We start from the raw sequence: 72,089 nt of genomic DNA, 5'->3' as shown, positions 1-72,089 counted from the left end.
CAAGGCTGCAATGAGCAGGATGTGGATGGAGAGCAAGATCGACCCTCCCCGTTAAGAATTGGCCGGCGCCATTGTGTCTGTGTTCCATTGCTGATGGACGCCACATGAGCTTCACCAGCGCTCTGAGGTAACGCTTTGCTCCTCGGCCTTTGCGCCTTAAGACAGGTGTGTAGCGCCTGATTTAGCGCTCCAAACAAATCCAGGGGCGATAAAAGCCAAGTTTGCAGTTGGAGGCGATAATTAGCGGCAGGCGCTAAACTTTGCGCACGGCCGATAATCGCGTCTCAAATGGGGCGATACTGAATTTTTCCCCTGTGGTAAACCACTGTAGTTCACTGTGTTCACTGTTGTTGTTGTTGTTGTTGTCGTTCTCTCTTGTTTCACTGTTGTGCCTGACTATGCCTCAGCTGACTCCGCCCCTGGGCTACCGAGTATAAGAGCGGCCGCATGGCAGCTCCTGGCATTCGGTCGTCCACTAGAGGCATAGTCCTGATCTGTCTGAGGTGCAATTCAGTAGTTAATAAAAGCCTGTTGTTCTGAACTCTGCCTAGCCTTTTATTAGAATTGATAGCGCATCAATTTTATTAACTACTGAAAAAAAAAAAACGATGCTGCAGATTCTTAAGATCAAGTGCCTGGAACTCGACCCACAAGAACCGGACTCGACTGCTAAGTTCTCGCACTGGCTGCACTGTTTTGAGTCCTTTCTGACTGCATCTGGCGAGACCGTCGCCGCCGATGCCGACAAGCTCAGGGTGCTGAACTCTAAAGTAAACCACCGAGCTTTTGCCCTTATCCGGGACGCTATGAGCTACCAGGGGGCTATCGACATCTTGAAGGAGCAATATGCACGCCCGGTCAACTATGTTTACGAAAGACATCTCCTGGGGTCTCACAAACAACAGCCCGGGGAACCCACAGAAGCATACATACGGGCGCTGAAGGAACTCGGCCGAGCCTGCGAATGCAAGCAAGTAACAGCCACGGAACATACGGAGGAGCTCATCCGGGACGCCCTCGTGGCGGGCCTCAGGTCCACTCACACACGGCAGCGACTGCTGGAAAGTAGCGAGCTCGACCTGAAGAAGGCGATTTCACTCACCCTCTCATTGGACGTAGCCCACCGGAACATGGAGGCCTACTCCCCGGACCGCGTGGCCACCTCATGGATGCCACAGCCGCCGCCACCTTGGGACGCGGTGCCGCCACGGGCCCTGGCCTCAACTGCTGCAGCGATGTCCCGCCCGAGCCAGAAATGTTATTTCTGTGGCCAAACCAAACACCCCAGGGCGCGCTGCCCGGCGAAAAACGCGGTCTGCTCTCCCTGTGGTAACAAGGGACACTACGCTGGCGTCTGCAGAAGCCAGAAGACCCCTACCTCCAGCAGCGCCACGTGCGATTCGTGGGAGCGGCCATCTTGCCTCCCTCCAGCCTCGTGGGGATCGGGATCGTCATGGGCACCGCCATTTTGTCCTTCCTCTCCGACGCCGCCATCTTGTCTGCCATTCTGCCAACGGGCCCCCGACTCACCCACCGCCGCCTCACCAGGGTTCTACAGCGACGCTACCGACTCCACAGCGGCCTCCATCACGCTGGATCAATCCAGACCCCATCAGCTAGCCAGGTCCACGATGGACATCCAGGTAAATGGCCGCGCCACAACTTGCCTTTTTGATTCCGGGAGCACGGAGAGCTTCATACACCCTGATACAGTACGGCGCTATTCTCTCTCGGTCCGGCCAACGCGCCATCGGATCTCCATGGCCTCGAAATCCCACTCAGCAGACGTCGGCGGCTACTGCGTAGTGACCCTCTCGGTGAAGGGCTCCGTATATAAAAATGTAAAGCTCTTCATCCTGCCACATCTCTGCGCTGCCGTTCTACTGGGGTTGGACTTTCATTGTCACTTTAAGAGTGTCACCTTGACATACGGTGGACCTTTTCCCCCACTCACTGTCTGCAACCAGCAGTTTTTAAATTGCCCGCCACGCCCCACCTGTAGTCTCTCCACCCTCAAAATCTCCCCCCCCCCCCCCGTTCGCCAACCTCACCCACGACTGCAAGCCTATCGCCACAAAGAGCAGGCGATACAGCACCGGGGACAGATCCTTCATAAGATCTGAGGTGACGTGGCTCCTGAAAGAGGGGATTATTGAGGATAGTACCAGCCCCTGGCGAGCCCAGGTGGTAGTCGTTAAGACTGGCAACAAGCAGCGCCTAGTCATCGACTACAGCTAGACTATCAACAAGTACACCCAGTTGGACGCATACCCCCTCCCCCGCATAGCCGACATGGTTAATAAGATAGCGCAATACCGCGTTTTCTCGACCATTGACCTCAAGGCAGCATACCACCAAATCCCTATCCGCCCTGAGGACCGCCAGTACACAGCTTTCGAGGCAAACGGCCGCCTTTTTCACTTCCTCAGGGTTCCTTTTGACGTCACCAATGGTGTCTCCGTCTTCCAGAGGAAGATGGACCGGATGGTCGACGAGAATGCGTTACAGGCCACGTTTCCCTACCTAGACAACGTGACCATCTGCGGCCATGACCTGCAGGACCATGACGCCAATCTTGATAAGTTCCTCCGCACGGCCCAACTCCTAAACCTCATGTACAACAAGGAAAAGTGCATATTCCGCACAGCCCGCCTCGCTATCCTTGGTTGCGTGGTGAAACACGGAGTCATCAGTCCTGACCCTGACCGGATGCGCCCGTTGACGGAACTTCCCCTGCCCCACTGTCTCAAGGCCCTCAAAAGGTGCCTGGGCTTCTTTTCCTATTACGCCCAGTGGGTCCCTCATTATGCGGACAAAGCCCGTCCACTTATCAAGTCCACTTCCTTCCCCCTGACGGCGGAGGCCCACTTAGCCTTTCACCGTATAAAAGATGACATTGCCAAGGCCACCATGCACTCGGTAGACGAGTCCATCCCCTTCCAGGTGGAGAGCGATGCATCCGACTTCGCCCTGGCCGCTACCCTTAACCAGGCGGGAAGACCCGTGGCCTTCTTTTCACGAACTCTCCAGGGCTCCGAACTCAGACACTCCTCTGTGGAAAAAGAGGCCCAGGCCATTGTGGAGGCGGTGCGCCACTGGCGGCACTACCTGGCTGGAAAACGATTTACCCTGCTTACTGACCAGCGTTCAGTTGCTTTCATGTTCAACAACAAGCAGAGGGGTAAAATCAAAAATGACAAGATTTTGAGGTGGAGAATCGAACTTTCCACCTACAATTACGACATCTTGTACCGGCCAGGGAAACTCAACGAACCCTCAGACGCTCTATCGCGAGGCACATGCGCCACCGCGCAGATCGATAGACTACGGGGCCTCCACAACGACCTCTGCCACCCGGGGGTCACCAGGTTCTTCCATTTCATTAAGGGCCGCAACCTGCCTTACTCCATCGAGGAGGTCAGGACCATGACCAGGAGCTGCCCAGTCTGTGCAGAGTGCAAGCCGCGCTTCTATAGGCCTGACAGAGCAAACCTGATCAAGGCCACCCGCCCTTTTGAGCGCCTGAGTATCGACTTTAAAGGGCCCCTCCCCTCCTCTGACCGCAATGTGTACTTCCTCAACATAGTTGATGAGTACTCCCGTTTCCCTTTTGCCATCCCCTGCCCGGACACGACCACCGCTACGGTCATTAAATGCCTGCACAACCTCTTTGCTCTGTTCGGTTTTCCCAGCTATATTCATAGCGACCGGGGCTCGTCCTTCATGAGCGACGAGCTCCGTCAGTACCTGCTCATGAGAGGTATTGCCTCAAGCCGGACCACCAGCTACAACCCCCGGGGGAACGGACAGGTTGAAAGAGAGAACGCGACGGTCTGGAAGGCGGCCCTCCTAGCCTTAAAATCTAGGGGCCTTCCGACCTCCCGTTGGCAGGATGTCCTACCCGATGCGCTCCACTCCATCCGGTCACTGCTGTGTACAGCCACCAATGCAACCCCCCATGAGCGAATGTTTGTTTTTCCCCGGAGGTCCACATCCGGTAACTCACTACCACACTGGCTGACGTCCCCAGGGCCCGTCCTGCTGAGGAAGCATGTAAGGTCCCACAAAACGGCTCCCCTGGTAGAGAAGGTTCACCTCCTCCATGCCAACCCCCAGTACGCCTACGTGGCATACCCGGACGGGTGGGAGGACACAGTCTCCATTAGAGATCTGGCACCCTCGGGGTCCACTGACCCGCCACCATTGCCCCCCACCACGACCCCCTCCGACACGGCCCAAAATTCAGTAGACCCAATTCTCACCCCTGTCCATTCCACCCCAGTAGACGGCATGCCGCGCCCCCAGGACCAGCCAGAGCCCACTCGCCCACCCAACACCAAAGGGGACGATACGCCGGTGCTGGACCCCGCTCAAGACGCGTCGTGGGAAGCTGTACCATCGCAACCGTCGCCACGAAGATCTCGACGGCAAACGAGGCCGCCTGACAGACTCGCCTACTCGAACTTTTGATACACTTCACCCCGCCGGACTTAATTTTAAACGAGGGGTGAATGTGGTAAACCACTGTAGTTCACTGTGTTCACTGTTGTTGTTGTTGTTGTTGTTGTTGTTGTCGTTCACTCTTGTTTCACTGTTGTGCCTGACTATGCCTCAGCTGACTCCGCCCCTGGACTACTGAGTATAAGAGCGGCCGCATGGCAGCTCCTGGCATTCGGTCATCCACTAGAGGCATAGTCCTGATCTGTCTGAAGTGCAATTCAGTAGTTAATAAAAGCCTGTTGTTCTGAACTCTGCTCAGCCTTTTATTAGAATTGATAGCGCATCATCCCCCTGAGTGTGTAATGGCACCTCTATTATTCCTTAACTCTAACCAAATAGATTCTAGACACTATCGAGGTTAAACTGACTGGCCTGTAGTTGCTGGATTTATCTTTACATTCATTTTTGAACAAGGGTGTAACATTTGATATTCTGCAGTCCTCTGGCACCACCCCTGTTTCTAAGGAGGATTGGAAGATTAATTTGACCCCACCTAATACCTTACTATTTCTTACTCTAGTGCTATCTTTCTCTCCTCATCCTTTGTGCACTTTGTTTCTCCTTTCTAATGCTACATCTTGATTCCCATCCCCCTGCCAAATTAGTTTAAACTCTTCCCGACAGCACTAGCAAACCTCTCCGCAAGAATATTGGTCCCGGCCCTGTTGAGGTGCAACCCGTTTGGTCTGTACAGGTCCCACTGTAGTGTATGTACTTTGCAGAAGGAACTATATTCTGCAGCCCCTGTATACTGCAGTACCAGTAGTGACCACCCCTGTATATAAGCCTGTGTAGTAACTTTGCATAGTAGTTCCAGTTTTGTCTCCACTCAGTAAAGACCTGTTGTAACCAACTCCTGCAGTCCATGTCTCAATTACACATGGACATAATACTGGCGACGAACAGATCTGAACTTACCTACAGTTCTGCACCACCTCATGGGGATCCATCCCTGAAGCGAAGTTGCTAGAGGTCGAAGCCAGAAGGAAGAAAGAAAAAAAAACAAACAGAAGAAACGGGCGTCGACCATGGGCAACCGCCTCTGATTCATCGGAGTTGACGATTTGCAGGAGAGGCTGTCGAGAGCGGGGCTTGGTTATCCTGTCGATGGTGTTCCAGCTAATCGGACTGGTGGCAGGTAGTACACTGATCCTTCCTGGGCTGCGGCGGGCTAGAGCTCGATCGGGTGGCTTTTCAACGGGGCCGAGCAGCGTTGTCGGGAAGAGGAGAGAGAGAGAGAGAGGGTGGAGCACACAGGGCGCGGCCGGTGCTATGAAGCCGGGCAGCGTACAGACCCGAGAAGAGGGAGGAAAGTGTCCCGTAGGGTTGCTCTGACAACAGGAAAATAAAAGAAATTAGAAGCGCAGAAAGCCGCGAGGAGCTGCAGTTTGCCACGGGAACCGCGGAGAGCAGCGTTAGCAGCAGCGTGGGGGGGAAGTGCGCGAAGACCATAGGGCGTCGCCATCAAGGCATAAAAACGCCAGCAACAGCGCTAGCAGCAGCGGAGAGGACAGAAAGCGCGGGAGGCGCCATCTTAATCCAGCGGGGAAGAAGGCAAAGCGCGGGAGGCGCCATCTTAGATTTCCAAGATGCCGAAGACTGGCAATATCACTGCCTTTGATAATGCAATAGAAGACTGGACCACGTATGTGGAAAGAGTCGAAGTATATTGCAAGGCAAATGAAGTAGTCGATGAGAAAAAGGCATCGGTACTACTAAACTTAATGGGTGCAAGAACGTACAGCCTATTGCGGAACCTGATCACTCCAGCCAAACCGATGGCGAAGAGTTTTAACTAAATTGTTGATGTCCTACAGGAACACCTAAATCCTACACCGCTGCTGATAGCAGAAAGTTTTAAATTCCACAGGAGAAATCAGCATAAAGATGAGAGCAATGCTGATTACCTTACGGAACTACGCAAGCTATCAAAGCACTGCCAGTTCAGAGCAGGACTGACAGATACCCTACGGGACAAATTTGTCTGTGGACTCCTGAGTGAAGGAACCCAGAAGAGGTTACTCTCAGTGAAAGAGCTGACGCTAGATAAGGCTTTCAGCATGGTAGTATTGTACGAAGCAGCAGCAAGGGGAGCTGCGGAAATACAGCAAAAGCCACAGGAATACGGCACCCATGAAATGACACAGGGATTTGAAAACTGTTATCGCTGCGGCAGAACAACCCATGACCAGAAGGACTGCTGGTCCAAGAATAAAATATGCAGGCAATGCGGAAAGATGGGACACATTGCACGAGTTTGCAGGTCTGGGAAGAAGACTAACGACAACAAAAAGGCTACTAAGGAACAGTACAGGAAAGTACAAAAGATGACGGACAGTAGTTCCGAAGACCAGAAGAGCAATAGTGAATCCGGGAACAAGAGACTAAGCTGTCTCAAACTTCACAATGTAATCGCAAAAGAGGATCACCGAACCATTTGGGTCACCCTTACGATAGCAGGGTCCCAAGTCAAAATGGAATTGGATACAGGATCAGCCCTGACCATCATGAATCGACGAGACTACGAGCGACTATTCTCACACATACCCTTGAAAGAGACATCCATTGTCTTGAAGATGTATATGGGGCAGAAAGTATACCCCAGAGGGAAAATAAGGGTGCCTGTCGAATACAATGGCAAGGAAATACAGAAATTGTATCTGTACATACTGCAAGATGGTGGACCACCGTTATTGGGATGTGAATGGATCAGAAAGATAAGTTTAGACTGGCACTCCATTCAGGCACTGACGGTGGCTGGTAAAAAGGATGACGACGTCACACCTGGATGATTGTCAAAAATCTTAGCTGACGCCAAAGAGGTATTTCAACAAGAACTGGGAACTCTTAAAGGCGTAACCGCCTCAATAAAAAATAGAAGAGAATGCAATTCCCAAATTTTTCAAAGCAAGACCGGTACCGTATGCAATTCGCCCAGCCATCGAGGCAGAACTGGAGAATCTGGAGAATGCAGGCATGTTATCTAAGGTAGACTGGAGCGAGTGGGCGACACCCATTGTTCCTGTCATGAAGAAAACGTTAAGCAATAAGTCAGTGGAGCCAAGGAAGGTTCACATCTGTGGGGACTTCAAGGTGATGGTGAAGCCAGTCCTTCACACAGTACAGTATTCTCTCCCGAGAATAGAAGATATTTTCGCCTCACTATCTGGAGGGAAGTGTTTTACAAAAATTGACCTAGCACAAGCATATTTGCAGATGGAGGTTGAAGAATCCTCTAGGAAGTATCTCACGATAAACACTCACAAAGGACTTTATCAGTATAATCGACTGGTATTCGGAGTAGCATCAGCTCCGGCGATATGGCAAAGAGCGATGGGACAAGTCCTGCAAGGGATTCCGGGGACTCAGTGTTACTTGGACGACATCCTAGTGACAGGTGAAGATGAGAGTGAACACCTTGCCAACCTAGAGCAAGTGCTCACTAGACTAAGAGAACATGGGCTATGAGCCAATCGCCCCAAGTGCGAGTTTTTTAAGAAACAGATATCGTATTGTGGCCACATGATTGATGAAGAGGGGTTACATAAGCCCCCTGACAAAATTGAAGTGGTAGTTAAGGCTCCAGTGCCTGAAAATGTGTCGCAACTGAGGTCATTCCTCGGATTGGTGAATTACTACCATAAGTTTTTGCAGAATTTGTCCACAATTCTGCACCCACTGAACGCCCTACTACAAACTGGAGTAGCATGGAAATGGAGCGATGAATGTAAGCGGGCCTTTCAGAAGAGTAAAGACCTAATCACTTCAAGAGAATTATTGGCTCACTACAACCCATCACTACCGATAAGACTGGCGTGTGATGCATCTCCCTACGGCATTGGAGCGGTACTGTCACATAAATTCCTTGATGGTTCCGAGAGGCCGATAGCTTTTGCGTCACGCTCGTTAACTTCAGCCGAGCGTAACTACGCCCAGATTGACAGAGAGGCCCTCAGCCTGGTGTGGGGGGTGAAGAAGTTCAATCACTACCTGCATGGTCAGAAATTTACTCTACTAACTGATCATCAACCTCTTGTCTCCATTTTTAACCCTCAGAAGGGCGTCCCGATAATGAAAGCACAATGGCTACAGAGGTGGTCCCTTTTCCTAGGGGCACACCAATATGACATCGAGTACAAAGGAACTAAACAGCATGGGAATGCTGATGGATTGTCGCGCCTACCGTTGCCGACGGGGGAAGAAGCACCTGCAGTGGATCCTGTGGAGATATTCCACTCGACCATAGTCGAATGTCTCCCTGTGACTAATGCAAACATAGAAAAGGAAACATGAAATGACCCGACACTCTCCAGGGTCTATGATTTAACGGTGAAGGGATGGCCAGCATATGGCGAACCACTGTTGCCAGCATTCTCGCCGAGAAGAGAACAGCTGTCAGTGTGCAGAGGAACCTTGATGTGTGGATCCAGAGTAGTAATTCCACACAAATTAAAGGATAGAGTGCTCAATGAGCTTCATGAGGGTCATCTGGGAGGGGTAAAAATGAAGAACTTAGCCAGAGCGTTTGTGTGGTGGCCGGGAATCGATAGAGAAATCGAAGAGATGACCAAGAGCTGTACAGGATGCCAGAAGGTCCAAAACGCCCCACCACAAGCCCCTCTACATTCATGGGAGTGGGCCTTACCTCCATGGCAAAGGGTGCACATTGATTTTGCTGGTCCATTTATGGACTCGATGTTTTTAATTGCAGTGGATGCACATTCAAAGTGGCCAGAGGTAATAAAAATGTCCTCAACCACCACAGAAAAAACTATCACAGTCTTACGAACCATATTCGCCAGAAATGGGCTGCCTGAACAGATTTGCTCCGACAATAGACACAGTTTGTGTCTGAAGAGTTCCGGAGGTTCTTAAAGAACAATGGTGTTAAGCATTACACATCCGCCCCATATCATCCAGCCACCAATGGATTGGCTGAGAGGTTTGTTCAAACATTCAAGAAGGCTAGCAAGGCAATGTGTAATGAAGACATACCCCTACAACACAAGGTGGATAACTTCTTGTTTGCCTACCGGAATGCGACACATGCGGTTACCAACCAAACTCCAGCCATGATGTTCTTCAATCGAAGACTACAATGCCGCTTGGATTTGGTTAAGCCAAACATCAGAAGAGATGTGGAGAACAGGCAGTTTCAGAATATGAATGAAAGGCCGACCAGGAGTTTTAAGATAGAGCAACCAGTTTTGGCCTGGGACTACCGCACAGAGAAATGGCAGCCAGGAACGATCTGCACACGGCAAGGACCTCTAATGTATACCGTGGACGTTGGAGAGAGCATTGTAAGACGCCATGCTGACCAGATTCTAGAGTCACTAGAAAACGTCAATTCCACACCACGATCTGATACACCTGGTGATGAAACCAAAGTACCAATTGCATCTACCTCAGAATCGGGGATATTGGAAGCAGACGAACCCAACAACGACGTTGATTCCGAATCAACTTTGCCAGAAGAACCTGATACCCCACAGAGGCGTTATCCAGACAGAATCAGGAAGCCTCCTCAAAGACTAAACTTATAATTGCTTAACTTCAGCTAATGTATATAGCAACTGTAATTATAAATATGTTATTTAATTATTAATCGAATGTTATGTACTGTTTAGCTAAAAGGGGAGGAATTGTAGTGTATGTACTTTGCAGAAGGAACTATATTCTGCAGCCCCTGTATACTGCAGTACCAGTAGTGACCACCCCTGTATATAAGCCTGTGTAGTAACTTTGCATAGTAGTTCCAGCTTTGTCTCCACTCAGTAAAGACCTGTTGTAACCAACTCCTGCAGTCCGTGTCTCAATTACACACAGACATAAAACTACCTCCCCAGAACCGGCCCCAATGTCCCAGGAGTTTGAAGCCCTCCCTCTGCACCATCTCTCCAGCCACGCATTCATCTGCTCTATCCTCCTATTTCTATAATCACTCGTGCGTGGCACCGGGAATAATCCAGAGATAGCTACCCTTGAGGTCCTGCTTTTTAATCTCTTTCCTAGCTCCCTAAAATCTGCCTGCAAGACCTCATCCCTCCTTCTGTCTATGTCGTTGGTACCGATATGGACCACGACCTCTGGCTGTTCACCCTCCCCCCTCAGAATGTTCTGCAGCCACTCAGTGACATCCTTGACCCTGGCACCAGGGAGGCAACGTACCACCTTGGAGTCTCAACTCCGGTTGCAGAAACACCTGTCTGCTCCCCTAACTCGAATCCCCAACCATTATTGCTTTCCCTATCTTCCACCTCCCCACCTGTACAGCTGAGACTCCCGTGGTGCCGTGGATTTGGCTCTGGCTGTGCTCCCCAGAGGAACTATTGCACTCACCAGTATTTGAATACTGGTGGGAGAGCGAGATGCACTCAGTGAACTCCTGCACTACATGCCTGGTCCTCCTCTTCTGTCTGGTGGTCACCCATTCCCACTCTGTCTGCACACTCTTATGCTGTGCAGTGACCACCTCCTGAAACATGCTATCCACGTAGCTCTCAGCCTCGCGGATGCACCGCAGTGACGTCAGGAGCTCCTCCAGCTGACGGCACCTGCTGCATACGTGGTTGTCCAGGACACGGGAAGCATCTTGGATGTCCCACATGGAATAATGCTCCCTTTACACTGTCACATCATTCCGAGGGCAAATGCAGCACGGATTAGATACAGAGTAAAGCTCCCTCTACACTGTCCCATCAAACACTTCCAGGGCAGGTACAGCACGGGGTTAGATGCAGAGAAAAGCTACCTCTATACTGCCCCATCAAAAACTCCCAGGGCAGGTACAGCATGGGGTTAGATACAGAGTAAAGCTCCCTCTACACTGTCCCATCAAACACTCCCAGGGCAGGTACAGCACGGGGTTAGATACAGAGTAAAGCTCCCTCTACACTGCCCCATCAAACACTCCCAGGGCAGGTACAGCACGGGTTAGATACAGAGTAAAGCTCCCTCTACACTGTCCCATCAAACACTCCCAGGACAGGCACAACACAGGTTAGATACAGAGTAAAGCTCCCTCTACACTGTCCCATCAAACACTCCCAGGGCAGGTACAGCACGCGTTAGATACAGAGTAAAGCTCCCTCTACACTGTCCCATCAAACACTCCCAGGGCAGGTACAGCACGTGTTAGATACAGAGTAAAGCTCCCTCTATAATGTCCAATCAAACATTCCCAGGGCAAGTACAGCATGGGTTAGATGCAGAGTAAAGCTCCCTCCACACTGTCCCATCAAACACTCCCAGGACAGGCACAACACAGGTTAGTTACAGAGTAAAGCTCCCTCTACACTGTCCCATCAAACACTCCCAGGGCAGGTACAGCACAGGTTAGATAGAGAGTAAAGCTCCCTCTACACTGTCCCATCAAACACTCCCAGGGCAGGTACAGCACAGGTTAGATACAGAGTAAAGCTCCCTCTACACTGTCCCATCAAACACTCCCAGGGCAGGTACAGCGAGGGTTAGATACAGAGTAAAGCTCCCTCCACACTTTCCCATCAAACACTCCCAGGGCAGGTACAGCACGGCGTGGCTACAAAAAGACCACCAACAGATTGTGAGAAAGAGTCTCCACTGTGAGCGCAATTAGCAAACAGGCGCTGAGAATTGCGCATGTTTTGAAAGGTGTTTATTTTCTCTCGAATTTCCACTCAAGTGCCTTTCCATATCCCAGAATGTGAGTCTTCCAGCGAGTCGGCACAATGCAGCAGCCCCAACAGGCACAATCAACAGGTGACTGGGAACAGAGCCCCTCGGGCCTCCAGTATCTGGGGAGGGGGGTCATGTAAAGGCTAGACCGAAAAGTTTGAATTCAGAGTCAGGCTCAAGAGGAAAAAGTAAGAGGGCACTAATCCTCTCTCTGGAAAAAGTGCCATGCATCCTGACTTCCCGATTAAATGAAAGCAAAATACTGCGGATGCTGGCAATCTGAAATAAAAACAGAGAATGCTGGAAATACTCAGCAGGTCAGGCAGCATCTGTGGAGAGAGAAACAGAGTTAACGTTTCAGATCCATGACCCTTCCTCAGAACTGGAAAACGTTAGAGCTCTAACAGGTTTTTAAGCAGATGCAGGGGCAGGGAGAGGGGGGAGTGGAGGAAAGAACAAAAGGGGAGGTCTGTGATAGGATGGAAGGCAGGAGAGATTAAGAGACAAAAGGAGATGATGGTACGAGGGAAAAGGAGATGGTAACGGGACAAGTTAAGAAACAGGAGATGACTCTAAGTGAAGTACAGGCACAGAGATGCAACACCTGCCCTTTTACCTCCTCCCCTCCCACTGTCCAGGGCCCCAAACACCCCTTCCAGGTGAAACAGCGATTTACTTGTACTTCTTGCAATTTAATATACTGTATTCACTGCTCACGATGCGGTCTCCTCTACATTGGGGGAGACCAAACGCAGATTGGGCGACAGCTTTGCGGAACACCCCCGTTCAGTCCGTAAGGGTGACCCCGAGCTTCCGGTCGCCTGTCACTTTAATTCTCCGCTCCACTCCCACTCTGACCTCTCCATCCTCTGCCTCTTGCACTGTTCCAATGAAGCTCAACGTAAGCTCGAGGAACAGCACCTCGTCTTTCGATTGGGCACTCTACAGCCCTCTGGACTCATCATCGAGTTCAACAATTTCAGACCATAACCTCGGCCCCTATCATTCTTTTTTCTCTCTCTCACATTGCAGCTGTTGGTGATTCTGCCATTGCCATTTACACTTTATCTAGAGTCATCTTTTGTTTCTTAACTTGTCCCATTACCATCTCCTTTTGCCTTTGTTGTGGTGAAAATAAATTCACATCTAAACCGTGTAAAAGTAAAAAGATGCAGTTTATTATCAGAGCTCTGGGAGAAGCGTCTCAGACCCCACGGTCTGTGTGAGCACTTTCTCGTTCTCTCTTGGTTGGTACAGCTTTTTATTCTATTTTCATCCAATCACATTGTATTACAATAATCACCTGATCACATATGGATTCTTTTCAGTATTAGTAAAGGTTAGTTACGTCTTACTATGCCTTTGGTCACAGGTCAAATTCCCATGACCCCTATATTCTGCTGTGTCTACAATTTTTAGCTAAAGCAGCATATTCCTTATCACTTACGCAAAACGCACATATTCTGTCTGGTCCCACAACTGCGTCTTATCTTGGTTTTTTGAAGCTTCTCACCTGGTTCTTTGTTTAGTTTTGCCTTTATACGTAAGTCAATTTTTATTGTGATATTTCTTATCTCAACCTGGTTTCTTTTAGTCACTTTCACATGACCCCACTCCTTTGTTCTGAAGTAATTTGTTTGCTCTGCATTTTAAACACTGAGAGGATTTGCTTTTAACCCTTTCACCTTCCACCATCATCCCATTTGGTGAATCTTTGGAATTCTCTACCCCAGAGGGCTGTGGAGGCTCAGTCATTGGGTATATTCAAAACAGAAGTCGATAGATTTCTGACTAGTAAAGGCAACAAGGCGATAGGGCCGGTGAATGGAGTTGAGGCAGAAGATCAGCTATGATCTCATTGAATGGCGGAGCAGGCTCGAAGGGCCTATTTCTTATGTTCTTATTTACTCTCTCCTGCTTACCACCCGATGTCCTTTCCTCCCCTCCTCCCTTTCCCTGCCCCTACACTTGCTTAAAAACCTCTTCCATATCCAGCTTTTTCCAGTTCTGACGAAGGGTCATCGACCTGAAACGTTAACTCTGTTTCTCTCTCCACGGGTGCTGCCTGACCTGCTGAGTACTTCCAGCATTTTCTGTTCTTACTCACTTTTGATGTTCTCACAAGATCATTAAACCTTTTGCGGCACTGGATCCCATGAGCGTGCATAAATGGACCTTGCGTTGACCTCCTGAGCAATGCACAGCCAGGCTGTCCTGTTCTGCTGAGGAGGCTTCCTCCAGCCATCCGGAGGGAAGATAATCTCCCTGCGTCCTCCGACAGCATCCGCAAGATCTTGGAGGGACTCATCATTAAAACGAGGTGCTGGCTTGCCTCTGGAAGAAGTGCAGGAAAACACAATGGCTCAGGCTGGATGGCAGCTTCCAAAGCAATGGGCCAGAACTTCGGGTCCCCACGGGTGAGTACGCGCTGGGTACACACGCGTAGGCCCACCGAAAGTGCCGGTTTTGTGCATGCACTGCGCATGCGCGGGAAACCAGAACTTCCGTTCCCTTAAAAGAAGTGGTTCACAGGTCGAACACGTGCGCCGGAGAGGCAGCGCGTACGCCTGGAACTTCCCGTTTTTTTACAGGTTTCTCCGGGAGGGTAAGTCTCCTGGAGCTATGCTTGTAAAAAGCAGTCGCAAGGCCTGTTTTTAACAAGGTAAGTGGTGAATTAAGTTAAACTAAAACATTTTCTCCACAGGTTTATTATTTTTAAATACTTTAAAGAAAGGTAAGTTTATTTTTAGCCCCGTTAGAAACTATAATTAACTTTTTCAAAAATTTTAATTATTGTTTAAAATAGTTATTTTATGTAATTTATAGTTATTTTAAAAATGTGAATTTTTAAAAATTTATCTGAAGTTTTAGGGATGTTTTTGGGTCTGAATTGTATTCATAGATTTGACATGTCTTCCATGGCCCACGTGATCCCAGAGGACGCTTCGAACTAACTGCGCCCCTGGGATACGCGAGCACTGCGCGCCGGCAGTTGGAGCAGGCCCAGGATCGGAATCCCACGTGGGTCCACAGCACAACGGCCGGCGCGCTAGGTAAGTGCAGGTCGGGGCTTGCACAAACGTTAAACAAATATTTTGTATCTGTCTGCACAGTCGTAGACACAAAAAGCATACCAAAAATGGCGGGGAACCAAGGGTCTAATGAGGGTGAGGAACTTAATGTAATTAATATAGGTAGAGAAAAAGTACTAGAGAAACTAATGGGACTAAAAGCTGACAAATCCCCTGGACCTGACGGCCTACATCCTAGGGTTCTAAAAGATGTGGCTGAAGAGATAGTGGATGCATTGGTTTTGATCTTCCAAAATTCCCTAGATTCTAGAACGGTCCCAGCGGATTGGAAGGTCGCAAATGTAACCCCGCTATTCAAGAAAGGAGGGAGAGAAAAAACAGGGGACTTGAGTGCGGGTTGTTTTACTATATGTAATATTTAGATCCATGCATGCTTATTTTTAATAAGTAAAGGATAGAGTACGGGTTGTCATGTCATATTTTGTGTGCTTACTTGTAACCTCTTGTTGATTTTTAAGTAAAGAATAGTTTACCCTGAAATTTTTGTCTCGAGTCAGACAAGTTCAAAACAATCTGATCATCTTGCAATGTTTTAAGAGCAGCGAGAGTTGTTTGCAATCTGAGCCATGTGCAAATTAATGTTTAAAACTGCATTCATGCAATTGACTGATTTAAAGTAAATTAGAATTGACAATGTAAAGTTTTAAGAGAAATCAGAGTTATTTGCAAACTGAGCACTGTTCAAATGAATGTTTAAAAACTGCATTTATCAAATTGATTGATTTTAATTCATTTTTAATGAATAAGGCACATTTTTAAGAGCAATTGAGAGTCTTTACAATCTGAGCAGTGAGCAAATTAATGCTTGAAAACTGCATGCATCAAATTGATCAATAATGCCAAGTTGTAAGAGCAGTGAGAGTCTTTGCAATCTGAGCACTGTGCAAATAAATGTTTCAATATGCATTTAGCAAATTGGTTGATTTTTTTCTATTCGTTTATGAGATCAGGGCATTGCTGGCAAGGCCAGTGTTTATTGCCCATCCCTAGTTGCCCTTGAGAAGGTGGTGGTGAGCCGCCTTCTTGAACCACTGCAGTCCGTGTGGTGATGGTACTCCCACAGTACTGTTAGGTAGGAAGTTCCAGGATTTGGACCCAGCGACGATGAAGGATTGGTGATATACTTCTAAGTCAGGATGGTGTGTGACTTGGAGGGGAACTTGGAAGTGGTAGTGTTCCCATGCGCCTGCTGCCATTATCCTTCTAGGTGGTAGAGGTTGTGGGTTTGGGAGGTGCTGCCGAAGAAGCCTTGGCGAGTTGCTGCAGTGCATCTTGTAGATGGTACACACTGCAGCCACGGTGCGCCTGTGGTGGAGGGAGTGAATGTTTAAGGTGGTGGACGGGGTGCCAATCAAGCGGGCTGCTTTGTCTTGGATGGTGTCGAGCTCCTTGAGTGTTGTTGGAGCTGCACTCATCCAGGCAAGTGGAGAATAATCCATCACACTCCTGACTTGTGCCTTGTAGATGGTGGAAAGGCTTTGGGGAGTCAGGAGGTGAGACCCTCGCCGCAGAAATCCCAGCCTCTGACCTGCTCTTGTTGCCACAGTATTTATGTGGCTGGTCCAGTTAAGTTTCTGGTCAATTGCGACCCCCAGGATGTTGATAGTGGGGGATTAGGCGATGGTAATGCTGTTGAATGCCAAGGGGTGGTGGTTAGACTCTCGTTTGTTGTACATAGTCATTGCCTGGCGCTTCTGTGGCCCGAATGCTACCTGCCACCTATCAGCCCAAGCCTGAACGTTGTCCAGGTCTTGGAATTATAATTGGTAATTCAAAGTTTAAAAAGCAGCGAAATTCTCCAATCTGATCAGTGTGCAAATTAAGGTCAAAAACTGCATTTATCCAACTGATTGATTTAATTAATTTTGAATTGATAATGCAAAGTTTTAAGAGCATCTTAGAGTCTTTGCAATCTGGGCAATGTGCAAATTCTTACTGAATGGCAGAGAAGAGTCGAGGGGCCGAACCCTGCACCAAATTCTAATGTTCTTAAGCATTGTAACTTTAATGGGCACTGAGTGAGAGAGAGAATATTCACAGGGTAACTCTCTCCTATCAGTAATAAGTATATTAGACATTTAAAATGCAGTAACTGCTAGAGCAAAAATATTCACAAGATAGTCCAACAATGTGTCGCTCACTCAGTCCTGACTCTCCGATAGTGCAGTACTCCTTCAGTACTGACCCTCTGGCAGTGCAGTGCTCCCTCAGTCCTGACTCTCCGACAGTGCAGTGCTCCTTCACTACTGACCCTCCGACAGTGCAGTGCTCCCTCAGTCCTGACTCTCCGACAGTGCAGTGCTCCCTCAGTCCTGACTCTCCGACAGTGCAGCGCTCCCTCAGTCCTGACTCTCCGACAGTGCAGCGCTCCTTCAGTACTGCCCCTCCAACAGTGCAGCTCTCCCTCAGTACTGCCCCTCCGACAGTGCAGCTCTCCCTCAGTACTGCCCCTCCGACAGTGCAGCTCTCCCTCAGTATTGCCCCTCCGACAGTGCAGCACTCCCTCAGCACTGTACCTCCAACAGTGCAGTGCTCCCTCAGTATTGTCCCTCCAACAGTGCAGCACTATCTCAGTCCTGCGCCTCCAATGTGCAGCGCTCCCTCAACACAGCCCCTCCAATAGTGCAGCGCTCCCTCAGTACTAACCCTCCGACAGTGCAGCGCGCCTTCAGTAATGCCCCTCTGACAGTGCAGTGCTCCCTCAGTACTGCCCCTCCGAGAGTGCAGCGCTCCCTTAGCAGTGCCCCTCTGACATTGCAGCGCTCCCTCAGTAATGCCCCTCCGAGAGTGCAACGCTCCCACAGTACTGCCCTTCCGACAGTGCAGCACTCCCTCATTACTGCCCCTCTGACAGTGCAGTGCTCCCTCAGTACAGCCCTCCAACAGTGCTGCGCTCCCTCAGTACTGACCCTCCGACAGTGCAGCGATCCCTCAGTACTGCCCCTCCGACAATGCAGCACTCCCTTAGTACTGCCCCTTCACCAGTGCAGCGCTCCCTCAGTACTGCCCCACCGACAGTGCAGCACTCCCTCAGTATTGCCCCTCTGACAGTGCAGTGCTCCCTCAGTACAGCCCCACCGGCAGTGCGGTGCCCCCTCAGTACTGATCCTCCAACAGTGCAGTGCTCCCTCAGCACTGCCCCTCCGAGAGTGCCGCACTCCCTCAGCACTGCCCCTCCGACAGTGCTGCGCTCCCTCAGTACTGCCCCTCCGACAGTGCAGCACTCCTTCATTACTGCCCCTCTGAGAGTGCAATGCTCCCACAGTACTGCACTTCCGACAGTGCAGCACTCCCCCATTGCTGAGGCCCCTCCTCTACTCCCTCTTCACCCACGACTGTGTGGCTGTTCATGGTTCCAACACCATCATCAAGTTTGCGGATGATACCACGGTGGTAGGCCAGATCACCAACAATGATGAGTCAGCCTACAGGGAGGAGGTCCAGCACCTCGTGAAGTGGTGCGCCGATAACAACCTGGCCCTTAACATCAAAAAAACCAAGGAAATCATTGTGGACTTCAGGAAGTCTAAAGGCGGAAGACACACCCCCATCCACATCCATGGGGCTGTGGTGGAAAGGGTGGACAGCTTTAAGTTCCTCGGAGTCCACATCACGGAAGACCTCTCCTGGTCCCTCAATACCTCCTCGTTGGTGAAGAAGGCCCAGCAGCGCCTATATTTCCTAAGGAGGCTGAAGGGATGTAACCTGTCACCCCTGATCCTCTCTAACTTTTACCGCTGCACAATAGAGAGCATCCTGACGAACTGTATCACAGTGTGGTATGGCAGCTGTAGCTCCTATGACCAGAAAGCCCTGCAGCGGGTATTCAAAACTGCCCAACGCATTACCGGCACCCGGCTACCGACCATTGAGAACATCTACCAGAAACGCTGTTTACGGAGGTCACTGACCATCATCAAAGACCCTACCCACCCCAGCCACAGTTTGTTCGACAGTGCAGCACTCCCTCAGTACTGACCCTCCAATATTGCAGCACTCCCTCAGTACTGACCCTCTGACAGTGCAGCGCTCCCTCAGTTCTGACTCTCCGACAGTGCAGCACTCCCTCAGTACTGCCCCTCCGACAGTGCAGCGCTCCCTCAGTACTGCCCTTCCGACAGTGCAGCACTCTCTCAGTACTGTCCCTCTGACAGTGCAGCACTCCCTCATTACTGCCCCACGACAGTGCAGCGCTCCCTCAGCACTGCCCCTCCGACAGTGCAGCACTCCCTCAGTACTGACCCTCCAATAGTGCAGCACTCCCTCAGTACTGACCCTCCAATAGTGCAGCACTCCCTCAGTACTGCCCGTCCTACAGTGCAGCACTCCCTCAGTTCTGTCCACGGGAGTGTCGGTCTGGCATTATGGGGCTCGAGTCTTCAGAGTGGGTCTTGAACCCACGACCTTCTGACTCAGAGCTGAGGGCCCTACCCACCGAGTTGGTTCCTGCTAAAGTATGTGTGTGCCACGGTGGATATACTGCACCCCAGGAGACAACACGTTGTGGGGAATTATATTTTATTGTGAATTATATCTCGATTTATTAATACAGTTATGTATCCACCTCGTCGCTCTCCAAGCTCTCGTGTTCCTCCATGAGAATGTAAAAGGTATGATCAGCAAGTTCGCAGATGACACGAAAATTGGTGGGGTGGTCAATTGCGAGGAGGAAAGCCTCAGGCTACAGGACGATATAAACGGGTTGGTCAGATGGGCGGAAAAGTGGCAAATGGAATTTAACCCTGAAAAGTGCAAGGTGATGCATTTTGGACGGACAAATAAGGCAAGGGAATACACAATGAGTGGTAGGACCCTAGGAAGTACAGAGGGTCAGAGGGACCTTGGTGTACATGTACATAGATCCCTGAAGGCAGCGGAACAGGTAGATAAGGTGGTTAAAAAGGCATATGGGATACTTGCCTTCATTAGCCGAGGCATAGAATATAAGAGCAGGGAGGTTATGATGGAGCTGCACAAAACGCTGGTAAGGCCACAGCTGGAGTACTGTGTGCAGTTCTGGTCGCCTCACTATAGGAAGGATGTGATTGCTTTGGAGAGGGTGCAGAGAAGATTCACCAGGATGTTACCTGGGATGGAGCGCCTCAGCTATGAAGAAAGACTAAACAGGCTGGGGTTGTTTTCCTTGGAGCAAAGAAGGCTGAGGGGGGACCTGATTGAGGTATACAAAATGATGAGGGGCATAGATAGGGTAGGCAAAGAGGAACTTTTCCCCTTAGTAGGGGGGTCAATAACAAGGGGGCATAGATTCAGGGTAAGGGGCAGGAGATTTAGAGGGGATTTGAGGAGGAACTTTTTCACCCAGAGGGTGGTTGGAATGTGGAACTCAATGCCCAAAAGGGTGGTAGAGGCAGGAACCCTCACAACATTCAAGAAGCATTTGGATGAGCACTTGGAATGCCATTGCATACAAGGCTATGGACCAAATGCTGGAAAATGGGATTAGACGGGACAGGGATGGATGGGCGGCGCAGACACGATGGGCCGAAGGGCCTCTTTCTGTGCTGTAAAACTCTATGACTCTATGACTCTATGGTCTTCTTAATCCAGTCCAGATACTGCCCCACATGGGTGTACACCCCATAACTGCCGCACTGCTGTGGGCCGAAGGACACGATGCCCCTGACCAAATGGCGGCTGGGGTCCAGGGGGTCCCTGAAAACGTAGGGTCCCCCACTGTCCCCTTGGCAGGAGTCAGTACCCTGTGCTCCAGCGCAGATCATGTTGGATGTGAAAATTGGCTTTTTGCCCTGGTAGCTGGCCTGCTTACACTTGTCCATGCTAACGACAGGCACCTCAGCATACTGTAGAATAATTGCCAGATTCCTCTCTTCCGTCTTACCCCACCCTGCTATGTAGCCCAGTTTTCCCAGCTCCGGTGTGTGCACTTCTCCTACACCAGGCAGGCACACGGGAGACACACTGGGTCCCAGCTTGACCTTGCTCTGGAGCTTGACCAGTGCGATGTCGTGATCGAAGTTGGGCTCCTTCCCGCTCGCTTCCTCCCTGTAGTCGGGGTGGACGATGGCCGGCTCGGCCGGGTACTGGTTCTCCGGCTGGGTGTCCCGCAGATTGACAAATCCGCCGCGTACTTCCGTCTGGAGCGAGCGGTCGAAGAGGTGAGCGGCCGTCAGCACCCACCCGTCGGAGATAAGAGCTCCGCCGCCCATCATGCCATCGCTGGTGAGCAGCCGCACCTGCCAAGGGAAATATCCCCGTTTGGCCCGCTTCCCGCCAAAGATGCGCCCGGTATCGGAGGAGGTGGCGGACTTCCCGCAAACTGAGATTGGAGGAAAATCGCAGGAGGTGAATGTTCTTGGATCGGTTTAATCATGTGCAAACACCAAACCTGATAGCCAGACACCTTTTAGCAACAAACAGCGACCTCAACGTGGGTAGATATTCGACTCGGTGAGGCAGCACACAAGGGGAGGTAGCGCACCGACCGCCCACTGCACCGAGCTGTATACAATTGAAATGCAACCGGTTTCGCGCAGCCCCCACCCCCACACTCCCAGGTTGAATATCTGGCAACCATGAGGGAGAAGAAAGGTCTGCAGAGCACTCGGTCAGCTCGGCTGAAGTCCCGGATGTTATCGCTAAAACCATTTGTAAAACACTGGCTCGGCCTCAGCTGGAGAATTGTGTCCAATTCTGGGTGTCACACTTTCGGAAGGGTGTCAAGGCCATGGAGAGGGTGCAGAAGGAGATTTACTCGAACAGTGCCAGGGGATGAGGGACTTCAGTTACGTGGGGAGACTGGAGGAACCGGAATTGTTCTCCTTCAAGCGGAGCAGGTTAACGGGAGATTAAGTGGAGGTGTTCAAAATTCTGATGGGTTGAGATAGAGTAAATAGGGAGAGACTGTTTCCAGGAGGGTCGGTAACCCGACGGCACAGATTTAAGGTGATTGGCAAAAGAACCAGAGGCGGCACGCAAAAACATTTTGTTATGACACAATGCTGGGTGGGCGTGTGTGCTGTGAGGAGGATGGCAAGAATCTCCAGTACAATTTGTACAGGATGGGCGATTGGGCAGATGCGTGGCAGATGCAGTATAATGTGGATAAATGCGAGGTTATCCACTTTGGTGGCAAAAACAGGAAGGCAGATTATTATCTGAACGGCAATAGATTGGGAGAAGGGGAATTGCAATGAGACCTGGGTGTCCTTGTGCACCAATCGCTGAAGGTAAGCATGCAGGTGCAGCAGGCGGTTAAGAAGGCAAATGGTATGTTGGCCTTCATAGCGAGAGGATTCGAGTACAGGAGCAAGGATGTCTTGCTGCAGTTGTACAGGGCCTTGGTGAGACCACACCTTGAGTATTGTGTGCAGTTTTGGTCGACTTATCTCAGGAAGGATGTTCTTGCCATGGAGGGAGTGCAGCGAAGATTCACCAGACTGATACCTGGGATGGCAGGGATGATGTATGAAGAGAGTTTGGGTCAATTAGGGTTTAGAATAATGAGAGGGGATATCATTGAAACTTATAAAATTCTAACAGGACTAGTCAAACTAGATGCAGGAAGGCTGTTCTCGATGGCGGGGGAGTCCAGAACCAGGGGTCACAGTCTAAGGATAAGGGGTAAACCATTTGGGACAGAGAGGAGGAGGAATTTCTTCACCCAGAGAGTGGTGAACTTGTGGAATTCTCTACCACAGAAGGCAGTTGAGGCCAATACATTAAATATATTCAAGAAGGATTTAGATATATTTCTTAAGGCTAAAGTGATCAAGGGATATGGGGAGAAGGCAGGGACAGGGTACTGAATTTGGATGATCAGCCATGATCTCATTGAATGGCGGAACAGGCTCGAGGGGCCAAATGGCCTACTCCTGCTCCTATCTTCTGTGTTTCTATGCTTCTATGTTTACACAAATTCAGATTCAATAGTAACATTCACCAGAGAATTGGATAAATACTTGAAGGGAAATAACTTACAGGACTATGGGGAAAGAGCGGGGGAAGTGGGATTAATTGGAGAGCTCTGTCAAAGATTCTGTGCTACTTTTCTACTCATCACACTCGTTCAAATATTTACCTGGCTTGCACCTTGGCAGGGTACTGTCGCCGCTCTCGATGGCCACCCAATCAGCATCAGCCGAGCATTTGAAGAGAGCTGGTGGGGAGAAGTACAGCAAGGGAGAGAGTTATCAGTTAGAGAGAGAGTGGCTGCCTATAATGTCACCACTCTTCCTGGCTAGAATGGAGGGGATTGGGTCATTTCCCCAATCAATCGTGCCTGTTGGTGACTGAGCCCGATTTTTAACGCACCTCATTTGCAACCTGTAACTATCCTCCACCCACTGCAATATTGCCGGAGAGAGCTCCCTGCTTTTATCGGGAGGCTTTGCTGTAGTTTCGGTCATGAGTTCTGCTTGCTGTAGTTCATAGAGGCTTTTTTAAAAAGTAGACTCTGTAGACTGTTTGCTGTGGTTGCGCTGTTTAAATACACTCTGCTTGCTGTAGTTTGTAGAGACTCTTTTTAAATAGACTTTGTAGACTGTTTCCTGTGGTTGTGCTGTTTAAATAAACTCTGTTTGCTATAGTTTGTAGAGGCTCATTTTAAATAGACTCTGTAGACTGTTTGCTGTAGGGCGCTGTTTAAATAGACTTTTTGCTGACTTTGTCCTGTTGTAAGTGTAGCCCTGCCTCCAACTCATTGGCTCACATGGTGGTGTCAATAGACACTCTGTAGAGAGAGAGCTACCTCCATAACCTCATCTCTCACAGCCCCCTCCCCTCTCTTTCTAGTACCTCACCCACGGGACTAATCTGGCCCATTTTTCAGGTGCTACGTGGCCTCCTTAGTCCCCAAAATGGGGGACAGGAAGCGCGCACCCGGAAGTGCATCACCCGCCATATTGGGCAAGGACAAACAAGAGGCATCCTTGGTCCATATTTGCAAATAAGGGGCCCAATGCACTCAGGGGAAAGTAAACCCTCGGGATCACCTACATTAAAAAGAGGGCAAGTACTTCCCAAAATCAGCATCCCGAGCGCCTCCGCTCCAGTCCTGAGATCCCGACCTTCGACCTCCAGCCCCTGGCCCCGAGTTCCAAGCCAAGGAACCCCCTGATTTCAGTCCCCACCAACCCACGGTGTTTGTGGGAGCTTGCTGTGCGCATTTTCCCTACGTTATAACAGTGACGCCGCTTCAAAGAAACATGTACTTCATTGGCTGTGAAGCGCTTTGTGACATCCTGAGGTCGTGAAAGGCATGATAGAAATATTGGCAAAAAGTTTTGAATGACCTGTCATGCATCCTACTCGATTTTCCATTTCCTTCACTTCAATGGAAAGGAAGATAAGAACATAAAAAATAAAAAAATAGGAGCAGCAGTAGGCCATGGCTGCTCTACTACCTCATCCCCACTTTCCTGCACTATCCCCATATCCCGTGATTGCCTTAATATTCAAAAATCTATCGGTCTCTATCTTGAATATACTCAACGACTGAGCCTCCACAGCCCTCTGGGGTAGAGAATTCCACAGGTTCACCCCCCTCTGAGTGAAGAAACTTCTCCTCATCTCAGTCCTAAATGGCCGACCCCTTATTCTGAGGCTGTGACCCCTGGTTCTGGACTCTCCAGCCAGGGGGAAACATTCTCCCTGCATCTACCCTGTCAAGCCCTGTAAGAATTTTGTGTGTTTCAATGAGATCACCTCTCACTCTTCTAAACTCTAGAGAATATAGGCCTAGTCTACTCAACCTGTCCTCATAGGACAGTCCCCCATCACAGGAACCAATTTCGTGAAACTTCATTGCACTCCCTCTAGGGCAAGTATATCCTTCCTTGGGTAAGGAGACCAAAACTGTAGACAATACTCCAGGTGTGGTCTCACCAGGGCCCTATATAATTGCAGTAAGACGTTTTTACTCTTATACTCAAATCGTCTTGTAATAAAGGCCAACATACCATTTGCTTTCCTAACTGCTTGCTGTACCTGCATGTTAACGTTCAGTGATTCGTGTACAAGGACACCCAGGTCCCTCTGAACTCCAACATTTCCCAATCTCTCCCCATTTAAAAAGTAATCTGCTTTTCTATTTTTCCTATCAATGTGGATAACTTCACATTTCTCCACATTATATTCCATTTGCCATGTTCTTGCCCACTCACTTAGCCTGTCTATCTCCCATTGAAGCCTGCTTGCATCCTCCTCACAACTTACATTCACACCCAGCTTTGTAACATCAGCAAATTTGGATATATTACATTTGGTCCCCTCATCCAAATCATTGATGTAGATTGTGAATAGCTGAGACCCAAGCACTGATCCTTGCGGTACCCCACTAGCTACAGCCTGTTAACCCGAAAATGACCCGTTTATTCCTACTCTCTGTTTTCTGTACGTTAACCAATCCTCAATCCATGCTAGCATATTACCCCCAATCGCATGAGCCCTAAATTTGTTTAATCATCTCTTGTGTGGCACCTTATCGAATGCCTTCTGAAAATCCAAGTAGAAACATAGAAGATAGGAGCAGGAGTAGGCCATTCGGCCCCTCGAGCCTGCTCCGCCATTCAATGCGATCATGGCTAATCATCCAAATTCAGTACCCTGTCCCTGCCTTCTCCCCATATCCCTTGATCCCTTTAGCCTTAATAAATATATTCAACTCCTTCTTGAATATATTTAATGAATTGGCCTCAACTGCCTTCTGTGGTAGAGAATTCCACAGGCTCACCACTCTCTGGGCGAAGAAATTCCTCCTCATTTCTGTCCTAAATGGCTTACCCCTTATCCTTAGACTATGACCCCTGGTTCTGGACTCCCTGGCCATCGGGAACATCCTTCCTGCATCTAGTCTGTCCAGTCCTGTCAGAATGTTATAAGTTTCAATGAGATCCCCTCTCATTCTTCTAAACTCCAGTGAGTATAAGCCCAATCGACCCAATCTCTCCTCATACGTCATTCCTGCCATCCCAGGTATCAGCCTGGTGAATCTTCGCTGAACTCCTTCCATGGCAAGAACATCCTTCCTCAGATAAGGCGACCAAAACTGCACACAATACTCAAGTTGTGGTCTCACCAAGGCCCTGTACAACTGTAGCAAGACATCCTTGTTCCTGTACTCAAACCCTCTCTCTACGAAGGCCAACATACCATTTGCCTTCTTAACCACCTGCTGCACCTGCATGCTTACCTTCAGCGGCTGGTGCACAAGGACACCCAGGTCTCGTTGCACTTCCCCTTCTCCCAATCTATTGCCATTCAGATAATAATCTGCCTTCCTGTTTTTGCCACCAAAGTGGATAACCTCACATTTATCCACGTTATATTGCATCTACCATGCTTCTGCCCAATCACCCAACCTGTCCAAATCATCCTGTAGTTTCTCAGCATCCTCCTCACAGCACACACGCCCACCCAGCTTTGTGTCATCTGCAAACTTGGATATATTACAGCTAGTTCCCTTGTCTAGATCATTAATATATATTGTGAATAACTGGGATTCAAGGACCGATCCCTGCGGTACCCCACTAGTCACTGCCTGCCACTCAGAAAAAGACCCGTTTATTCCAATTCTTTGCTTTCTGTCTGCCAACCAGTTCTCTATCCAAGTCAGTACCTTGCCCCCAATCCCATGTGCCTTAACTTTACACGCTAATCTCTTATGCAGGACCTTATCGAAAGCCTTCTGAAAGTCCAAATGCACCACATCCACTGGTTCTCCCTTATCTATTTTACAGTTACATCCTCAAAAAATTCCAGTAGCTTAGTCAAGCACAATTTACCTTTTGTAAATCCATGTTGACTTTGTCTGATCCTGTCACTGTTTTCCAAGTGCTCTGCTATTACATCTTTTATAATGGACTCTAGCATTTTCCCCACTACCGATGTCAGGCTTACCAGCCTGTAATTCCCCGTTTTCTCTCTACCACCTTTTTTGAATAGTGGGGTAACATTAGCTACCCTCCAATCCATGGGTACTGTTCCAGATTCCATCGAATGTTGGAAGATGATCAGCAATGCATCTACTATTTCTAGGGCCACTTCCTTAAGTACCCTAGGATGTAGATTATCAGGCCCTGGGGATTTATCGGCCTTCAATCCCGTCAATTTCCCTAATACCATTTCCCTACAAATACTGATTTCTTTCAGTTCCTCCCTTTCATCAGACCCTATGTTCCCCAACATCTCTGGGAGGCTATTTGTGTCCTCCTTTGTGAAGACAGAACCAAAATATGTATTTAATTGGTCTTCCATTTCTTTGTTCCCCATTATAAATTCCCCTGATTCTGACTGCAAGGGACATAGGCTTGACTTCACCAATCTTTTTCTCTTCACATATCTATAAAAGCTTTTACAGTCAGTTTTTATGTTCCCTGAAGGCTTACTCTCATATTCTATTTTCCCTTTATTAATTAATCCCTTTGTCCTCCTTTGTTGAATCATAAACTGCTCCCAATCCTCAGGTTTACTGCTTTTTCTGGCCAATTTATATGTCCTCTCCTTGGATCTTATGCTATCCCTAATTTCCCTTGTTAGCCACGGTTGAGTCACCTTTTTTGTTTTATTTTTATGTCATACTGGGATGAACAAATTCTGTAGTTCATCCATGCGGTCTTTGAATGCACCACATCCACTGGTTCCCCCATATCTATTAGTTACAACCTCAAAAAACGCTAACAGATTTGTCAAACACGGTTTCCCTTTCATAAATCCATGTTGACTCTGCCCAATCCTATTATTATTTCTAAGTGCCCTGTTACCACGTCCTTAATAATAGATTCTAGCATTTTCCCAACTACTGATGTCAGGCTAACTGGTCTGTAGTTCACCGTTTTCTCTCTCCCTCTTTTCTTAAACATTTTCCACCTTCCAATCTGCAGGAACCGTTCTAGAATCTATGGAATTTTGGAAGATGACAACCAATGCATCCACTATCTCTATAGCCACCTCTTTCAAAACCCTAGGATGCAGGCCATCAGGTCCAGGAGATTTATCAGCTTTCATTCCCATTAATTTGGCGGTTAACATAAAAGGGAACCCAAAAATCTTCTACTGGCATGTAAACAGTAAGCGGGTAGTAAGAGGCGGGGTGGGGTCTATTAGGGACAAAGAAGGTGGTATATGCTTAGAGGCGCAAGGCAAGGCTAGAATACGCAATGAGTACTTTGTATCGGTGTTTACTAAGGAGATGGATGCTGACAAAATATCAGTAGAAGTGGAAAAGGTAGAAGTAATGGGAGGGGTTAAAATTGATAGACAGGATGTAGAGTCATAGAGTCATAGAGTTATACAGCACAGAAAGAGGCCCTTCGGCCCATCGTGTCTGCGCCGTCCATCAAGCCCTGTCCAATCTAATCCCATTTTCCAGCATTTGGTCCATAGCCTTGTATGCAATGGCATTTCAAGTGCTCATCCAAATGCTTCTTGAATGTTGTGAGGGTTCCTGCCTCTACCACCCTTTCAGGCAGTGAGTTCCAGACTCCAACCACCCTCTGGGTGAAAAAGTTCCTCCTCAAATCCCCTCTAAACCTCCTGCCCCTTACCTTGAATCTATGCCCCCTTGTTATTGACCCCCCTACTAAGGGGAAAAGTTCCTCTTTATCTACCCTATCTATGCCCCTCATCATTTTGTACACCTCAATCAGGTCCCCCCTCAGCCTTCTTTGCTCCAAGGAAAACAACCCCAGCCTGTTTAGTCTTTCTTCATAGCTGAGGCGCTCCATCCCAGGTAACATCCTGGTGAATCTTCTCTGCACCCTCTCCAAAGCAATCACATCCTTCCTATAGTGAGGCGACCAGAACTGCACACAGTACTCCAGCTGTGGCCTTACCAGCGTTTTGTGCAGCTCCATCATAACCTCCCTGCTCTTATATTCTATGCCTCGGCTAATGAAGGCAAGTATCCCATATGCCTTTTTAACCACCTTATCTACCTGTTCCGCTGCCTTCAGGGATCTATGTACATGTACACCAAGGTCCCTCTGACCCTTTGTACTTCCTAGGGTCCTACCACTCATTGTGTATTCCCTTGCCTTATTTGTCCGTCCAAAATGCATCAACTCACACTTTTCAGGGTTAAATTCCATTTGCCAATTTTCCGCCCATCTGACCAACCCGTTTATATCGTCCTGTAGCCTAAGGCTTTCCTCCTCGCAATTTACCACCCCATCAATTTTCTTGTCATCTGCGAACTTACTGATCATACCTTTTACATTCTCATCCAAATCATTTATGTAGATCACAAACAGCAAGGGACCCAGCACCGATCCCTGAGGTACCCCACTGGACACAGGCTTCCAGTCACAAAAGCAACCTTCGACCATCACCCTCTGCCTCCTGCCACTCAGCCAGTTTAGGATCCAACGTGCCAATGCACCCTGGATCCAATGGGCTCTTACCTTCTTGACCTGTCTCCTATGCGGGACTTTGGCAAAAGCCTTACTGAAGTCCATGTATACCACATCCACAGCATTTCCCTCATCCACACACCTAGTCACCCCCTCGAAAAATTCAATCAGATTGGTCAGACATGATTTACCCTTGACAAAGCCATGCTGATTATCCCCGATTAATCCTTGCCTCTCCAAGTGGAGGCTAATTTTGTCCCTCAGAATTTTTTCCAATAAATTTCCCTACCACAGATGTTAGGCTCACTGGCCTGTAATTCCATGGTTTATCCCTGCTACCCTTCTTGAATAATGGTACTACGTTAGCTGTTCTCCAGTCCTCTGGTACATCCCCTGTGGCCAGAGAGGTTCTGAAAATTTGTGTCAGAGCCCCTGCAATCTCCTCCTTTGCCTCACACAGCAGCCTGGGATACATCTCGTCCGGGCCTGGGGATTTATCCACGTTTTGGCCTGCTAAAACCGCTAGTACCTCCTCCCTCTCGATGCTAATATGTTCAAGTATATCACAGTCCCCTTGCCCGATTTCTATGTCTACATCGTCTTTCTCCATAGTGAACACAGATGCAAAAAATTCATTTAAAACCCCGCCTACATCATCTGGCTCTACACACAGATTGCCACTGTGGTCCCTAATGGGCCCTACCCTTTCCCTGGTTATCCTCTTGCCCTTAATATACTTATAAAACTTCTTAGGATTTTCCTTTATTTTGCTCGCCAGTGTTATTTCATGGCCCCTCCTCGCTCTCCTAATTTCTTTTTTAAGTATGCCCCTGCACTTTTTATACTCCTCTAGGGCTTCCTCCATCTTTAGTCTTTTGTAACTGCCAAAAGCCCCCCTTTTTTTCCCAATGCATTTTTGTATATCCCTTGTCATCCAAGGTTCCCTTTGCTTGTTGGTCCCACCCTTGACCTTTACGGGAACATGTTGGCGTTGTACTCTCTCTATTTCCCTTCTGAAAGTCTCCCACTGCTTTGATGTGGATTTTCCTATAAGTAGCTGCTCCCAGTCCACTTTGGCCAGATCCTGCCTTACCATATTAAAATCGGCCTTCCCTCAATTTAGAACCCTTATTTCCGGGCCGTCTTTGTCTTTTTCCATGACCACCTTAAATCTCACCGAATTATGGTCACTGTCGCCAAAATGCTCTCCTACTGACACTTCCACCACTTGCCCGGCTACATTCCCTAGAATTAGGTCCAGTACCGCCCCCTCTCTTGTAGGACTTTCTACATGTTGGCTCAAACAGCTCTCCTGGATGCGCTTTAAGAATTCTACACCCTCTAAGCCTTTCACACTCTGACTATCCCAATTAATATTGGGGAAGTTGAAATCCCCCACTATTATTACCCTATTATTTTCGCACTTCTCTGAGATTTGCCTACATATCTGTTCCTCTATCTCCCCCTGACTGTTTGGGGGCCTATAGTACACTCCCAGCAAAGTGCTTGCCCCCTTTTTGTTTTTAAGTTCTACCCATATGGCCTCATTTGAGGAACCCGCTAATATATCATCCCTCCTTACAGCAGTAATTGACTCCTTAATTAATATTGCAACACCCCCTCCCCTTTTACACCCCCCTCTGTCTCGCCTGAAGATTCTATACCCCGGAATATTGAGCTGCCAGTCCTGACCCTCCCTCAACCATGTCTCCGTGATAGCAACAATATCGTACTCCCATGTGTTCAACAACTTCAGTTCGTCCACCTTATTTGCAAGACTCCTTGCATTAAAATAAATGCCTTCCAGCCTTGCCATATTCCCTTTTGCCTTCACATATTTGCTCTGCCTTCCCAGCTGACTTGTTTTTTCCTCCGTATTTGGCTGTAAATCACCCCCTACTATAGCTCCACTCTGTATTCCATCCCCCTGCCAAGTTAGTTTAAACCCCCCCCCCCAACAGTGCTAGCAAACCTCCCCGCAAGGTAGAAAGGCTGGGTATGCTTAGAGTGAATAAGTCGCCTGGTCCAGATGGCTTGCATCCCAGATTGCTGAGGGAATTGGGGGAGGAGACAGCGGAAGGGCTTGCCATAATTTTCCAATCTTCCCTATATGCGGGTGAGGTGCATGAGGAATGGAAAGTGGCAAATGTGACAACATTGTTCAAGAAAGGGTGTAAGGACAATCCTAGTAACTATAGGTTGGTCAGTTTAACATCAGTGGTGGGTAAAGTTTTAGAAACAATTATCAAGGAAAAATTAACGGGCACTTGGAGAGGTTTAAGCGAATTAAGGACAACCAGCACAGATTTGTAAAAGGCAGATCGTGTTTGACTAATCTAATTAAATTTTTTGATGAAGTAACACGGAGGATCGATGAAGGGAATGCAAGGGATGTTGTCTACATGGATTTTCGGAAGGCAAACTATCACATAGAAGGGTGGTTAATGTTGTGTATGTACCTTTAAGAGAGAACTGCTTTGATACTGTAGTACCGGCAGTGACCACACCTGTATATAAATCAGTAGCAGGCTTCTGTACTTTCAGTTCCAGCATACCCTCTGTTCAGTAAACACCTCTTATTACCGTTCTCCTGCAGTCCGTGTGTTATTGATACGCGGACACTACAGTGGCGACGAGCAGGTTCGAACTCACCTGCAGTACTGGTGATCCGTCACCTCACGGGGTTCCATCCCTGAAAAGAAGCTTCTTGGAGGTCGAAGCCAGTGATCCATCGGAGTTCAGTGAATCGCAGGGGAAGCTGTGGAGAGCTGGGCTTGGCTCCCCAGTCAAGGTGTTCCAGCAAATCATGCTGGTAGCAGGTAGTGCGCTGACCCTTCCAGACTGCGGCGGGCTTGAGCTCAATCGAGCGGCTCTGCAAGGGGGCCGTGCAACGTCATCGGGAAGGAAAAGAGAGAGAGGGTGGAGCGCACAGGGCACAGTCGGTGCTCAAGAGCCGGGCAGCGTTAGAGAAAATAAAAGAGGGGAAGGAAAAGAGACGCGCAGTGGACAGCGTCAAAGAAGAATAAAACTAAGGAATTTAACTAACAAAAGAGAGACGCGCCGAAGCCGCGGGGCGCTGCCATTACTATTTAGAATGCTAGGAGCAGCATTGGCAGCAAGGGGAAGAAGGAAAAGCGCGGGAGGCGCCATTTTAATCCATTGGGGAAGAAGGAAAAGCACGGGAGGCGCCATTTTAAACCACCCAAGATGCCGAAGAGTGGCAGTATCACTGCTTTCGACAATGAAATAGAAGACTGGACCACGTATGTGGAAAGAATTGAAGTGTACTGCAAGGCAAATGGGGTGGCCGATGAAAAGAAGGCGTCGGTATTATTAAATTTGATGGGCGCGAGAACGTACGGCCTATTGCGGAATTTAATTACCCCAGCTAAACCAATGGAGAAAAGCTTTGAAGAGATTGTCAATATCTTACAGGAACATCTAAATCCTACACCGCTGCTGATAGCAGAAAGATTCAAGTTCCATAAAAGAAACCAGCACAAAGATGAGAGTAATGCTGACTATCTTACGGAACTACGCAAGTTATCGAAGCACTGCCAGTTTGGAGCAGGACTGGCAGATACCTTAAGGGATAAGTTTGTCTGCGGGCTCCAGAGAGAAGGAAACCCGAAATGACCCGACACTCTCTCGGGTCTATGATTTGATGGTGAAGGGATGGCCAGCACATGGTGACTCACTGTTGCCAGCATTCTCGCTAAGGAGAGAACAGCTGTCAGTGTGCCGGGGGACCTTGATGTGTGGATCCCAAGTGGTAATTCCACCCAAGTTGAGAGAAAGAGTGCTCAATGAGCTTCATGAGGGTCATCTGGGAGGGGTAAAAATGAAGAGCCTAGCCAGGGCGTTTGTGTGGTGGCCGGGAATCGATAAAGAAATTGAGGAAATGACCAAGAGATGCACAGGATGCCAGAAAGTCCAAAACGCTCCACCACAGGCCCCGCTACACCCATGGGAGTGACCCTCATCTCCATGGCAACGGGTACACATTGATTTTGCTGGTCCATTTATGGACTCAATGTTTTTAATCACCGTGGATGCACATTCGAAATGGCCAGAGTGTAATGATCAATAACATGTCATTCTATAGTGGACACTAGGTGGAGCCGTAGAGCTGTATATAGCTGTATGTATAAGACTACACTAACCAGCTGTATGTATATTAAGACTACATTACACATGAGGCACTAGGCTACCCACAAGGCAGCAGTCAAGATGGAAGCCTCTACAGATACTGTACCTAGTCCACATGTGCTCAATAAAAGTGTCTAGCAAAAGCTAGCTGTGTTCATAATAAGAATGTCTATTTATTAATGAACATAAGATGGTACCAGGATACCAAGAGTTGTAAATATCTGCTAAAAAATTGTGAAAAGCGACATGGAGAATTTGAAGCCACCAGAGCATTTGAATCTCGAGGGAAATGTCGACTACAATTGGCGGATTTTTAAACAACAATTCGAACTCTACATTGCTGCCATCGGATTCGGTACGAAGCCAGACGCAAGAAAAATAGCGTTGCTGCTTACGGTTGCAGGCCCACAGGCGATAGAGGTATTTAATACATTTGTATTTAATCCAGAGGAGAACAGAGAAAGATTAGAAGATGTGCTAAAAAAATTTGATGCACATTGCTCTCCCAAAAAGAATGAGACGTATGAAAGATACATCTTCCATTCTCGGACACAGCAACAAAATGAGACTTTTGATAGCTTTATAACTGATCTGAAACTGAAAGCACAGACATGTAATTTCTCTGAGCTGAAATCATCCACGATTCGTGACCAGATTGTGTTTGGTATTCATGATAAAAAAGTCAGGGAACGTCTGTTGAGAGAAACCGAACTAAATTTGGAAAGTGCAGTGAAAATATGCCAAGCCAGCAAGCTAGCTCGAAAGCACGTGAAGACTTTCAGTGAAATCAATAATGATGCGATTGTAATGAGTGATAATGCTGCTGTCGGTGCTGTGTCCTACAAGGGGAAGAAACGTGGGCAGAACAGAAATGAAAAGCAATCGGAGGATGAAATTTTTAATTGTAAACGCTGTGGTTACAAACATCAGTTAAGACAATGCCCAGCGTTTGGAAAAATGTGCACAAAGTGTAATGGAAAGAATCACTTTGCCAAACAATGCTTTTCAAAAGTACAAACTAAGAAAGGGCAACGAGTTAATGTAATTGAGGACACTGATTTAAGTGAGACATTTTTTGTAGGAATGGTGTCATGTGACAATATCAAAAAGGATGCGGAAAATGTGCAGCTCTCAGAAATGGACAATGCTGAACATAAAGTCAATGCAGTAAAAGTGGACAAATGGATGATCCCACTGCAGATAAATGGAGCATTAGTTACATTGAAACTGGACACTGGGGCAAAAGCAAACTTAATCAGTATGAGTGACATAAAAGATATGAAAGAAAAGCCCAAAATACAGAAAAAGTCAGTACTACTGAAGGACTATAATGGACAGAAAATAGATAGCTTAGGTGTATGCAGACTTAAAGTGACAGTCAAAGACAAAGTGCATCATCTCATGTTTTCTGTTGTGTCTGAAAGACTTGATTCGATACTAGGTGACAAAGCTTGTGAAGACTTAGAACTGGTCAAGAGAGTCTACCATATAAACTGTGCCATAAGCAGACCAGATGACTCAGGTGATGAAGCAGAGAGCCCATCAAGGATGAAAAGGCCAAAGGGTATCCATGTCTTCAAAAAGCCTAGTTTCTCCAAGAAGAAAGAGTATCCACCGGAACTGCTTCCTGTCGAAATGGCCAGAGGTCATCAAAATGTCCTCCACCACCACGGAGAAAACTATTGCAGTCCTACGGACCATCTTCGCCAGGAATGGCTTGCCAGAACAGATTTGCTCCGACAATGGACCACAGTTTGTGTCCGAGGATTTCCGGAGGTTTCTGAGGAATAATGGGGTAAAGCATTACACATCCGGCCCATATCATCCAGCCACAAATGGATTGGCTGAGAGGTTTGTTCAAACCTTTAAAAAAGCAATAAAGGCGATGTATAATGACAACATACCACTGCAACACAAGGTGGATCATTTCTTGTTTGCTTACCGAAATGCGACACTTGCAGTCACCAACCAAGCTCCAGCCATGATGTTCTTTAACTGCGGGTTAAAATGTCGCCTGGACTTGCTCAAACCAAACATAAGACGAGATGTTGAGAATAAGCAATTCCAGCACATCAATGAAAAGCCAACCAGGAGCTTCAAGATAGGGCAACCAGTCTTGGCCCGCGACTACCGAACAGAAAAATGGCAGCTAGGAACGATATGCACACAGCAGGGACCACTAATGTACACAGTGGACGTTGGAGAGAGCATCGTGAGACGCCATGCTGACCAGATTCTAGAGTCACAGGAACAAGTCAAACCCATACCACGAGCATGTGCACCTGGTAATGAGCCCGAAGTACAGATTGCGTCTACCTCAGAATCAGTGGTATTGGAAGCTGACGAACCAACCAATGACAATGAGCCAGAATCGACTCCGCCGCAAGAACAGGATACTCGAGAAAGGCGCTATCCAGACAGGATCAGGAAGCCTCCTCAAAGACTGAATTTATAAATAATTACTTTCAGCTGATGTTTATAGTACAAAGAAAATTGTAATTGTAATTAGTTATTATTCAATTGTTAAATGAATGTTATGTACTGTTTATCTAAAAGGGGAGGAATTGTTGTGTATGTACCTTTAAGAGAGAACTGCTTTTATACTGTAGTACCGGCAGTGACCACACCTGTATATAAAGCCGTAGCAGGCTTCTGTACCTTCAGTTCCAGCATACCCTCTGTTCAGTAAACACCTCTTATTATCGTTCTCCTGCAGTCCGTGTGTTATTGATACGCGGACACTACAGTTAACAAAATTGAGGCTCATGGAATAGGTGGGTCAGTGGCAGCTTGGATAAGGAATTGGCTTAAGGACAGAAAACAGTGAGTTGTGCCATTTCCTGCTCTCACCCTGAACTAGACAATTTCATTCACTTTGCCTCCAATTTCCACCCTTCCCTCACCTTCACATGGTCCATCTCTGACACTTCCCTTCCCTTCCTCGACTTCTCCGTTTCCATCTCTGGGGATAGGTAATTGACCAATATTCACTGCCAGCCCACTGACTCCCACAGCTACCTGGACTACACTTCCTCCCACCCCGCCTCCTGTGAGGACTCTATTCCATCCTCCCAGTTTCTCCGTCTCCGCCGCATCTGCTCCGACGATGCCACCTTCCACACCAGTGCTTCCGACATGTCTTCCTTTTTCCTCAACCGAGGATTCCCCTCTACCGTGGTTGACATGGCCCTCGACCATGTCCGCTCTATCTCCCGCACTTCTGCCCTCATCCCTGCCCCTCCCTCCCGGAACCACGATAGGGTTCCCCTTGTCCTCGCCTTTCACCCCACCAGCCTCCACATTCAAAGGACCATCCTCCACCATTTCTTCCACCTCCAAAGTGATCCCATCACCAAACGCATCTTCCCCTCACCTCCTCTTTCAGCATTCCGCAGGGACCGCTCCCTCCGAGACACCCTAGTCCACTCCTCTATCACCCCCAGCACCCCTTCCCCCTCACCTGGCACCTTCCCGTGCAAGCACAGGAGATGTAACACCTGCCCTTATACCTCCCCCCTTCCCACTGTCCAGGGCCCCAAACACCCCTTCCAGGTGAAACAGCGATTTACTTGTACTTCTTGCAATCTAGTTTACTGTATTCGCTGCTCATGATGCGGTCTCCTCTACCTTGGGGAGACCAAACGCAGATTGGGTGAGCGCTTCGCGGAACACCTCCGTTCAGTCCGTAAAGGTGACCCTGAGCTCCTGGTGGCCTGTCATTTTAATTCACCGCTTCACTCCCACTCGGACCTCACCACCCTCAGCCTCTTGCATTGTTCCATGGAAGCTCAACGTAAACTCAAGGAACAGCACCTCATCTTTCGATTAGGCAGGCTGCAGCCTTCCGGACTCAATATCGAGTTCAACAATTTCAGATCATAACCTCGGCCCCTATTACTTTTTCACTTATATGTTTTATCCACACCTTTGTTTTGGTTTTTCCCTCCCCCCACCCCCCTTTCCTTTTTTTTCTCTCTCCCACATGGCAGCTGTCTCCCATTCTGCCAGCGCATTTCACACCTAATCTAGAGCCGTCTTTTGTCTCCACTAGTCCTATCACCATCTCGTCTCGTTTTAAACACCTCTTAATGTCTCTTCTCTTTTGCTCTCTCCCAGCCTGGCCTCTTAATCTATTTCATTCCCTGTGCCTCTTTAGTCTTGATAAAGCATTTTGACCCGAAACGTTGACTCCAATTTCTCTCCACGGATGTTGCCCTGGCCTGCTGAGTTTTTCCAGCATTTTCTGTTGTTATTTCGGATTTCCAGCATCTGCAGTATTTTGCTATCGTACAAGTTGTGGTAAATGTCTGTTTTTCAGACTGGAGGGTGGTAGGCAGTAGTGTTTCCCGAGGGTCAGTGCTGGGGCCACGGCTCTTATTGATATATATAAATGACCTGGATATTGGAATACAGAGTAGAATTTCTAAATTTGCCGAAGACACCAAACTTGGGGGTGTGGCAAACAGTGATGATGATACCAATCGACTGCAACAGGACATAGAAAGGCCAGCAGATTGGGCAGACAAGTGTCAGATGGAATTTAATACAGAGAAGTGTGAGGTGATGCATTTTGACAGAAGGATCAGGGAGAGGTAATATACACTTAATGGCACAGGTTTACAGAGTGTGCTGGGACAGAGGGACCTGGGAGTTAATGTGCATAGGTCCCTGAAGGTGGCGGGACATATTGAGAGAATGGTTAACAAAGCATATGGGATCTTGGGCTTCATAAATAGAGGTATTGAGTACAAAAGTAGGGAAGTTATGCTGAACCTTTATAAAGTGCTGGTTAGGCCACAACTGGAGTATTGCGTCCAGTTCTGGTCACCACGCTTTAGGAAGGATGTGAAGGCCCTCGAGAGGGTGTAGAGCAGATTCACCAGAATGGTTCTGGGAATGGGGGATCTTGGCTACAAGGACAGGTTGGAGAAGCTGGATTTGTTTTCATTAGAGCAAAGGAGGTTGAGGGGTGATTTGATAAAGGTGTACAAGATTATGATGGGTTTGGATAGGCTAGACAGGGAAAGGCTGTTCCCCACTAGTTGATGGTACAAGGACTAGAGGACACAGATTTAAGATTTTGGGCAAGAGATACGGGGGGGATGTGAGGAAAATCTATTTTACGCAGCGAGTGGTGAGGACCTGGAACTCGCTGCTGATGGAAGTGGTGGAAGCGGAGACACTCAATGTTTTCGAGGGGAGACTGGATAGGCACATGAGGGAAATAAACTTGCAGGGCTACGGGGATAGAGCGGGGGAATGGGACTGACTGGATTGCTCGACAGAGAGCCGGTGTGGACTCCTTCTATGCCGTTATGACTCTGTGACTAATTTCTCCAGTACTATTTCTTTACTAAGACTCATCTCTTTGAACAAGGAGCGTCCATAACCCGCGCTGTGCTCACCGTTTCCTTCAAGCTTGTAGTACGGTGCGTCACATCTATACATGTTGTGGAACTTGTAAACGGTGGAGGTGAAGTTTGCATTTCCGTTACTCAGTGTTACGGGAGGTCCGCAGTCCAAAGCTGTGAAAGGGATATAGTCAATCGATAACCCAGAGCAAAGTATGAGATGCACCTTTCAAAGTTCGTCACTTCAACAATAACTTGTATTTATGTAGCGCCTTTAACAAAGTAAAACATCCCAAGGCCCTTCACAGGAGCATAAACCAGACCGAAATATTTGACACCAAGCCACATAAGGAGATATTGGCCCTCAGAAATTCGGGTCGGAGGCTTCCCGCGGGTGTAAGCCCCCCGACCTGCACTTACCTAGCGCGCCGGCCGTTGAGCTGTGGGCCTGTGTGGGATTCCAATCCTGGGCCTCCTCCAACTGCCGGCGCGCAGTGCTTGCGTATCCCAGGGGCGCAGTTAGTTTCAAGCATCCCCTGGGATCACGTGGGCCATGGGGAGCCAATCGGAGCAGGGAATCTCTATTCATAGATTTGACAGGAAGAGCTGTCAAATCTATGAATACAATTCAGCCCCAAAACATAACTAAAACTTCAAATACATTTTTAAAAAACATCACATTTTTAAAATAACTATAAATTACATAAAATAACAATTTTAAATAATAATTTAAATTTTTGAAAAAATTAATTAGTTTCTAATGGAGCTAAAAATAAATTTACCTTTCTTTAAAGTATTTAAAAATAATAAATCTGTGGAAAAAATGTTTTAATTTTACTTAATTCACCACTTACCTTGTTAAAAGCAGGCCTTGCGACTGCTTTTTAAAAGCGTAGCTCCTGGAGACTTACCCTCCCGGAGAAACCTGTAAAAAACAGAAGTTCCGGATGTACGCGCTGCCTCTCCGGCGCACACGTTCGAACAGAAGTTCCGGTTTCCCGCGCATGCGCAGTGCATGCACGAAACCGGCACTTTCGTTGGGCCTACGCGTGAGTACCCACCGCGTACTCACCCGTGGGGTCCTGAAGTTCTGCCCCTATATAGAGATTGATCACTCACGTCTGCAAGAGTACAAGGAGCTGTTCCAGGTTCCGTCCTTCTGACAATGCACCATGGCCGATCCGACGTGGTGATTCCTTTGTTCATCCTGCGGGGAGCACAGTTAAGGAAAACCGTTTTAAAGCAGAGGCAAGGAAGCCTGGGGGGCAAGTTCTCAAGTGCCAGGTGTCAGCTGCGAGTGTAATGGCTCCAAGTTTGCAGAGGATACAAAGCTTGGTGGGAAAGTAAGATGTGAGGAGGACATAAAGAGCCTGCAAAGGGAGAGAGGCAGGTTAAGTGAGTGGGCAATGAGGTGGCAGATGGAGTACAACGTGGGGAAATGTGAAGTTATTCACTTTGGTAGGAAGAATAGGAAAAGAGAATATTTTTTAAATGGTGAGAAACTATGAAATGTTGGTGTTCAGAGAGATTTAGGTGTCCTCGTACAGGAAACACAGAGTTAGCATTGCAGGTACAGCAAGCAATTAGGAAGGCAAATGGCATGTTGGCCTTTATTGCAAGGGGGTTGGAGTATAAGAGTAAGGAAGTCTTGCTACAATTGTACAGGCCTTTGGTGAGACCACACCTGGAGTACTGTGCACAGTTCTGGTCTCCTTATCTAAGGAAAGATATACTTGCCTTGGAGGCGGTGCAACAAACGTTCATTAGATTGATTCCTGGGGTGAGATGGTTGTTCTATGAGGAGAGATTGAGTAGATTGGGCCGATACTCTCTGGAGTTTAGAAGAATGAGAGGTGATCTCATTGAAACATGTAAGATTCTGAGGGGGATTGACAGGGTAGATGCTGAGAGGCTGTTTCCCCCGGCTGGAGTGTCCAGAACTAGGGGGCATAGTCTCAGGATAAGGGGTCGGCCGTTTAAGACTGAGATGAGGAGGAATTTCTTCACTCAGAGGGTGGTGAATGTTTGGAATTCTCTGCCGCAGAGGGCTGTGGAGGCTCAGTCGTTGAGTATATTCAAGACAGAGAGCGATAGATTTTTTTAGATTCTAGGGAAATCAAGGGATTTGGGGATCGGGCGGGAAAGTGGAGTTGAGGTTGAAGATCATACTTGATCTTATTGATTGGCGGAGCAGGCTCGAGGGGCCGTATGGCCTACTCCTGCTCCTATTTCTTATGTTCTTGCACCAGCAGAGTGCGTCAGACAGGGGTGTGGCTGAGTACAGTGATGAAGAGACACCAGCAGAGGGAGATAACATCCATTTGTCATAGAATCATAAAATGATACAGCATTGAATGAGGCCATTCGACCCATCGGGCCTGTGCTGGCTCTTTCGTGGAGCTATCCAATTAATCCCACTCCCCTGCTCTTTCCTCATAGCCCTGTATTTTTTTCCCTTACAATTGAATCTGCTTCCACCGCCCTTTCAGGCAGTGCATTCCAGATCACAACAACTCGCAGTGCAAAAAAATGTTTCCTCATGTCGCCTCTGGTTCTTTTGCCAATCACCTTAAATCTGGGTCCACTGGTTACCATCCCTTCTGTACTGGGACACGTTTACTCTATTTACTTATTTACTCTACCTAAACCCTTCATGATTTTGAACACCTGCATCAAATCTCCTCTTAACCTTCTGTGCTCTAAGGAGAACAACCCCAGCTTCTCCAGTCTCTCCACAGAACTGAAGTCCCTCATCCCTGGTACCATTCTGGTCAATCTCTCCTTAACCTTCTCTGCTTTAAGGAGAACAACCCCAGCTTCTCCAGTCTCTCCATGTAACTGAAGTCCCTCATCCCTGGTACCATTCTGGTCAAAATCCCCTGAACCTTCTCTGCTTTAAGGAGAACAACCCCAGCTTCTCCAGTCTCTCCACGTAACTGAAGTCCCTCATCTCGGGTACTATTCTAGTAAATCTCTTCTGCAACCTCTCCAGGGCCTTGACATCCTTCCTAAAGTGTGGTGCCCAGAATTGGGCACAATACTCCAGCTGAGGCCTAACCAGTGTTTTATAAAGTTTTAGCATAACTTCCTTGCTTTTGTACTCTATACCTCTATTAATAAAGCCAAGGATCCCATGTACATTTTTAACAGCCTTCTCAACTTGTCCTGTTACCTTCAAAGATTTGTGTATGTGAAACCCCCAGGTCTCTCTGTTCCTGCACTCCCCTTTAAAAATGTACCATTTCGTTCCAATTGCCTCTCCTCATTCTTCCTACCAAAATGAATCACTTCACACTTCTCTATGTTAAATTTCATCCGCCACGCATCTGCCCATTGCACCAGTCTGATCTCATCTTGGGCTCAGTTCCATTTCCCTGCCCGCTCCCCATAACCCTTCACTCCCTTATTGTTTAAAAATTTGTCTATCTCCACCTTAAATATATTTAATGACCCAGCCTCCACAGCTCTCCGGGGCAGAGAATTCCACAGATTCACGACCCTCTGAGAGAAGAAATTCCTCCTCATCTCAGAGTTAAATGAGTGATCCCTTATTCTGAGACTATGCCCCCTAGTTCTGTATTTCCCCCACGAGGGGAAACATCTTCTCTGCATCTACCCTGTCGAGCCCCCTCAGAATCTTATACGTTTCAATAAGATCCCCTCTCATTCTTCTAAACTCTAACGAGTATAGGCCCAACCTGCTCAACCTTTCTTCATAAGTCAACCCCTTCATCTCAGGAATCAACCTCGTGAACCTTCTCTGAACTGCCTCCAATGCAAGTATATCCCTCCTTAAATAAGGAGACCATAACTGTACGCAGTACTCCAGGTGTGGTCTCACCAATACCTTGTATTGTCAGGGCATCAGGGAGAATTTCTACCAAAGATTCTCACAAATATGCCCTGATTTCAGAAATCTGAATGACAACCAAAAACTCCCATTCCTACTGGGAGAGGAGAGAAGCTGTATAACACTGGCGGCACGCTATGTTACAGCTTGCCATGAACAGAGAGCCAACCAGTAAACTAAGAAAAGAATATATATAAACAATGCGAATGTATATTTATACACTCAGGGATATACCTGTTTATACACTGTATGAATAGAACTGCGTTTATGTGGTAAACCATAAATGTATTTTGATGCTTTGGCAACATAAGATGTAACTTATCATGCCAATAAAGCGATTTGAATTGTGAATTGAATTGTGAATTGTAGCAGGATTTCCCTGCTTTTATACACCAATCCCCTTGCAACAAAAGCCAACATTCCACTTGCCTTCCTGATTACTTGCTGTACCTGCATGCTAATGTTCTGTGTTTCACGACCTGCTGAAATCTGTTGCTATCCGCCTTATTGTTTTCTAGTTTGTCGAGTTTCGTATCATCTGCAAACTTTGAAATTGTGCCCTGTGTACCCTAGTCCAGGTCATTAATATCTATCAAAAAGTGCAGTGGTTTGACAGAATTGCCCAAAATTAAAAATGGCCCTCAGTGTTAGTGATGTTTCCTCAAAGGAGTTCACGTGGCAAGAACTTACGTAGAGCTCAAACCCAGTCTCGCAGCACACTCGGACAGCATCCTTGTAATCATACTCCGATTTCTGTGGTTGGACAATGTTATGCTTCAAGATATCAACAGGACATTGTTTGGCTGGAGGCAAAACGAACAGGAAGTTAGACTTCAATGGAGCAATAATAATATGACCATAGAATGATACAGCACAGAAAGAGGCCATTCGGGTCATCGTGCCTGTGGTAGGCCTATCCAATTAGTCCCACTCCCCCGGCTCTTTCCCCATATCCCTGCAAATTTATCCCCTTCAAGTATTTATCCAATTCCCTTTTGGAAGTTGCTGAATCTGCTCCCACTGCCCTTTTTAAGTGTCAGCTGTGGCTCAGTTGGTAGCACACTCGCCTCTGAGTCAGAAGGTTGTGGGTTCAAAGTCCCACTCCAGTGACTTGAGCACATAAAGCTCGGCTGACACTGTAGTGCTGAGGGAGTACTGCACAGTCGGAGGTGCTGTCTTTCAGATGAGACATTAAACCGAGGCCCCGTCTGCTCTCTCAGGTAAATGTAAGCGATCCCATGGCACTATTTCGAAGAAGAGCAGGGGAGTTATCTCTGGTGTCCTGGCCAATATTTATCCCTCAATCAACATAACAAATAAAAACCAGTTTATCTGGTCAATGGCCCAGAAATTCGGGTGAGTATGCGCTGGGTACTCACACGTAGACCCAACGAAAGTGCCAGTTTTGTGCATGCGCGGGAAACCGGCACTTCCGTTCCCTTGAAAGAAGGGGTTGACAGGTGGAGCTCGTGCGCTGGAGAGGCAACGCGTGCGCATCGAACTTACGGCTTTTTTGCAGGTTTCTCCGGCAGGGTAAGTCTCCAGCAGTTACACTTTTAAATAGCAGTCTCAAGGCCTGCTTTTAACAAGGTAAGTGGTGAATTAATTAAAATTAAAACATTTTTTACACTTTAAAGAAAGGTAACTTTATTTTTAGCCCCGTTAGAAAATGTAATTAGTTTTTCCAAAAATTTAAATTATTGTTTAAAATAGTTATTTCATGTAATTTATAGTTATTTTAAAAATGTGATTTGAAAAAAAATGTATTTGAAGTTTTAGTGATGTTTTCGGGCTTATAGTATTTATAGTTTTGACTGATCTTTCTGTCAAACTTATGAATGAAGCATTCCCTGCTACCATTGGCTCTCCATGGCCCACGTGATCCCAGGGGACGCATCGAACTAACTGCGCCCCTGGGATAAGAAAGCACTGCGCGCCGGCAGTTGGAGCAGGCCCAGGATCGGAATCCCACGCAAGCCCACAGCTCAACGGCCGGCACGCTAGGTAAGTGCAGGTCGGGGGCTTGCACCCGCGGGAAGCCCCCGACCTGAATTTCTGAGCCATTATCTCATTGCTGTTTGTGGGAGCTTGCTGTGCACAAATTGGCTGCCGCATTTCCCACATTACAACAGTGACTACACTCCAAAATAAAAAGTACTTCATTGGCTGTAAAGCGCTTTGAGATGTCTGGTGGTCGTGAAAGGCGCTATAAAAATGTAAGTCTTTCTTTCTTTCAGGCAGTGCATTCCAGATCATAACAACTCGCTGCGTAAAAAGATATTTCCTCATCTCCCCTCTGGTTCTTATGCCAATTGTCTTAAAGCTGTGTCTTCTGGTTACTGACCCTCCTGCCTGTGGAAAGAGTTTCTCCCTATCTACTCTATCCAAACCCCTCCTAATTTTGAATACCTCTATTAAATGCCCCTGACATGAATCTTGTCATTCATGTAGAAATGACTTATGAAATGATACTGGGTGGCCTGCTGGTGGCGCTGTCCAGGGAGAGTACAAATACTCGGGCTTGGGCCCAGCTTGCTCAGGACATTCTTTAACAGGAACGAGTGAAGGACACAACTAGATCTCCATGTTGAAAAACAGTTGATTAAAGCTTTGTTTAATACTCAGACCAAGTGCCTAGTAGTTTTCTTGCGTCAGTCCCCTTAACCTTTTAAAGAACATACAATATTAATAACAGTTGTACTCTGCTAACCACCAGCATTTGAGTAAAAGGGTAAGGACGTCTTACTGCAATTTTATAGGGCCCTGGTGAGACCACACCTGGAGTATTGGGTACAGTTTTGGTCTCCTTACCTAAGGAAGGATATATTTGCCATAGAGGGAGAGCAAAGAAGCTTCACCAGACTGGTTCCTGAGATGGGGGGATTGTCCTATGAGGACAGATTGAGTAGATTAGGCCTGTATTCTCTAGAGTTTAGACGAATGGGAGGCGATCTCATTGAAACACACAAAATTCTTACAGGGCTTCACAGGGTAGATGCAGGGAGGAGGTTTCCCCTGGCTGGAGAGTCCAGAACCAGGGGTCACAGTCTCAGAATAAGTGGTCGGCCATTTAGGACTGAGATGAGGAGAAATGTCTTCACTCAGAGGGTGGTGAATCTTTGGAATTCTCTACCCAAGAGGGCTGTGGCGGCTCAGTCGTTGAGTATATTCAAGACAGAGATCGATAGATTTTTGAATATTAAGGGAATCAAGGGATATGGGGACAGTGCAGGAAAGTGGAGATGAGGTAGAAGATCAGCCATGATCTTATTAAATGACGGAGCAGGCTCGAGGGGCCAGATGGCCGACTCCTGCTCCTATTTCTTATGTTCTTATGTTATGTTCGCTCGTCTGTTGTCAAGTGTCAGCTGTGGCTCAGTGGGTAGCATTCTCACCTTGGAGTCAGAATGGTAGTGGGTTCAAGTCCTATTCCAGAGACTTGAGCCCATAATCCAGGTCAACACTCCACTGCCAGTACTGAGGGAGCGCGACACTGTCGGAGGGGGGAGTACTGAGGGAGCATTGCACTGTCGGAGGGGGGACTGCTGAGGGAGTGCTGCACTGTCAGAGGGGGCAGTACTGAGGGAGCGCTGCACTGTCAGAGGGGGCAGTACTGAGGGAATGCTGCACCATCATAGTGGGCAGTACTGAGGGAGTGCTGCCCTGTCAGAGGGGAAGTACTGAGGGAGCGCTGCATTGTAGGAGGGGGGCAGTACTGAGGGAGCACTGCACTGTCGGAGGGGCAGTACTGAGGGAGCACTGCACTGTCGGAGGGGCAGTACTGAGGGAGCACTGCACTGTCAGAGGGGCAGTACTGAGGGAGTGCTGCACTGTCGGAAGGGCAGTACTGAGGGAGTGCTGCACTGTCAGAGCAGCAGTCCTGAGGGAGCACTGCACTGTCAGGGGGTCAGTACTGAGGGAGCACTGCACTGTTGGAGGGGCAGTACTGAGGGAGCGCTGCACTGTCAGAAGGGCAATACTGAGGAAGCACTGCACTGTCGGAGGGGCAGTACAGAGGGCGCACTGCACTGTCAGAGGGGCAGTACTGCGGGAGCGCTGAGGGTGCCATCTTTCAGAAGAGATTTTAAAACGAGGCCCCATCTGACCTCACAGGGAATTAAACGATCCCATGACCACTTTTGGAAGAAGAGCAGGGGAGTTCACCCTGGTGTGCTGGGTGATATTTATCCCTTAACCAACATCACTAAAGCAGATGATCTGTTCATTATCACATTGCTGTTTATGGGAGCTTGCTGTGCACAAGTTGGCTGCTGCCTTTCCGACATTACAACAGTGACTACACTCCACTGGCTGCAAAGCGCTTTGGGACATCCTGAGGTCGTGAAAGATGCGATATAAACACAAGTTCTTTCTTTCTTTTCATTCCCTCTCCATATGAAAATTCACACAAGTGTATCTCAGTCATGTAAGTCCTGTGATTCTACTGTGTAGCTTCCTGTCTCCATATTATAAGAAGGATATCGAGGCACTAGTCAAGGTGCACAAAAGATTTACAAGGATGAGAAGAGGTTCCAACTATCAGGGAAGACTGAACAGGCTGGGGCTCTTTTCTCTAGGAAAGTGAAGACTGAGGGGTGACCTGATAGAGGCCCTTAAAATTATGAAAGGCTTTGATAGAGTAGACATAGAGAAGATCTTTCCACTTGTGGGTGAGGCCAAAACTAGGGGCCATCAATATACGATAGTCACCAATAAATCCAATAGGGAATGCAGGGGAGACTTATTTTTTATTCGTTTATGGGATGTGGGCGTCGCTGACAAGGCCAGCATTTATTGCCCATCCCTAATTGCCCTTGAGAAGGTGGTGGTGAGCCGCCTTCTTGAACCGCGGCAGTCCGTGTGGTGCAGGTACTCCCACAGTGCTGTTAGGGAGGGAGTTCCAGGATTTTGACCCAGCGACGAAGAAGGATCGGCAATATACTTCCATGTCATGATGGTGTGTGACTTGGGGGGGAACTTGGAGGTGGTGGTGTTCCCACGCGCCTGCTGCCCTTGTCCTTCTAGGTGGAAGAGGTCGCGGGCTTGGGAGGTGCTGCTGGAGACGCTTTGGTGAGTTGTTGCAGTGCATCTTGTAGATGGTACACACTGCAGCCACGGTACGCCTGTGGTGGTGAAGGGTGTGAATGTTTAAGGTGGTGGATGGGGCGCCAATCAAGCGGGCTGCTCTGTCCTGGATGGTGCCGAGCTTCTTGAGTGTTGTTGGAGCTGCTCTCATCCAGGCAAGTGGAGAGTATTCCATCACACTCCTGACTTGTAGATGGTGGAAAGGCTTTGGGGAGTCAGGAGGTGAGACACTCGCCGCAGAATACCTAGCCTCTGACCTGCTCTTGTTGCCACAGTATTTACGTGACTGGTCCAGTTAAGTTTCTGGTCAATGGTGAACCCCTGGATGTTGATGGTGGGGGATTCGGCGATGGTAATGCCGTTGAATGTCAAGGGGTGGTGGTTCACCTCTCGCTTGTTGGAGATAGTCATTGCCTGGCACTTCTGTGGCGTGAATGTTACCTGCCCCTTATCAGCCCAAGGCTGAACGTCGTCCAGGTCTTGTTGCATGCGGGCATGGACTGCTTCATTATCTGAGGAGTTGTGAATGGCGCTGAACACTGTGCAGTCATCAGCGAACATCCCCATTTCTGACCTTACGTTGGAGGGCAGGTCATTGATGAAGCAGCTGAAGATGGTTGGGCCTAGCGCACTGCCCTGAGGAACTCCTGCAGCGATGTCCTGGGGCTGTGATGATTTGACCTTCAACCACAACAGAGAGTGGTGAGAATGTGGAACTCGCTACCACAGGGAGTGGTTGAGGTGAATAGCACAGGTGCATTTAAGACGAAGCCAGGTAAGCACATGAGGGAGAAAGGGGTGGAAGGATCTGCTGATGGGAGGGAGGAGGCTTGTGTGGAGCATGAATACCGGCACGGACCTGTTGGGCAGAATGGCCTGTTTCTGTGCTGTAAAATCAATGTAAATTCGACGTTTCTGACATATTACCTGTTGAACTGTACATTATTTTCCATCCTTTCCTCTCCCCTTGGTCATTGGTGCTGAAGGTTATTTCCACCACATTTGGCATAAGACCACTTATAACAGGTGCTTGATTTCCACAGAAAGGACCATATTCCTTCACTCCGGATGTGACCTGGAATCAGGATAACCCACATCATTAATAGAATCGTGGAACAGTACGGCACCGGAGGAGGCCATTCGGCCCATCGAGTCTGTGCCGGCTTTTTCGAGGAGCAATCCTGTTAGTCCCACTCCTCCACTCTTTCCCCAAATCCCTGCAACTTTTTCTCCTTCAAGTATTTATCCAATTCCCTTTTGAAGGCTACTGTTGAATCTGTATCCACCGCCCTATCTGGCAGTGCATCCCAAATCCTAACCACTCATTGCGTAAAAAAGTTTTTCCTTGTGTCCCCTCTGGTTCTTTTGCCAATCACCTTAAATACGAACATACATACGAACATACGAACTAGGAGCAGGAGTAGGCCACCCGGCCCTTCGAGCCTGCTCCGCCATTCAATAAGATCATGGCTGATCTGATTACTCCACATTCCCGCCTACCCCCGATAACCTTTCACCCCCTTGCTCATCAAGAATCTATCTACCGCTGCCTTAAAAATATTGAAAGACTCCGCTTCCACCGCCCTCTGAGGGAGAGAGTTCCAAAGACTCACGACCCTCTGTGAGAAAAAAATTGCTCCTCATCTCTGCCTTAAAAGGGCGACCCCTTATTTTTAAACAGTGACCCCTAGTTCTAGATTCTCCCACAGGAGGAAACATCCTCTCCACATCCACCCTGTCCAGACCCCTCGGGATCTTAAGGGGGAAATATTCAGTATCGCCCCGTTTGGGGCGCCATTATCGGCCGTGCGCAAAGTTTAGCGCCTGGCGCTAATTATCGCCTCTGACAGCAAACTTGGCTTTAAGCGCCCCTGGAGGTGATTGGAGCGCTAAATCAGGCACTTCACACCTGTCTTAAGGCGCAAAGGCCGAGCAGCAAGGCGCTACCTCAGAGTGCTGGCGAAGCAAGGAAGGGAAAATCAAAATGAACCTGCAAAGTGCTGCTCAGTACTTAAAACTCCTTCACACAGCATTGAATCTCTCCAGAAGTCTCTCTCTGACTCTCTCAGAATGCGTGGTGCAAAAATGTCACCGACAAAAAATGGCAGGAAGCGGTCGCCTTTAAATAGCGTTCCCCTAGTCCCTTCTGACAGCGTAACGCTCCTCTCAACCTGTCGTTGCTAGCGGCAGGCGGTAAGGCAGGGGGCGCCACTCAATATCCGGTCCGGGGCGCTACCGGGGCGTTGCGCACTCGACTGACGTCACGATCCGCCAGCGCAGGAGATCGTGGCGGTAGTGTTTAGCGCCACCGCAAAATGTCTAGTTAATTTCGCGAGCGGCGCAAACATCACCGCGCACGGGCGCTAGTTGCTTTGCGCCCCATTAGCGCCCTCTTAAGGCGCTAATGGGAGGTGCAAACAACTGAATTTTTCCCCTATATGTTTCAATCAAGTCACCTCTTACTCTTCTAAACTCCAGCGGATACAAGCCTAGCCTGTCCTACCTTTCCTCATAAGACGACCTGCCCATTCCCGGTATTAGTCTAGTAAACCTTCTCTGAACTGTGTCCTCTGGTTATCGGCCCTTCAGCCATTGGAAACAGTTTCTCTTTATTTACTCTGTCTGAACCCTTCATGATTTTAAACACCTCGATCAAACCGCCTTTTACTGCTCCAAGGAGAACAACCCCAGCTTCTCCAGTCTCTCCACGGAACTGTAATCCCACACCCCCGGAACCATCATTCTTGTAATTCGCTGGTGTCTATTTATTTCCTTCCAATCCCCTTGAATCATGGGCCGCCCTGCGGTATGGATGCCAATGGGTAGCTATTTGACTTAGGCGGCAGCGCAAAGCTGCATGCTCACTTTCCACTGGCGTCAACAGAGTGGAATGTCGGGCTGGGCATACAGGAGGCCCTGGCAATAGACTAGGTGGTGAGGGAGTGGGGGGGTGGTGGCTGCGGGTGGTGGGCCTCCCGCAGTGAGTCCTTGCATGCTATTTGACTCTGGGATGCATGACCTGCAGATTCACGGAAACCAATACCGGGCGGGGTGTAAAACGGGCACCTGATTCGCTATCACCCCCCTCTCACGCTATTGCCCCGCAATCGATCTCGCACCCTACGATTCCCCAGGCATTTGGTTCCAGCCCCTCCTTGTGAGGCAGCTGAGGGACTAATTGCCCCGGTGGGGGGGAGGAATCAAGAACGAGGGAGGCATTGAAATTAGAGCCGGGTGGTTCAGGAGGGGAAACCAGGCAGCACTTTTCCCACACAGAGGGTGGCGGACATCTGGGCCTCTCTCTCCCTGACCAAAGGCTGTGGATGCTGGGGGGCAATTGGAGCTTTCAAGGCTGAGATCTCTAGATTGTTGTTGGGTAAGGGTTCCAAGGGATATGGGGCAAAGGCGGGTAAATGGAGTTCAGGTACAGATCAGCCATGATCTGATTGAAAGGTGGAGCAGGTGTGAGGGGGGCTGAATGGGCCTACTCCTGTTGCTATGTAACAGGCTCTAAAGGGGCTGAGTGGGCCCACTCCTGTTGCCATGTTAACAGGCCCGAGGGGGGCTGAATGGGCCTACTCCTGTTGCTATGTAACAGGCTATAAAGGGGCTGAGTGGGCCTACTCCTGTTCCTACGGTAACAGTCTTGAGGAGAGCTGAATGAGCCTACTCCTCTTCCTATGGTAACAGGCCTGAGGGGGATGAAAGGGCCTATTCCTGTTCCTATGGTAACAGGCCTGAGGGGGCTGAAAGGGCCTACTCCTGTTCCTTTGGTAACAGGCTCAAGGGGCTGAATAGGCCTAGTCCTGTACCTATGTTAAGAGGCCTGAGGGGGATGAAAGGGCCTACTCCTGTTCCTATGGCAACAGGCATGAGGGGGCTGAAAGGGCCTACTCCTGTTCCTATGTTAACAGGCTCGGGGGGGGCTGAATGGGCCTACTCCTGTTCCAGATTAACAGGCTCGAGGGCGGCTGAATGGGCCTACTCCTGTTGCAGATTAACAGGCTCAAGGGCGGCTGAATGGGCCTACTCCTGTTCCTATGTTAGCAGGCACGAGGGGCTGAATGGGCCTACTCCTGTTCCTATGTTAACAGGCCTGAGGGGGCTGAATGAGCCTACTCCTGTTCCTATGGTAACAGGCCTGAGGGGGCTGAAAGGGCCTACTCCTGTTCCTATGTTAACAGGCTCGAGGGGGGCTGAATGGGCCTACTCCTGTTCCTATATTAACAGGCTCGAGGGCAGCTGAATGGGCCTACTCCTGTTCCTACGTTAACAGGCACGAGGGGCTGAATGGACCTACACCTGTTCCTATGTTAACAGGCCTGAGGGGGCTGAATGAGCCTACTCCTGTTCCTATGTTAACAGGGTTGAGGGGGGTTGAATGGGCCTACTCCTGTTCCTATGTTAACAGGGTCGAGGGGGGTTGAATGGGCCTACTCCTCTTCCTATGTTAACAGGCCGAAGGGCTGAATGGGCCTACTCCTGTTTCCAAGACACTTGCTGTAGGGATGATTGGAACATTATCATGGACCTGACGCTTTTAATGATGGCCGTACCTTTAAGACATCGGATGTGCAACCGGTTGAAGGGTCCCCTTCTACGTCGAATACATCCACGAATTTGAGGATCAACTCAAACCCTTGCTCGATCTGGATTCTGTAGTGGCAATTGGAATTCTCCGCATAGGCCTCGGGATAGTTGGGGCTGGTGATGATGCCCTTGAACTTAGTGAGCACTTCTCCACTACATTGCACTGGGAAAGGAAAACATGGGATGGACATTCAAACACAAGCAAAATACAGCGGGTGCTGGAAATCTGAAGTAAAAACAGAAAATGCTGGAAATACTCAGCAGGTCAGGCAGCATCTGTGGAGAGAGAAACCGAGTTAACGTTTCAGGTCGATGACATTACAGTCCCACAGTGAAACTTTGCTCAGGGCCCCTTCTAACTTAAGGGCGATATTGGATCTGATGACCACTGTGCATCCTGTTGGGTTTCTATACGACATTGTCGTATATCGGGGCTAGGGCCCCAGCTATTCACAATATACATTAATGATCTAGATGAGGGAACTAGATGTAATATCTGCTAGTTTGCAGACGACACAAAGCTGGGTGGGCGTGTGTGCTGTGAGGAGGATGCAGAGAAACTCCAGTATGATTTGGACAGGTTGGGTGATTGGGGAGATGCATGGCAGATGCAGTATAATGTGGATAAATGCGAGGTTATCCACTTTGTTGGCAAAAACAGGAAGGCAGATTATTATCTGAATGGCAATAGATTGGGAAAAGGGGAAGTGCAACGAGGCCTGGGTGTCCTTGTGCACCAGTCGCTGAAGGTAAGCAGCGGGTGCAGCAGGCGGTTAAGAAGGCAAATGGTATGTTGGCCTTCATAGCGAGAGGATTCGAGTGCAGGAGCAAGGATGTCTTGCTACAGTTGTACAGGGCCTTGGTGAGACCACACCTTGAGTATTGTGTGCAGTTTTGGTCGCCGTATCTGAGGAAGGATGTTCTTGCCAAGGAAGGAGTGCAGCGAAGATTCACCAGACTGATACCTGGGATGGCAGGAATGACATATGAAGAGAGATTGGGTCGATTAGGCTTATATTCGCTAGAGTTTAGAAGAATGAGAGGGGATCTCATTGAAACTTATAAAATTCTAACAGGACTAGACAGACTAGATACAGGAAGGATGTTCCCGATGGGGAGAGTCCAGAACCAGGGGTCACAGTCTAAGGATAAGGGGTAAGCCATTTAGGACTGAGATGAGAAGGAATTTCTTCACCCAGAGAGTGGTGAACCTGTGGAATTCTCTACCACAGAAGGCAGTTGAGCCCAACTCATTAAATATATTCAAGAAGGAGTTAGATATATTTATTAAGGCTAAAGGGATCAAGGGATATGGGGAGAAGGCAGGGACAGGGTACTGAATTTGGATGATTAGCCATGATCGCATTGAATGGCGGAGCAGGCTCGAGGGGGCCGAATGGCCTACTCCTGCTCCTATCTTCTATGTTTCTATGTTTCTATATCCCTATTGCTCATATATGGGATATTATAGGATATTGTCATATGTCCCTGTTGCCCTTATGTGGGAGTATTATAATGCCTTATATGCAGCATATATGAGATTTAGCCACTGATTAAACTCACGTACCAGTGACTCCTTCAGGAGCTCGCAAGTACATAGTCTTGACTGCTTACGCTACCCTCGCCATTCCTTCATCGTCGCTGGGTCAAAATCCTGGAACTCCCACCTAAACAGCACTGTGGGAGTACCTTCACCACACGGACTGTAGCGGTTCAAGAAGGCAGCTCACCACCACCTTCACAAGGGCAATTAGGGATGGGCAATAAATGCTGGCCTTGCCAGAGACTCCCACCGCCCATGAACAAATCAAAAGAAAAGCCTGACTCGATCTATAAGCCCCAAAGGAGCCACAGTGTCTGTATCCTTTATATCTAATATATGGTGGGGGAGCTCTCCCCAGCGTCCTGGGCCAATATTTATCCTTCAATCAACATCACCAAAAAAAGGTCATCGACCTGAAATGTTAACTCTGTTTCTCTCCACACGGATGCAGCCTGACCTGCTGAGTATTTCCAGCATTTCTGTTTTTAATCGCTAAAAAGCAGCTGAACTGCTGATTAATCACATTGCTGTTTGTGGGAGCTGTCCGTGCACAGTTTGGCTGCCGTGTTTCCTACATAACAGAAAGAAGGGCTTGCATTTACATAGCGCCTTTCACGACCTCAGGAAGCGCTCTACAGCCAATGAAGCACTTTTTGAAGCGTAGTCACTGCTGTAATGTAGGTAAAGCCAATTTGTGCACAGCAAGCTCCCACAAACAGCAATGACCAGATGTTTTAGTGATGTTGGTTGAGGGATAAATATCGGCCAGGGCTCTGGGGAGAACTCGCCCTGCTCTTCTTCGAAATAGTGGCCGTGGGATCTTTTACGTCCACCTGAGAGGGCAGACGGGGCCTTGGTTTAGCGTCTCATCCTAAGGACGGCACCTCCGACAGTGCAGCACTCCCTCAGCATCGCACTGGAGTGTCAGCCTTGGTTAATGTGCTCAAATCTCTGGAATGGGACTTGAACCCACAACCTTCTGACTCAGGGGTGAGTGTGCTACCCACTGATCCACGGCTAATACTATAACAGTGACTGCAGTTTAAAAAGTACTTCATTGGCTGTAAAGCGCATTGGGATGTCCTGAGGTTGTGAAAGACGCTATCGAAAAGCAAGTTTACATTTTCTATTTAAGTGAAGATACTTAAAGGGAAAGGTCAATGAATGGAAAGCACGATATTTTACCTCCACAGATTCTTTGGTTTTCTTGCAGGAAGTAGCCTGGGCGACAGGAGCAGTAAAAGCCTCCAATGAAGTTGCTGCAGAAATGGCTACAAGGATCCGATTCCTCACATTCATTGACATCTACAATGAAAGGGAGATATTGGCGTTCTGAGCTGACTTCTTCACTCACACTTTGACTCACTTGTGCCCCTGGTGGTGGGGGCTGGTATTGGTCAAACTCCCACAGTCCCCGGGCTGCCCTCAGCTATCTTGGCCCAGGGGATGTGGAGAGCAGAGAGGTGAGGTTTAACCTGGTGTTCGGTGTCACACACACAAACACGCAAACACACAGTCACTCACACAAACACACACGCAGTCACACAAACACAGGGTCACACAAACACACAGTCACACAAACACACAGGCACACAAACACGCACACAGTCACACAAAAACACAGTCACACACACAAACACGCACAGTCACACAAACACACAGTCACACACACAAACACGCACAGTCACACAAACACAGGGTCACACAAACAAACACGCACACAGTAACACAAACACAGGGTGACATAAACACACAGTCACACAAACACACAGTCACACACACAAACACAGGGTCACACAAACACACAGTCACACACACAAACACAGGGTCACACAAACACACAGTCACACAAACACAGGGTCACACAAACACACAGGCACACAAACACGCACACAGTCACACAAAAACACAGTCACACACACAAACACGCACAGTCACACAAACACAGGGTCACACAAACAAACACGCACACAGTAACACAAACACAGGGTGACATAAACACACAGTCACACAAACACACAGTCACACACACAAACACAGGGTCACACAAACACACAGTCACACAAACACAGGGTCACACAAACACACAGGCACACAAACACGCACACAGTCACACAAAAACACAGTCACACACACAAACACGCACAGTCACACAAACACAGGGTCACACAAACAAACACGCACACAGTAACACAAACACAGGGTGACATAAACACACAGTCACACAAACACACAGTCACACACACAAACACAGGGTCACACAAACACACAGTCACACAAACACAGGGTCACACAAACACACAGTCACACAAACATGCACACAGTCACACAAATACACAGTCACACACAAACACGCACAGTCAGACAAACACAGGGTCACACAAACACACAGTCACACACACAAACACGCACACAGTGACACACACAAACACACAGTCACACACACAAACACACAGTCACACACACAAACACACAGTCACACACACACACACACAGTCACACAAATACACAGTCACACACACAAACACGCACAGTCACACAAACACAGGGTCACACGAACACAGTCACACACACAAACATGCACACAGAATCACACACAAACGCACAGTCACACAGACAAACACGCACAGAGACACACACACACAAACACACAGTCACACACACACACAGAGTCACACAAACACACAGTCACACACACAAACATGCACAGAGATACACACACAAACACACAGTCACACAAACTCACACAGAGTCACACAAACACAGAGTCACACACACAGTCACACAAACAGTCACACAGTCACACACAAACACAGTCACACACAAACACAGTCACACAAACACGGACATAGTCACACACAGTCACACAAACACACACACAGTCACACAAACACAAACACAGTCACACGCACACACAGTCACACACAAACACAGTCACACAAACATGCACACAGTCACACACACACAAACGTAGTCACACAAACACAGTCACACACTCAAACATAGTCACACAAACACAAAGTCACACACACAGTCACACAATCACACAGACACACACAAAGTCACACAAACACACGGACATGCACATAGACACACACACAAACACATAGACACACACACAGTCATACAAACACACAGTCAGGCAAACACACACAGAGTCACATACAGTCACACACAGTCACCCACAGACACACACAGACACACAGTCGCAGTCACACACACAAACACACAGTCACACAAACACAGTCACACACAATCACATACACACACACACACAGACAGAACATAGAATCTTACAGCACAGATGGTGGCCTATCAGCCCATTGTGCCTGTGCCTATACACTTTGAAAGAGCTCTCCAAATAATCCCACTCCCCCCTGCTCTTTCCCCATAGCCCTGCAATTTTTTCCATTTCAAGCATTCATCCAATTCCCTTTTGAAAGTTACTATTAAATCTGCTTCCACCGCCCTTTCAGGCGGTGCATTCCAGATCACATGGCATAAATTACAATTCAATATTTCACTCAGTCCAGCCGGCAAATCTCCACTCTATAAGGCCTAGCGTTACATTAGGTTGTGGCTTGAACAACTGGGCCATAGAAGGAATTAAATGTATTTTGTGTGGATACAAATCCATTACTTAGAAAGCAGAGAAGTTATGTTAAACTTGTATAGAACCTTGGATAGACCACACTCGGAGCACTGTGCACAGTTCTGGTCTCCTTATACTTTAGTTAGACCACACTCAGAGCACTGTGCACAGTTCTGGTCTCCTTATACTTTAGTTATACCACACTTGTAGCACTGTGCACAGTTCTGGTCTCCATACACCTTCGTTAGACCACACTTGGAGCACTGTGCACAGTTCTGGTCTCCATATATCTTGGTTAGACCACACTTGGAGCACTGTGCACTGTTCTAGTCTCCATACACCTTGGTTAGACCACACTTGGAGCACTGTGCACAGTTCTAGTCTCCATACACCTTGGTTAGACCACATTTGGAGCACTGCGCACAGTTCTAGTCTCCATATACCTTGGTTAGACCACACTTGGAGCACTGTGCACAATTCTGGTCTCCATATACCTTGGTTAGACCACACTTGGAGCACTGTGCACAGTTCTGCTCTCCATATACCTTGGTTAGACCACACTTGGAGTACTGTGCACAGTTCTGGTCTCCATACACCTTGGTTAGACCACACTTGGAGCACTGTGCAGTGTTCGAGTCTCCATATACCTCGGTTATACCACACTTGGAGCACTGCGCACAGTTCTGGTCTCCGTACACCTTGGTTAGACCACAATTGGTGTACTGTGCACAGTTCTAGTCTCCATATACCTTGGTTAGACCACACTTATGGCACTGTGCACAGTTCTGGTCTCCATATACTTTGGTTAGGCCACACTTGGTGAACTATGTACAGTTCTGATCTCCATATACCTTGGTTAGACCACAATTGGAGCACTGTGCACAGTTCTGGTCTCCATATACCTTGGTTAGACCACACTTGTAGCACTGTGCACAGTTCTGGTCTCCATACACCTTGGTTAGACCACACTTGGAGCACTGTGCACTGTTCTGGTCTCCATATACCTTGGTTAGACCACACTTGGAGCACTGTGCACAGTTCTGGTCTCCATACACCTTGGTTAGACCACACTTGGAGCACTGTGCACAGTTTTGGTCTCCATATTAGAAAAATTATATAGAGGCACTGAAGGTGCAAAAAAAGATTCACAAGGATGATACCAGAACTGAGCAGTTTTAACTATCAGGAAAATCTGAAATGGCTGGGTCTTTTTAACCTGGAATAGAAAAAGCTGCGGGGTGACCTGATAGATGTCTTTAAGATGATGAAGTGGTTGGATAGAATCATAGAATGGTTACAGCACAGAAGGAGGCCATTCAGCCCATCGCACCATGCCAGCTCTCTGCAAGAGCACTTCAGCTAGTCCCACGCCCCCGCCCTTTCTCCGTAGCCCTGTAATTTCTTTTTGTTCAAGTACTTATCTAATTCTTTTAAAAGCCACGACTCAATCTGCCTCCACCACCCTTTCAGGCAGTGCATTCCAGATCCTAACCACTCGCTGAGTAAAAAAGTTTTTCCTCATGTCCTCTTTGGATATTCTGCCAATGACCTTAAATCTGTGTCCTCTCGTTGTCGACCCTTCCGCCAAATGGAAACAGTTTCCTTCTATCTACTCTGTCTAGACCTCTCATGATTTTGAACACCTCTATCAAATTTCCTCTCAGTTTTCTCTGCTCTAAGAAGAACAACCCCAACTTCTCCAGTCTATCCACATAACTGAAGTCCCTCATCCCTGGAAACATTCTCATAATCTTTTCTGCACTCTCGCTAAAGCCTTCACATCCTTCCTAAAGTGCAGTGCCCAGAATGGGACACAATACTCCAGTTGTGACTGAACCAATGTTTTATAAAAGTTCATCAGAACTTCCTTGCTTTTGTACTCTATACTTCTATTTATGAAGCTCAGGATCCTGTATGCTTTTTTAAGCACTTTCTCAACCAGTCCTGCCACCTTTAACGATTTGTGCACATATAGAGTCATAGAGTCATAGAGTTATACAGCACAGAAAGAGGCCCTTCGGCCCATCGTGTCCACGCTGGCCATCAAGTCCTATCTATTCTAATCCCATTTTCCAGCACTGGGTCTGTAGCCTTGTATGCTATGGCATTTCAAGTGCTCATCCAGGTGCTTCTTGAATGTTGTGAGGGTTCCTGCCTCTACCACCCTTTCAGGCAGTGAGTTCCAGATTCCAACCACCCTCTGGGTGAAAAAGTTTTTCCTCAAATCCCCTCTAAACCTCCTGCCCCTTACCTTGAATCTATGCCCCCTGGTTATTGAAACCTCTACTAAGGGGAAAAGTTCCTTTCTATCTACCCTATCTATGCCCCTCATAATTTTGTACCCCCAGGTCTCTCTGTTAATGCACCCCCTTTTGAATTGTACCCTTTGGTTTATATTGCCTTGCGTCATTCGTCCTACCAGAATGTATCACTTTGCACTTTTCTGCGTTAAATTTCATCTGCCACTTGTCTGCCCATTCCACCAGCCTGTCTATGCCCTCTTGAAGTCTATCCCTATCCTCCTCACTGTTCACTATACTTCCAAGTTTTGTGTCATCCGGAAAATGTTGAAATAGTGCTCTGTGACATGAATCTTGTTATTCATGTGGAAATGACTTATGAAATAATACTGGGTGGCCTGCTGGTGGCGCTGTCCAGGGAGAGTATAAATACTCGGGCACGGGCCCAGCTTGCGCAGGACATTCTTAACAGGAACTAGTGAAGGACACAACTAGACCTCCATGTTGAAAAACAGTTGATTAAAGCTTTGTTTAATGCTTAGACCAAGTGCCTAGTAGTTTTCTTACAACACCCTGTACACCTAAGTCCAAATCATTAATACATCAAGAAAAGCAGCGGTCCTAGTACCAACCCCTGGGGAACACCACTGTGTACCTTCCTCCAGTCCGAAAAACAACTGTTCACCGCCACTCTCTGTTTCCTGTCACTTAGTCAATTTCGTATCCATGCTGCCACTGTCCCGTTTATTCCATGGGCCTAACCTTTGCTGGCAAGCCTGTTATGTGGCACTTTATCAAACGCCTTTTGGAAGTCCATGTACACCACATCAACCGCATTGCCCTCATCAACCCTCTCTGTTACCTCATATTAGGGTAGACATAGAGAAGATGTTTCTACTCGTGGGGTGAGTCCCGAACCCGCGGCCATAAATATAAGATAGTCACTAATAAATCCAATGGGGAATTCAGGCAAAAACCGCTTTACCCAGAGAGTGGTGGGAATGTGGAACCCGCTACCACATGGCGTGGTTGAGGTGAATAGTATAGTTGCCTCGTTCATCGCATTTAAGGGGAAGCTGTATAAATACATGAGGAAGAAGGGAATAGAAGGCTATGCTGATGGAGTGAGATGAAGTAGGTATGGGAGGAGGCTCGTGTGGGACATAAACACTGGCACGGACCAGTTGTGCTGATTGATCTCTTTCTGTGCTGTACATTCTATGTAATTCTTACCGACTGCTGTGTAATAGGCAGAAAATCCAGTATAGCGTTCTTCATTAGAGAAATCGGACTTAAACGTCACTCTCATCCAGTTTCCGGAGGTGTAGTATTCCTGGGGAAATTGGAATCCTTTCCCCTCTCTGCTCCAGGTGCCACAGATTGGTGGGTACAGGGCTTCATCAGAAAAGATCTGGGAGGAAAGGACAGTGCGCCAGGGGGGAAAGGACAGTGCGAAATGTCAGATATGTCAGCTGTGAAACCCGCCATAAACAGAGGTCCCCAATCAATGGGAGAGTCCTAGATAGATAGATAGAGAGACAGACAGACACAGAGAGATAGATAGGCAGACAGAGAGAGAAATAGATAGAGAGACAGACAGACAGAGAGAAATAGATAGACAGACAGATAGACAGACAGACAGATAGAGATAGAGAAACAGACAGACAGACAGAGAAATAGATAGACAGACAGACAGATAGAGATAGAGAAACAGACAGACAGACAGAGAAATAGATAGACAGACACGGAGAGTGAAAGATAGACAGACAGACAGATACAGAGAGTGAAAGATAGACAGACAGACACAGAGAGATAGAGAAACAGACAGACAGACAGACAGAGAGAAATAGATAGACAGACAGACAGATAGAGATAGAGAAACAGACAGACAGAGAAATAGATAGACAGACAGACAGATACAGAGAGTGAAAGATAGACAGACAGACACAGAGAGACAGATAGAGATAGAGAAACAGACAGACAGACAGAGAAATAGATAGACAGACAGACAGATACAGAGAGTGAAAGATAGACAGACAGACACAGAGAGATAGAGAAACAGACAGACAGAGAGAAATAGATAGACAGACAGACAGATAGAGATAGAGAAACAGACAGACAGAGAGAAATAGATAGACACAGACAGATAGAGATAGAGAAACAGACAGACAGACAGAGAAATAGATAGACAGACAGATACAGAGAGTGAAAGATAGACAGACAGACACAGAGAGATAGAGAAACAGACAGACAGACAGACAGAGAGAAATAGATAGATAGACAGATGATAGATAGATAGAGATAGAGAGACAGATAGACAGATAGATAGATAGATAGATAATTGGATAGATAGATATAGATAATTAGATAGATAGATAGATAGTAGATAGATAATTAGATAGATAGATAATTGGATAGATAGATATAGATAATTAGTTGGATAGATAGATAGTAGATAGATAATTAGATAGATAGATAATTGGATAGATATATAGATAATTAGATAGATAGATAGATAATTGGATAGATAGAGAGATAGATAGTTAGATAGATAGATAATTAGATAGATAGATAATTGGATAGATATATAGATAATTAGATAGATAGATAGATAGATAATTGGATAGATAGATAGATAGATTGATAGATAGATAGATAATTAGATAGAGCGATAGATAGATAGAAATGCTAGATAAAAATTCTGAAGTGGATAGATCATTGTTATGTGGATCTACTGACTTATATCAGAAGTGAAGACATGTAGCAGAGTTAAATAGGAGACATAGAAACATAGACACATACAAATAAGCTACATCATCATAAGTAAAAAAGGGTGACACTTAAATACTTTCACATCATACATACTCGGATTGAGCGCCCAGAAACTGCTTACCTGCACATTATCGTAGGCACAGTCAGGAGATGACTCTATATCAATGTGGGTAAAGGAGAATTTAATACCATAACCTCTGGAGACTTCGATCTCCCAGCTCTGTAACACATCGTTGGGATAGCCCTGGGGGTATTCGGGAGATGCAAACTGGCCTTGCAAACCCCCCAGAGAGATGGTACAAGACGCTGGTGGCAGGAGAAGGAAAAACAAGGCCAACCTAAAGGACCAGAGAGGGAGACACACACACAAAGTGATTGCATTGAGGGAATGGGATATACACCGACTTTCTCCGTGGGCTCTATTGGCCATTAGCTAACTTCCTGTCCAATACACAACCAAGATTGTGTATTGGATTTACAGCACAGAAACATGCCGGTGTTTAGGCTCCACACGAGCCTCCTCCCACCCCTCTTCATCTCACCCCGACAGCATATCCTTCTATTCCTTCCTCCCTCATGTGCTTATCTAGCTGCCCATTAAATGAGTGCATGCTATTTGCTTCAACCACTCCCTGCGGTAGCGAGTTCCACATTCTCACCACTCTCTGCAAAAAGAGATTTCTCCTGACTTCTTTATTGGATTTATTAGTGACTCTCTTATATTTATGGCCCCTAGTTCTGGTCTCCCCCACAAGTGGAAACTTCTACACTATCGAACCCCTTCATAATTTTGAAGACCTCAGTAAGGTCATCAATAAGCCTTCTGTTTTCCAGAGAAAAGAGCCCCAGCCTGTTCAGTCTTTCCTGATATTGACAACCCCTCAGTTCTGGTAATATCTTTGTCCATCTTATTTGCACCTTCTCCAGTGTTTCTACATCCTCTTTGTAATATGGAGGCCAGAACCTTGCACAGTACTCTAAGTGTGGTCTAACCAAGGTACACGGAGACCAGAACTGTGCACAGTACTGTAAGTGTGGTCTAGCCAAGATATATGGAGACTAGAACTGCGCAGTGCTCCAAGTGTGAACTACCAAGGTATATGGAGACTAGAAGTGTGCACAATATTCCAAGTGTGGTCGAACCAAGGTATATGGAGACTAGAACTGTGTACAGTGCTCCAAGTGTGAACTAACCAAGGTATATGGAAACCAAAACTGTGCACAGTGCTCCAAGTGTGGTCTAACCAAGGTATATGGAGACTACAACTGTGCGCAGTGCTCCAAGTGTGGTCTAACCAAGGTATATGGAGACTAGAACTGTGCGCAGTGCTCCAAGTGTGGTCTAACCAAGGTATATGGAGACTAGAACTGTGCGCAGTGCTCCAAGTGTGGTCTAACCAAGGTATATGGAGACTAGAACTGTGCGCAGTGCTCCAAGTGTGGTCTAACCAAGGTATATGGAGACCAGAACTGTGCACAGTGCTCCAAGTGTGGTCTAACCAAGGTATATGGAGACTAGAACTGTGCGCAGTGCGCCAAGTGTGGTCTAACCAAGGTATATGGAGACCAGAACTGTGCGCAGTGCTCCAAGTGTGGTCTAACCAAGGTATATGGAGACTAGAACTGTGCGCAGTGCTCCAAGTGTGGTCTAACCAAGGTATATGGAGACCAGAACTGTGCGCAGTGCTCCAAGTGTGGTCTAACCAAGGTATATGGAGACTAGAACTGTGCCCAGTGCTCCAAGTGTGGTCTAACCAAGGTATATGGAGACCAGAACTGTGCGCAGTGCTCCAAGTGTGGTCTAACCAAGGTATATGGAGACCAGAACTGTGCGCAGTGCTCCAAGTGTGGTCTAACCAAGGTATATGGAGACTAGAACTGTGCGCAGTGCTCCAAGTGCGGTCTAACCAAGATATATGGGGGGCTAAATTCAGTTGATTTGAACCTCCCATTAGCGCCCTAAGAGGGCGCAAATCAATTAGCACCTGGGCGCGGCGCCGCTAACCCCTCCCGCAAAATTCAGCGGGAGGTTAGCGGCGCTGCTAACAGTAAGCGCCGCCGGCGATGACATCATCGCCGTGCGCAGCGCCCCTCTCGCGCCCCGGCTGCAACATTGGGTGGTGTCCCCCGACTAACTGCCGCATGCTATGTCCAACGGGGTCAGGGGGGCCTATTTGCAGCCGGGGCGGTGCTAGTTATAGGGGAGGTGTTGGGCGGCCATTTTTGTTGCTGGACGCCTGCCAGCTCCTGCCCCCGTTGCCGTCCCCGGCCACTGTGAAGCACCCCCGCGGGGTGCTGGCTGCTCTCCGTGAGCCCGGCACTTCTCCTGAGTGCCGGGCTCTTTTGTCAGCACTCCAGATCCCCGGTGGTACAGCTGGGCCCCGGGTCGCGCTGCACAACGTCCCACACATTTAAGAAGGGGAGGAAGGCCTGCAGTACCGCAGCGCGATGTGCGGCAGAGCGTGGCCTGCAGCACGTAGCGCTGTAATATTCCCTCGCAGTGCCCCAAGAGGGAGGCGGGGTACTACCATTCAGGGGACAGTACTGAGGGAGCGCCGCACTGTCGGAGGGGCAGTACTGAGGGAGCGCTGTACAGTTGGAGGGGCTGTACTGAGAGAGCGCTGCACTGTCGGAGGGGCAGCACAGAGGGAGTGCTGAACAGTTGGAGGGGCAGTACTGAGGGATCGCTGCACTGTGGGAGAGGCTGTGCTGAGGGAGCGCTGCCCTGTCGGAGGGGCAGTACTGAGGGAGTGCTGCACTGTCACAAGGGCAGTACTGAGGGAGTGCTGCACTGTCGGAGGGTCAGTACTGAGGTAGCGCCGCTCTGTCAGAGGGGCAGTACTGAGGGAGCGCTGCACTGTCGGAGGGTCAGTACTGAGGGAGTGCTGCACTGTCGGAGGGGCAGTACTGAGGGAGCGCTGCACTGTCGGAGAGGCAGTACTGAGGGAGCGCTGCACTGTCGGAGGGGCAGTATTGAGGGAGCACTGCACTGTCAGAGGGGCAGTACTGAGGGAGCGCTGCACTGTCGGAGGGTCAGTACTGAGGGAGCGCTGCACTGTCGGAGGGGCAGTACTGAGGGAGCGCTGCACTGTCGGAGAGGCAGTACTGAGGGAGCGCTGCACTGTCGGAGGGGCAGTATTGAGGGAGCACTGCACTGTCGGAGGGGCAGTACTGAGGGAGTGCTGCACTGTTGGAGGGGCAGTACTGAGGAAGTGCTGCACTGTTGAAGGGGCAGTACTGAGGGAGCGCTGCACTGTCGGAGGGGCAGTACTGAGGGAGCGCTGCACTGTCGGAGGGGCAGTACTGAGGGAGCACTGCACCATCGGAGGGGCAGTACTGAGGGAGCGCTGCACTGTCGGAGGGGCAGTACTGAGGGAGCGCGGCACTGTCGGAGGGGCAGTACTGAGGGAGCGCTGCACTGTAGGAGGGGCAGTACTGAGGGAGCGCTGCACTGTCGGAGGGGCAGTACTGAGGGAGCGCTGCACTGTCGGAGGGGCAGTACTGAGGGAGCGCTGCACTGTTGGAGGGGCAGTACTGAGGGAGCGCTGCACTGTCAGAGGGGCAGTACTGAGGGAGCGCTGCACTGTCGAAGGTGCAGTACTGAGGGAGCACTGCACTGTCGGAGGGGCAGTACTGAGGGAGCACTGCACTGTTGGAGGGGCAGTACTGAGGGAGCGCTGCACTGTCAGAGGGGCAGTACTGAGGGAGCGCTGTACTGTCGGAGGGGCAGTACTGAGGGAGTGCTGCACTGTCAGAGGGGCAGTACTGAGGGAGCACTGCACTGTCGGAGAGGCAGCACTGAGGAAGTGCTGCACTGTTGGAGGTACCATCTTTCGGATGAGATATTAAACCGAGGCCCTGGCTGCCTCCTCAGCTGGACCTAAAAAGTGATACTGCTATTTCGAAGGACAACAGGGGAGTTCTCCAAGTTGTCCTACATAAGAACATAATAGGAGCAGGAGCAGGCCATTCGGCCCATCAAGCCTGCTCCTCTATTCATTAAGGTCATAGCTGGTCTTCTACCTCAATTCCACCTTTCTGCATTATCCCCATATCCCTTGAGCCCCTTAGTCCTGGGGCTAATATTCATCCCTCAAACAACATCACTAAAAATACAGATTATCTGGTCATTTATCACATTGCTATGTGTGGGAGCTTTCTGTGCATAAATTGACTGCCGCGTTTTCCACATTACAACAGTGACTACACTTTAAATGTATTTAATTGGCTGTAAAACGCTTTGGGACATCCTGAGTTTCTGAAAGGTGCTATAGTACTTTCTTTCTATTTATTTCTTACTTACCACATTTCCATTGGATTTTCGCAACTCTCAATAGCACGGGAGTCTCGGAGACTGTTCCTTCCTCGAAGTGAAACCACATTAATTGATTTGCTTTGATGGTTTCAACACTCTTGACTGTTGTTTTTCTGGGATCTAAGGTTGTTTGGCAGCCTCCCCTCACTTGCTGCGTAGATGCACACATCATTGCCCCATAGCCATTGGATCAAACCTCAGCCATCTGGCCCAGCTCTCAAAGGCAAAGGGTTCCGCCTATTCTCATTGTAACCTTGTCCTTCACAGCAAGGTTTGTGGGGTGGCGGAGGGGGTGGTTGTGGGGATTAAACCCCAGCCTCTGTACTTGGGCCCTAGCTTCTTCCTGGTGGATTTATTTCCAGGGGTGCTTTTAGCTACGAGAGAGATTAAAAATTAACAGAGCGCCCCCAGTCAGTAAACAGAGCACTTTGTGTCAGCAAACACGGCTCGCATTAAACCCCAACCTCGTGATTTCCAGGATTGAAATGTCATCAGAGTACTGAAAGGAGCTGGCGAACTGCTCATTTCAATAACAAAAAAGCATTTGGTGAGAGTGACAGAGAGATTGAGAGAGAGAGAGAGAGAGAGATACATACATAGACACAGATAGATAGACAGAGAGAGAGAGAGATAGATAGACAGAGAGAAATAAGCAAAAGGAAAAATACCTGTCATATTGGGCAGAAACAACAAAAACCCAAAACAAACTCAATTGCTACTTGGCCCTAAACAGACAATACAACATGGTTGAATACCTGACCATGGTAAAGGATAGCAAACTGAGAAAAACCTTGACAAGGTACAGACTTAGTGAACATAGCCTGGCCATCGAAAAAGGCAGACACAGACAGACCCGGCTGCCAAGAGAGGACAGGATATGCTCTCACTGCAGTCAGGGAGTGGTGGAGACAGAGATGCACTTCCTCACAGCTTGTGGAAAATATCAGGGCATCAGGGAGAATTTCTACCAAAAATTCTCACAAATATGCCCTGAATTCAGAAATTTGAATCACGACCAAAAACTCCCATACCTACTAGGGGAACAGAGAAACTGTGTAACCTTAGCGGCACACTATGTTACAGCTTGCCATAAACAGAGGGACAACCAGTAAACCTAAGAAAAGAGTATATACAAATTATACGAATGTATATTTATACACTCAGGGATATATCTGTTTATACACTGTATGAATAGATCTGCGTTTATGTGTTCAACCATAAATGTTTTTCGATGCTTTGGCAACATAAGATGTACCTTATCATGCCAATAAAGCGATTTGAATTGAATTGAATTGAATTGAGAGAGAGATACATAGACACAGAGAGATAGACAGAGAGATAGACGGACAGAGAGATGGATGGACGGATGGACGGACGGACGGACGGACGGACGGAGAGATACATAGATACAGATAGATAGACACAGACAGAGAAAGAGATAGGTAGACAGAGAGATAGATAGACAGTACATATATACATAGACACAGATAGATAGACAGACAGATAGATAGATAGATAGATAGATGGATAGATAGATAGATGGATAGATAGATAGATGGATAGATAGATTGATAGTAGATAGATAGACAGAGAGATAGATATATACATACATAGACACAGATAGATAGACAGAGAGATACATACACACATAGATACAGATAGATAGACACAGACAGAGAAAGAGATAGGTAGACAGAGAGATAGACAGTACATATATACATAGACACAGATAGATAGACAGACAGATAGATAGATAGATACATACATATACACAGATAGACAGATAGACAGAGAGATAGATAGATAGAGAGAGAGAGAGAGATAGAGAGATAGAGAGATAGATAGACAGACATGCAAACAGACACATACATAGACACAGACAGACACATACATAGACACGGACAGACAGACAGACACATCTCCTTCTTCTTCTTAGGCATTCCCTGAGAACTTGCTTCCACATTAAAAATGAGTTCTCAGGTGACTGATGAGTCCAATGCAATACCTACAATCTCTATCACAGGTGGGGCAGATGGTGGTTGAAGGGGCGGGTGGGTGGGGTGTTTGGGTTGACGTGCGCTCCTTGTGCTGCCTGCGCTTGGCTTCTGCTTGGTCCCAGCGAAGAGACTCGAGGTGTTCAGCGCCTTCCCGGATGCTTCTCCTCCACTTTGTGCGGTCTTGGGCCAGGGATTCCCAGGTGCCGGTGGGGATGTTATAATTTTTCAAGGAGGCTTTGAGGGTGTCCTTGAAGCATTTCCTCTGCCCACCTGTGGCTCTATTGCCGTGTCGGAGCTCCGAGTAGAGCGCTTGTTTTGGGAGTCTCGTATCGGGCATGCGGATGATGTGGCACATCCATCGGAGCTGATCGAGCGTGGTCAAAGCTTCGATGCTGGGGATGTTGGCCTGAGCAAGAACACTGACGTTGGTGCGCCTATCCTGCCAATGGATTTGCAGGATCTTGCGGAGGCAGCATTGGTGGTACCTCTCCAGTGCTTTGAGGTGCCTGCTGTACATGGTCTATGTCTCTGAGGCATACAGCAGGGCGGGTATCACTGCTGCTCTGTAGACCATGAGCTTCTGTAAAAGTATCCTCCGGACTCAAAGGAAAACTGTAAACAATGCATGCAGGGCAGAACTAGGCCAATATCCATTAATAATTACTATCCAAAAAAGACCACCAAATTTGGAAACACCTAAAAATGAGCAACCCCCACTGCTATCATTACGAAGCCCTGAAATGCCAAGAGAGGACCATAAAGAAGAATACCCTCAGTCAACTAGTCCTGGGACTCAGTGAAGTTACTACTAACACTACTAACAATAACCAGCCCCAGGACAGTGACATCGTAACACAGAGAATTCGACCCAACACAATCGTCACTAAGCAAAAGGAAAAATATCTGTCATATTGGGCAGAAACAACAAAAACCCAAAACAAACTCAATTGCTACTTGGCCCTAAACAGACAATACAGCATGGCTGATTACCTGACCATGGTAAAGGATAGCAAACTGAAAAAAACCTTGACAATGTACAGACTTAGTGAACATAGCCTGGCCATCGAAAAAGGCAGACACAGGCAGACCCGGCTACCAAGAGAGGACAGGATATGCTCTCACTGCAGTCAGGGAGTGGTGGAGACAGAGATGCACTTCCTCACGGCTTGTAGAAAATATCAGGGCATAAAGGAGAATTTCTACCCAAAATTCACAAAAATATGCCCTGAATTCAGAAATTTGAATGACGACCAAAAACTCCCATACCTACTAGGGGAACAGAGAAATTGTGTAACCTTAGCAGCACACTATGTTACAGCTTGCCATAAACAGAGGGACAACCATTAAATCTAAGAAAAGAGTATATACAAATTATATGAATGTATATTTATACACTCAGGGATATATCTGTTTATACACTGTATGGATAGACCTGCGTTTATGTGTTCAACCATAAATGTTTTTCGATGCTTTGGCAACATAAGATGTACCTTATCATGCCAATAAAGTGAATTGAATTGAATTGAATTGAATAGTGCCAGGTTTGAGGTCCTGGTCTTCAAACACTCTCTTCCTCAGGCGACCGAAGGCTGCACTGGCACACTGAAGGCGGTGTTGGACTTCATCATCGATGTTTGCCCCTGTTGACAGTAGGCTCCCAAGATATGGAAAGTGGTCCACGTTGTCCAAGGCCTCGTTATGGATTTTGATAATCGGGGATCAGTACTGTGTGGTGGGGGCAGGTTGGTAGAGGACCTTTGTCTTATGGATGTTTAGTGTAAGGCCCATGTTCTTGTACACTTCAATGAAGGTGTTGACGATGGCTTGGAGTTCGGCCTAAGAGTGTGCGCAGACGCAAGCGTCGTGTGACTGAGTAGTGATACAAAGAGACACCAGCAGTGGGAGGTAGAGAGAGGTATGACTGAGTGTGCAGTGATAGAGAGACACCAGTAGAGGGAGGTAGAAAGAGGACAGACAGACAGACACAGACAGACAGAGAGAGACAGACAGACAGACAGACAGACAGAAAGAAAGATACAAAAGCGAATTACTTGTACTTGGAGGCGGTGCAACGAAGGTTCACTGGATTGATTCCTGGGATGAGAGGGCTGTCCTATGATGAGAGGTTGTGTAGAATGGGCCGATACTCTCTGCAGTTTAGAAGAATGAGAGGTGATCTCATTGAAACATACAAGATTCTGAAGTAGATTGACAGGGTAGATGCTGAGAGGTTGTTTCCCCTGCCTAGAGTGTCAAGAACTAGGGGGCATATTCTCAGGATAAGGGGGTCGGCCATTTAAGACCGAGATGGGGAGGAATTTATTCACTCAGAGGGTTGTGAATCTTTGAAATTCTCTGCCCTAGAGGGTTGTGAATGCTGAATCATTGAGTATATTCAAGGCTGAGATCGATAGATTTTTGGACTCTAGGGGAATCAAGGGATATGGTGATCGGGCAGGAAAGTGGAGTTGAGGTCGATGATCAGCCGTGATCTTATTGAATGGCGGAGCAGGCTCGAGGGGCTGTATGGCCGACTCCTGCACTTACCTCTTGTGTTCTTACAATCTAGTTTACTCTATTTGCTGCTCACGATGCGGTCTCCTCTACATTGGGGAGGCCAAACGCAGATTGGACGACCGCTTTGCGGAACACCTCCGTTCAGTCGGTAAGGGTGACCCCGAGCTTCCGGTGGCCTGTCACTTTAATTCTCCGCCCCACTCCCACTCTGACCTCTCTGTCCTCGGCCTCTTACACTGTTCCAACGTAGCTCAACATAAGCTCGAGGAACAACACCTCCTCTTTCAATGAGGCACTTTACAGCCTTCTGGACTCAACATCGTTTCCATCACTTTGATTCCTCAGCCAACAGGACTCCGCTGCTCGACTGACTACACTGTTGGTCTCAGCTGCTGTGACTCTGCTCTGCTATTCAGTCACTTCAAAATTTATGCTGCTGAATTCTTTTCTCAAATTGGTTTCTGATCTCCTGGACTTCTCTGGACACCTAGACTACGTTTCTGCTTTGAA

The 72,089-nt window shown here is 48.0% G+C and overlaps 1 protein-coding gene across 1 annotated transcript; it reads right to left on the bottom strand.

The window, feature by feature from the left end:
- Positions 1-19,752: 19,752 nt before the first annotated feature.
- LOC147091412 (complement C1s subcomponent-like) lies at positions 19,753-67,405 on the bottom strand. Its single transcript, XM_085976769.1, has 11 exons — positions 67,054-67,405; positions 62,872-63,088; positions 61,212-61,389; positions 55,332-55,451; positions 52,570-52,766; positions 48,941-49,088; positions 43,619-43,731; positions 40,198-40,285; positions 39,133-39,252; positions 23,311-23,388; positions 19,753-21,549 (listed from the first exon to the last, which is right to left on the bottom strand). The coding sequence occupies exons 1-11, from the start codon at positions 67,062-67,064 to the stop codon at positions 20,792-20,794; spliced, it is 2,028 nt and encodes a 675-aa protein (XP_085832895.1). The 5' UTR covers positions 67,065-67,405; the 3' UTR covers positions 19,753-20,791.
- Between the last annotated feature and the right edge of the window lie 4,684 nt (positions 67,406-72,089).

This window comes from Somniosus microcephalus, unplaced genomic scaffold (genome assembly GCF_052327205.1).
Source record: "Somniosus microcephalus isolate GS21.2 unplaced genomic scaffold, FLI_Smic_1.0 unresolved_chr3, whole genome shotgun sequence".
Taxonomy (NCBI): domain Eukaryota; kingdom Metazoa; phylum Chordata; class Chondrichthyes; order Squaliformes; family Somniosidae; genus Somniosus; species Somniosus microcephalus.
Note: the sequence above shows the minus strand (reverse complement) of the source record. Positions and strands in the feature narration are given on the sequence as shown.

What these genes read in the sequence shown, in the direction of transcription:
- LOC147091412 (XM_085976769.1), bottom strand. An exon ending in GTGCCTACGATAATGTGCAG is followed by an intron (nt 61,390 to 62,871) that starts GTAAGCAGTTTC and finishes CTTTCCTCCCAG; the next exon opens with ATCTTTTCTGATGAAGCCCT. An exon ending in CCTGCCAAGGTGCAAGCCAG is followed by an intron (nt 21,550 to 23,310) that starts GTAAATATTTGA and finishes CTCCAATCTCAG; the next exon opens with TTTGCGGGAAGTCCGCCACC.